This window comes from Helobdella robusta, assembly GCF_000326865.2.
Source record: "Helobdella robusta unplaced genomic scaffold HELROscaffold_51, whole genome shotgun sequence".
NCBI lineage: Eukaryota > Metazoa > Annelida > Clitellata > Rhynchobdellida > Glossiphoniidae > Helobdella > Helobdella robusta.
Genome location: NW_008705261.1, coordinates 409,729 through 460,983, shown reverse-complemented (window position 1 = coordinate 460,983; position 51,255 = coordinate 409,729). Strand labels below are relative to the sequence as shown.

At 34.0% G+C, this 51,255-nt stretch overlaps 4 protein-coding genes across 4 annotated transcripts in view; 1 reads left to right on the top strand and 3 right to left on the bottom strand.

Moving 5' to 3' along the window:
- The window catches only part of HELRODRAFT_157627 (hypothetical protein), a gene marked incomplete at both ends in the record, with an annotated part of 17,899 nt that extends 8,971 nt beyond the window's left edge, over positions 1 to 8,928 (top strand). Inside the window, 11 exons of the mRNA XM_009027840.1 lie at positions 1,605 to 1,795; positions 2,035 to 2,270; positions 3,409 to 3,511; positions 4,072 to 4,179; positions 4,591 to 4,805; positions 5,641 to 5,825; positions 6,159 to 6,265; positions 6,784 to 7,020; positions 7,625 to 7,771; positions 8,142 to 8,267; positions 8,764 to 8,928. Of these exons, the coding sequence (XP_009026088.1) occupies positions 1,605 to 1,795; positions 2,035 to 2,270; positions 3,409 to 3,511; positions 4,072 to 4,179; positions 4,591 to 4,805; positions 5,641 to 5,825; positions 6,159 to 6,265; positions 6,784 to 7,020; positions 7,625 to 7,771; positions 8,142 to 8,267; positions 8,764 to 8,928 (1,820 nt within the window). The remainder of the gene's footprint in view (positions 1 to 1,604; positions 1,796 to 2,034; positions 2,271 to 3,408; positions 3,512 to 4,071; positions 4,180 to 4,590; positions 4,806 to 5,640; positions 5,826 to 6,158; positions 6,266 to 6,783; positions 7,021 to 7,624; positions 7,772 to 8,141; positions 8,268 to 8,763) is intronic.
- A 7,683-nt stretch (positions 8,929 to 16,611) lies between these two features.
- HELRODRAFT_178965 (hypothetical protein) lies at positions 16,612 to 26,128 on the bottom strand (the record flags this gene model as incomplete). Its single annotated transcript, XM_009027839.1, has 21 exons — positions 16,612 to 16,838; positions 16,974 to 17,129; positions 17,195 to 17,320; positions 17,377 to 17,499; positions 17,674 to 17,800; positions 17,962 to 18,169; positions 18,248 to 18,342; positions 18,676 to 18,821; positions 19,318 to 19,455; positions 19,608 to 19,826; positions 19,918 to 20,046; positions 20,131 to 20,268; positions 20,389 to 20,500; positions 21,033 to 21,184; positions 21,290 to 21,413; positions 22,363 to 22,508; positions 24,415 to 24,612; positions 25,266 to 25,394; positions 25,534 to 25,665; positions 25,858 to 25,990; positions 26,066 to 26,128. 21 exons carry the CDS (start codon positions 26,126 to 26,128, stop codon positions 16,612 to 16,614), a joined length of 3,021 nt encoding a protein of 1,006 aa, XP_009026087.1.
- Positions 26,129 to 28,550: 2,422 nt separating this feature from the next.
- On the bottom strand, positions 28,551 to 37,005 carry HELRODRAFT_178964 (hypothetical protein; the record flags this gene model as incomplete). Its single annotated transcript, XM_009027838.1, has 12 exons — positions 28,551 to 28,706; positions 28,887 to 29,032; positions 29,493 to 29,574; positions 29,708 to 29,856; positions 29,917 to 30,147; positions 30,336 to 30,623; positions 34,095 to 34,158; positions 34,785 to 34,933; positions 35,080 to 35,203; positions 35,275 to 35,402; positions 35,894 to 36,019; positions 36,960 to 37,005. The coding sequence occupies 12 exons, from the start codon at positions 37,003 to 37,005 to the stop codon at positions 28,551 to 28,553; spliced, it is 1,689 nt and encodes a 562-aa protein (XP_009026086.1).
- A 1,588-nt stretch (positions 37,006 to 38,593) lies between these two features.
- Positions 38,594 to 48,903, bottom strand: HELRODRAFT_178963 (hypothetical protein; the record flags this gene model as incomplete). The annotated part of the gene is made up of 9 exons (XM_009027837.1): positions 38,594 to 38,659; positions 39,046 to 39,090; positions 39,186 to 39,340; positions 39,963 to 40,089; positions 40,472 to 40,626; positions 42,329 to 42,388; positions 42,744 to 42,968; positions 46,942 to 47,178; positions 48,810 to 48,903. 9 exons carry the CDS (start codon positions 48,901 to 48,903, stop codon positions 38,594 to 38,596), a joined length of 1,164 nt encoding a protein of 387 aa, XP_009026085.1.
- Between the last annotated feature and the right edge of the window lie 2,352 nt (positions 48,904 to 51,255).

Below are 51,255 nucleotides of genomic sequence, written 5' to 3'. Positions count from 1 at the left end.
CTGCTACTACTACTACTACTACTACTACTACTACTACTACTACTACTACTATTACTGCTACTACTACTACTACTACTACTACTACTACTACTACTACTACTACTACTACTACTGTTGCTACTACTACTACTGTTGCTACTACTACTGCTGCTGCTACTGTTGCTACTACTACTGCTGCTGCTATAGATGATGTAATATTGATATTGATGACGACGTTACGAAGATTCTGATCATAATAGTGGTGAGGATGATGATGATAATAACGTTAATAATAATAATAATAATAAATTATTACTATTACCGTTAATTGAAATGGCGGTTGAGTGTTTGGATGTCGGTTGTTGATGTTGTTCTAATCATCAAGATGAAAACGCGTGGCATGCGGTAGATCGGATGATAATGGGAATGAAATAACTGTTGCTATTTTTATTATTATTGTTGTTATCGTTTTTGTTATTATTATTTTTGTTATTATTACTTATATTGATACTCTTTTGCCATTGTTTCGTGTTGTTGCTATTCATTGGTTCCCACGAAATAATCGCTCAGAGTTTATTTTGATTATCATCATCGTCATCATTATAAAGCCACTATAAAGTCATCTTCATCATTGTTGTCGTCATCATCATCGTCGTCTTCATCATCGTCATCATCATCGTCGTCGTCGTCATCATCATCGTTATCATCATCGTTGTTGACATATTTTCGTCACAACTAAGTTCATTCATGGACCCCTCCTTATCTATATATTCCTCCAGCGATAATGCTGATATTTCTACTATTTCTACAGCAAGGTTGTCACCTTCAGAATTATCCCTTCATCATCCATCATCTTCAACATTTCTTTTATTGAGAAAGAGAGTAAAAGGGAGAAAAAGAAAGTCAAATGTGAGAAAGAGAGAGAGAGAGAGAGAGAGAGAGAATGAAAGAAATTGTGGAGAAAGAATGTAAGAAAAGGAATGTGAGCAAGAAACAGTGAGAGATTGAAAAAGAGAGAGAGAGAGAGCCAGAGCTAGAGTGGGAAAAAGATGGAAATAGCAACGTCAATTTATCTGCCCGGTTAACCTTATCATCTATAATGTCGGTTTTCCAGAATGAGTTCGTGTTGTAATGTGAGTGGCTTATTTCAGTGTTGTTGTTGTTGCGTTCGTGATATCGTCCTGGTTGCTGTTGTCGTTGCAACTGTAGTAGTACTAGTATATTTTTACTTCTCAATCTCTCTCTCTCTCTCTCTCTATTACTTTTTCTTACTTTCTCTCTCTCTCTCTTTCTCTATCTCTCTTTTTTCTGTACGGCATTGCATACTAATAGAATATGAATGCAATTAGTATGCAGTTCCCTATCTCGAGATGGGTCTCAAACGCGTGACCGTCACGTACATTTTTTCCATCAATTTTACCCCTCATTATGAAGTGCAACAGCTAATTCACGAAAACACAAAAATTGATTACAATGTTGACCACCGTAAAAAATGACCACACCACTTCACCCATTCACTAACTCACCCACTCGCCCACTCATTCACTCACTCACTCACTCACTCACTCACTCACTCACTCACTCACTCACTCACCCACTCTCTCACTCACTCACCACTCACTCAGGCATCAGACACTCGGAAGAACTCTCCCTCACCCAGAAACTCTCTCCCGATGAACTGCGAAAGAACAAGGGCATCTCGGCCACCAGGAGGTCCCAGCTAAGTGGGCCACATACCCCCTACGGCCTCACCTCACCCTTTGACACGTCAACTCTTGGCAGCCCCAACAGACACCTTAGCAGTGGCACGCCGCAGGTGAGTGTGAGGTGTGATTGTTTGTTGGATGGGGAGTGTTTTAACTTTGTTGCATGTGTCAGAATGAATGATGGTTTAGTGGAATGAATAAGATGGCTCCAGAAGTTCAGGAATTTCTCAGTTTTTTTAACGTTATACCAACTATTGTAATGAACATTTTCATAATCACAACTGCCATCACTACTATCATAATCATCACTTCTGTCATCATCATCATCACCACCATCTCCGCAAACCAGAGCACACTCGGCAGGCGATCCCTCCAATCCGGCAACCCCATGACACCGACCCTCAACTCCAGCACCCCCACAACCCTTTCCCGACAGTCACCCGGCTACTCTCCCTACAACCCAGAAAGCTTGAACTTTGACCCCGACAGCAGTTTCGCCATCACCATGCCAACCTCTATAGATGCCGTCAAAAGTTACCTCTACTATCCCAAGAGTTACGCCGAGAAGGCAAGGATTAATGCTGGGTAGGTCCCTTTCAGGCCGTTTTAATAATAATAATAATAATAATGTGAACTCTCTTTTATTTCTAGAAAAATATGAAATATAGTAAAATGAGATAAAAGTCTAGTTAAAATCTAATAAAATAAAATAAAATAGATAAATTGATTTAATAATAATAATACTGATAATAATAATAATAATAATTATAATAATAATGATGATGATAATAATAATAATAATGATGATGATGATGATGATGATGATGATGATAATGATAATAATAATATAATAAAATTAGTTGGACCTCTCATACTTCGAATAAGGATGTATTAATACGGTTCGGTTATGAAAAGAGTAAATTACTACTGATAATCCGACGGGGGCAGTTAGAGTTTTTTGGTCACATCATGCGGAAGGAAATAATGGAAAATCTAACAACTATTATTATGTTATTCACTCTATTGACATTCCTCAGAGGATTGTACTGTGATTAAATGCTTTGTTGAACAAATAACTTTTTAACTCTCTTTTGAAATCTTTTTTCTGGAACAATTTGCTTTAATCTTGTTGGAGGATCATTCCATACTTTGGGCAGAGCAGCCTGCACACATCTGTCACCCAGTTTTGGAAACTACTGGAAGATTGCAGGGAGAAGAGATCGCGGTCAACAACGAACAACATTCGCGAGGAACTTGTGTCACTCGTTGAATATCATAACATTTCAACTAATAAAAAGTGTTAAAGATGGGGTTTTGTGGAGGTCGGTGGTCGCCAATGTCCTGAAAGGAAAAGGCACGAGAAAGAAAGAAAGAAGAAGAAGAATAAAAATAATAACACCGATAAAGTTTTAATGGGTCCGAAGTAAAATCATTAGCCAATAAAAAAAAATTAAGAGATAATGATTTGTGTTTCTGTTGTCGGTTGTGTGGCTGTTATCGTTTATGTTGATGGTGTTGTTTGTGTGGTTGTTGTCGTTTGTGTGGTTGGTGTTGTTTGTGTGGCTGCGGTTGACAATTTTTTGTCGTCGCTACTAAAATTTATGTCGCGAATCGCCGCTACAATTCTCCAGCGTTACCACACGATGGCTGTCGCCATTGAAGATATTTTACATATGATAGAAAAGAAATTATTTTCATATCTTTCCCCCCCCCCACCACGCAGTTGGCTGGATTCCTCACGCTCCCTCTTGGAGCAGGGCATCAAGGAATGTGACATGCTCTTCCTCAAGTTCAAGTTCTTCTCCTTCTATGACCTTAATCTCAAGGTCAGTCGGGCTCTCTCTTTATCAACTACTTTATTAATCATTTATACGATTAATTAATTAATTAATTAATTAATCAACCAATCAATTGATCAATCAATCTACCAACTAACCGATCAACCAATCAACTAATCGATTAATTAATTGATGTAAATCAATCAATCAGTTGATCAAATGATCAATCAATCTATTAATCATTCATTTTATCAATTATTTGATCAATCACCATTAAACTACTCAACTTATCAATCAATAAACCAATCAACTTATCAATGAACTAACCAATCAACTTATCAGCCAACCAACCAATCAACTTATCAATCAACCAACCAATCAACTTATCAATCAACCAACCAATCAACTTATCAATCAACCAACCAATCAACTTATCAATCAACAATCAATCAACTTATTAACCAACCAATCAACTTATCAATCAACCAACAAATCAACTTATCAATCAACTAACCAATCAACTGATCAACCAACCAAGCATTTAACTCATCAACCAACCAATCGACTCATCATCAACCACTCAACCAACCAACAACTCAACCACACAGTACGATGCGGTGAGGATCAACCAGATATACGAGCAGGCCAAGTGGTCAGTCTTATCCGAGGAGGTTGATTGTACAGAGGAAGAGATGATTACCTTAGCTGCCATACAGGTAAGTGCTGATGATGACGTGGTGATGACGTAATAATGATGTGGTAATGATGTGATGATAATCAGACATTTCAAAGGTTATCAAGCATTCAAAATAATAACTAAACGAGAATTTTTGCTAGCCGGTGTTTTTTCTCAGTTACGTGGGTACTGTAGATTATGTGCACCATATATGTAGAATTTAGTCCCGTGCACACAAAATTCAATTTTGTTTGAGTGTTTGTGTGAGTGTAGCATTCTTGAAGACGGGATGTAACTTGTTAAAAGTTGGCGAGGTGCCCTAGCCTTCGTATGAGGAGCGCCAGTGGGAAAAACGCCGATCGTTAAAAATTCGGTTTAGAGATGGATTCAGGCCAAATAACAATTTATCTTAACACAAGGTAAATAATCATATTCAAATTTTCACCGACAGCTGCAGGTCACCCACCAAAGCACTCTTCCCCAGCCCTCTTTCGACCAGACGGAAGGAAATCAGACAGACGACGAGATAGACGCTGCCCTCAACGACCTACAGACGACCTTGGAAGGTTCGAACTTGAATTCTGTCGACAAGGTCAACGGAGACAATGGCGTCATGGATGACATCACTGAGACTCCAGAACTGAGGGAAGATATGAGGTTTTATAAGTGAGTAGGGGGGTTGGATGGGTTGGTCACATGGTTGGTCACGTGGTTGGTTAGTTGTTGGACTAATTAAGAGGTTGATCATCTGAAGGTTGGACACTTGATGCTTAATGGTTTCTTCAGTAAAAACAATTTTTTTTTATTATTTCTCATTAAGATCGTCATTTTTCATCAACTTTTTTAAAATTTAAACAAACTTGAAATATAAAAATTCATTGAACGGCGGCAAGCAACTTCGCGAATGGATCTTCGAGATTTTAATAATAATAATAACAATGTGCTGTGATGCTCGTGTGTGCATTGAGCCAGGTTGCAGTGGTGACGGGACTGTAACAGCTTAACATTTTATTGTTTTTAAATTCTGCGAAACAAACGGTTTTGGAAAAGTGTAAATTAAGATTGGCTCATAGATGAAAATAAAGAGTTGAGGATGTAAGGAAAAATGGTCATGATGCTTAATTAGCGTTTGTTGGAGCCGACCATCTCAACATGCGACCGTCTCAACATGCGACCGTCTCAACATGCGACCGTCTCAACATGCGACCATCTCAACATGCGACCGTCTCAACATCATTCTTCATTTACCATTGATGCTGTCGTTTTATCATCACACTATTATATTATTCATTCATTTTTTTGTTTATTTTTTCATTCGTTCAATTGCTCATTCACTCTTTCATTCATTCGTTCATTTATTCATTCGTTCATTCATTCGTTCATTCATTCGTTCATTCATTCATTCACTCAATCTTCATCCACTACTTAATCAATTACTCACTCATTTTGAATTTACTCGTTCATTCATTCATTCATTCATTTATTCACTCACTCACGACAGGCCGAAGAAATTTGGCCTGAAGACTTCTAAAAAGTACCACTTCACCTTCAAGGAAACCACCCTGACCATTTCCAAGTTATCATCGTCGTCATCGTCATCATCATCATATCATCATCACCATGGCAATAAACACTCTCATAACAACGGCAACCACAACGGTGCCATCTACAGCATCGATTTGAAAGGTTGGGACGATGATGATGATGATGATGGTAGGTTGATGATGATGATGATAGCCTGATGGTGTTATGATAATGATGATGATGATCATCATCATCATCGTGTTTTAATGTCAAAGAGTTATTATTTTTTCATCAAATAAACGTATTCTTTCACAAAAACACATACATACACAAACACACACACATACATACACACACACATACATACACATTCACACACAAACATACATACATACATACATACACACACACAAACAAACACATACATACACATTCACACACAAACACATACATACACACAATCAAACAAACAAGCACACACACACACTCACACAGGTTGTGAGGTGAGTGCAGATGTGAACGTATCGACGCAGAAGTTCGTCATCAAGTTGCTCGTCCCCTCTGAGAAAGGTGCTTCGGAGTTCTGTATCAAGCCGGAGAGGGTTGGTTTGTTCGTTCGTTCGTTTGTATGTATGTTTGTTTGTTGGTTTATTGGTTTGCTTGCTTGTTGGTTTGTTTGTTTGTTGGTCTGTTTGTTTGTGGTTTGTTTGTTTGTGGTTTGTTTGTTTGAGGTTTGCTTGTTTGTTTGTTTGCTTGTTTGTTTGTTGGTTTGTTTGTTTGTGGTTTGTTTGTTTGATGTTTGCATGTTTGTTTGTTTGTTTGTTGATCATTGATTGATTGATTGATTGGTCGGTTGACTTGCTGGCCAGTAGATGGGCTCTCTCTCTCTCTCTCTCTCTCTCTCTCTCTCTCTCTCTTTCTCTCTCTTTCTCACTCCCTTACTGCTTGCATATTTCCTTTGTCGAATGACTCCATGTCATTTTGGTCTAACTCATTCATATCATCATTATCATTACAATCATCATCATCATCGTCGTCATCATTACATCATCATCATTATTGTCATCATTATCATTACTATCATCATCATCATTATCATTACTATCTTCATCATCATCAGGAGGATCAGTACGCCAGGTGGATGGCAGCCTTCAAACTGGCCACCAGGGGCCACACGATGGCCGACAGCTCATACGCCTCTGAAGTTAGGGCCATCGAATCCTTTCTGCGGATTCACCACCCTTCGCCCAACCCCTCCCCACAGGCCAAGGTCAAGGACATTTTGAAGGGCACCTCCTTCGAGGTCGAGTCGTACGTTGCTCCGAGGTTCCTTAGCAAGATTAAGGGCACTAATCAGGTGAGTGCTTAGGATGATGATGATGATCATGAGGATGATGATGATCATGAGGATGATGATGATGATGATAATGATGATGATAATGATGATGATCATGATCATGAGGATGATGATGACGACGATGACAGGATAGCTTAGTGGTAATGTGCCGGTCTCGTGCCTAGTAGTGGCTGAGTTTGAATGCGAAGCGATCCTGCATGGTGCCTATCTTTCGTACGTACACTGACTGATGTGTGCACTGTTTGTGTGTACGCGGTGGTGCGGTCTTCATGGGGGGGGTGTGGTTCAAGCCCCATTTGGCGCAACACTAATTGAAAGATAGTATTATGATATCATTGCTGGTATCATGATATGATCCTAATGTGAATTTGGATTTGAATTTGAATAATCGTGTTGCCGCTTCACGCGACTTATCGTCAACATCATGACCATCAACACCACACTTCGTCATCATCATCATCACCACGCACACATCATCATCACCACGCACACATCATCATCACCACGCACACATCATCATCACCACGCACACATCATCATCACCACACATACATCACCACCATCACCACTCATCACCACACACACACACACCACCACCACACAGATCGTGCAACGCATAATAGACGCCCAGATGAATGTGGGCCACCTCAACATGTTGGAATCGAAGCTGCAGTACATGAAGCTGTGGCAGGCGCTTCCAGAGTACGGCCTCACCTACTTCATCGTCAAGCTGAAGGGCGCCAAGAAAGAGGTTGGTGGGGGTGGTTTGGGTGTGGCGGGGTCGGATTGGTGAGATAATGGTAGTGGTGGTGTGGATGTGTTGGTGGTGGTGGGGTCGGATTGGTGGGATGGTTGGGGTGTTAGATGTGCTGTGTGTGTGTGCGTGCGTGTGTATGTATGTGTGTGTGTGTGTGTGTGTGTGTGTGTGTGTGTGTGTGTGTGCGTGTGTGTGTGTGTCGCAAGCTTGAGAATGCAAATTCATTAAAAGAAATTTGTATTAAAAAGAAAAGAAAGTTATACCAATTTGCTGATCGATCAATAATTAATCAATTAATTAATCAATTAATTGATTGATTAATTAATTGATGGGTTAATTAATTGAATGATTAATTGGACATCAGGAACTGCTTGCCATCAGTCCCAGCCGCCTCATCCTGATGGACCTCTCCCGCGGTGACACCCTCAAGTCCTGGACCTTCCAGACCATGAAATCCTGGAATGTGAACTGGGAGATCAAGCAAGTACAGGTGGGTCGTTGTTGGTGGTGCTGTGCTGGTTGGTTGGGAGGGTGTGGGGTGAGGATGTGTGGTAGTCCTTATGGTTGTGATTATATTGATAATGATGATGATGATGATTTGGTAGTCATGATGATGACGATGATGATGTGGTGGTCTTTGTGGTGGTGATGATGATGATGATGAAGCATGTTGTGGTGCTGGTCACCGCACAGACGCACAACTGCAAGACAACACTTTGGATAGGCAGAACCGCATTCACACACGCAGACACACACACGCATACACACACACGCATGTACACACGCGCATACACACACACGCACAAACACGCAGACACATCTGCAGACATCCACTCGAAACAGCATTCACACCAATATTTAAACCACCCACACACACACGCACGCACACACACACCACACACACACGCGCTCACATACACACACATACATATAAAATACACACACACACATACATATAAAATACACACACACGTACACACATGTAGGTGTGTTTCGAAGAGGAGGACCTGATCTTCCAGTGTCTGACAGCGGACTGCAAGGTGGTGCACGAGTTCATCGGCGGTTACATCTTCCTCTGCATGAGGTCCATGGAAAATTCACACAACCTCGACCAGGACATGTTCCATAAACTGACCAGTGGCTGGGAGTGATCCGAGTGATGATGCTGATAGTGATGTTGATGATGAAGATGATAGTAGGGGTCAAAGGTTGAAGGTCATTCTCTCTTTTGCACTTGCTTCAGAGGCATCAACGACAAACACACACCCACACAGCTTACATGATTATGATGATGACGATGGTGGTGGTGAAGAGTTTGTAATGAGGATGATAGTTACGTTAGTTGGGAGGATGATAATGAGAATTTGTGTATTTCTGTTTATAATTGAATGCATAAATGAATCATAAACAAATATATAAAGTTTCCAATTTTCATATATCTACATAATCAATATTTGCTTTATTTACGCCTCTATCTATTCCATGCATATATCAATATATCTTATATCTATCCATCCATCCATCCATCTCTCTATCTATCTATCTATCTGTCTGTCTGTCTGTCTGTCTGTCTGTCTGTCTATCTATCTATCTATCTATCTATCTATCTATCTATCCTTCCGTCTATATTTATTTAATCTATTTATTCATTCAATTGTTCATTCATTCATTCGTTTATTCATTTATTTATTTATTCATTCATTCAATTATTTATTTATTTATATTATACAAATAATTTATATAAATCTAGATATTATTATTTTTAAAAATAATTAAGGATTGTTGTTCCGTCATGTCATTGTAATGTTAATTTCAATCTATTCATCTATCCTTATCTTTCTATACGCTTTGAGTTATGATGATTTTAAACACCCACCCACCCACACACACACACACACACACACACACACACACACACACACACACACACACACACACACACACACACATACACACACACTCACATACATACATATATGTGAGAATATAGATCTGACATCAATATATATTTATATATACTATTTATGATAATAAATAAATATATATATATATGTATATATATATAATATTATTTTTGGAATGTTTACATAATTTTTACATGTGCAATTGTGCATGTATGTTATGTTGCGCGTATTCATAATCATTTTTATTGTTGTTATTATTATTTCAATGTTATTATTGTTTTAACGTCCTCTCAAAAGACTTATGCTTCTCAGCTCTTTCACATCCAAACTACACCAAACACCAAAGTACATATATACATATATGCATGTAAAACAACCGCAAACACGCACACGCCACCTGTACGCACGCACGCACCCTCCATTGTGTATACCGTGTATATTCAGCCGAAATTTAGAGTTGGGCCTCAGCTATTTGGTCATTTTTAAAGGCCGACTTTTAAAATGAAATATATATATATATATATATATATATATATATATATATATATATATATATATTCAATTTTTATATATTCGTTTTTTCAATTTTTTCCACTAAAGAATTAGAAGTTAAAAGGAAGGTAGTTCTAGATTTGTCCAATCAACTAACTGAATTGTTGAATCAATGGGATCACTGTGATGTTGACTGCAGTGTCAAGAATGAACTAAACTTATGCCGGAAAGAATTTATAAATGAAACTTTAGTGAGAAAAATGGAAAAAACGAACTACAAACATATTAACGCCAAACATTCGGTAGAATTTATAGAATATTGTATAAATTATGGTCTATTACCAACACACATACACACACACACACACATATATATATATATATATATATATATATATATATATATATTTATTTATTATTATTTATTATTTATATATATATATATATAAAATCAATCAATGTATGTTCTTCTTTTGTCCATCGAGGAACCGTCGAGGCCGATGGTATACATCTAAGCATGCTTTTTATTTTTTCCTTTTTTCTTTCCAAAAACCTTTTCTATCTTTGGCCAGTTTTATTGAATTCAGAATACCAACACCAGTCCATTCAGTAATGTCATCTTTCCATTTCTTTACAGGTCTACCAAATTTTCTTCCAATATCGTCTCCTCGTTAATTTTTTGGTGCAGTTGTCACAGGCTATAAGACTGCCAAGATACACAAACCGGTCTACTTGTTTGAGTTTTTCTGATTCTATCTGAAATTCCGCATTGTTTCTGCCTTTTTCCGAAATCATCACCTTCGTTTTGTCTTTGTTGATGTGCAACCCGTGATCTTTTCCACCAACATGTGTTAGTTCAAGTAGTTTCAGTAGACCTTTTTTACTAGAAGCTAGAAGGTCTATATCGTCTGCAAACCTGAGAGTTTTGACAGTTCTCCTTCCTATGTCAATTCCATTCAATTTCGAATTTTCCATTTTTTCCATTGTTCTTTCTGGCAATGCTAGAATAGTATTGGTGATATTGGATCGCCCTGTCTGCTTCCAATGTCTATTTTTATCCAATTCCCAAGTTCTGTACCTATTATTACCGAAATTTTTGATTCTTCATAAAGTCCTTTCAGTACTTTGACCAGCTTTTCTGATGTTCCCATACTTTCTAATGTTGCCCACAAACCTTCATGCCAGACAGAATCAAACGCTTTCTTAAAATCAACAAAGCAATGGTTGATTGTCTCACCGCTACTTTTTGCGTCTTCTATCAGCAACCTCAACATCAGAATTTGTTGAATCGTGCTTCTGTCCTTTCTAAAGCCTAGTTGTTCTTTATGCAGATGTTGCTCTATGACCTTTTCCAGTCGTTCTTTTATGATGGTCAGCATGATCTTGAATATGATCTTGCAATTGATCAGTAATTATTAGTCTTTTTGGTCTCCCTTTTTCGGCTGCATAACCAGAACTGACTTGCACCATTCTTCTGGCCATTTTCCACTTTCCCAAATTTCTTGACAGATTGTGTGAGTTTCTTTACACCCGACTTGTCCTCCTGCTCTTATCAGTTCTTATACACATTAGCACACACAAATACATTTCCACACACACACACAACATACATACCCGTACGATATGTAAACACGTTGCAATGAAAACATACGTAAGCTGACAAAGATTCTAAAATACATGAAATTAATTATAGAATGCGAATGCTGAGAAATAGTTAGAACGCATTAGTTCTTTAGCAGATGATTTAATGGAGCTCAATGATACATTCACTTAAGCAAACGTTGGCAAGAAAATCACAAAATCGCATAGCGACACCCAATACAGAATATATATATTTATATGTACATACATACATAATTATACAAACACACACACACATAATACATACAAACACATACACGATGTGATGTTGACTTTTTGTTATTTCTATATAGATTATTAATCGTATTGGTGTTTATTATTCAAGGTTGAAAGGTTAAAAGTCATTTTCTAGTGCACTCGCTTTGGAGGTTTTAACGACAAACGCCCGCAGCGTATTTGAATACGCGTGAGAACCACTCACCACACACTATTATCGGTAGGGATCTGTGGGCATTTGAAGTCAGTCACTGCAACAGCAGGGCCAGGCGCCTCTAACCATCGAGCCACCACGCAATTATTATTTTTGTTATTCTGTAATTGTTGTAGTTATTAATATTAATGATAATATTATTATTATCATTATTATTTATGCGTTTATTACTGTTGATGCTGTTATTGAAAAAGTCTAACGAACGATTGAGTTACAATGTAATATCATTTAAATTTCGAACTCTCGTGAGTTTTTTTAAAAGTTAATTTAAATTAAATAACCTTTTTTCAATTTTTAAAAGCATGTTAAATTAATTATAGATTTTTATTGTTAAACCGATCGGATTTCATTTATTTATTTAATTAGGCATAGAAATTTTTCTGTTAAATTTTTTTAAAAAAAGCTCATTCAATTTTTATTTATTTTTCGTTCGTCATCTGTTCGTTCGTTCGTTCGTTTGTTTGTTCTTAATTTATTCATTGTTTTTGTTTACTTTGTTTTTCTTCTCGTTACTGCTTTTATTCGTCCATTTCTCATTTCATTTATTCGCTCATTCATCCATTCATTAATTCATCCATTCATTCGTACATTTACTTATTTATTCATTCAATAAATCAAAAATTTATTCATTTAATTATTTTTTTCTAAATTCGTTTTTTTTCTAAAAATTGTTTTAATATTTCTAGCGCCAGTAAATCAAAATTGACCGTCTATCCATCCATCCATCCATTCATCATCCATTCACTCATTCTTCATTATCGTTATCATGATGAAGAAGATGATGATAATAATAGTTGTTATTGTTAGTGTTGTTATTTTTTTTATCATTTGAATTATTTTGATGAGGAATGAGTTCTTATTCAGCGTTTTCACGTTTTCAATCTACAATCATTATCAACATCATCATGACATCATCATTGTGTTTGTGTTTGTGTGGTTGTGTGTGAGTGTGTGTGTGAAATATTTGATAAAATATAAAATATACCAAATTTTCATCTTTTGAAAGTTCACGATTAAGTTTTTCAATATTTCTAAGTAATTTTATAATTATTATTTCATAAGTTAGTGTTCATGGTGGCATAAGAATAATTTGGGGAAAAGTTCAACTTCAACGAACCGACATGAAAATGCTCCGATGGATGCAACGAATTAGTCTGAATGACCAAATCAAATCTACCAAAATTCTGCGTCGTGCTGGTTTAGATGATATAAAGGACGAATGCCGGCAACACCGTCAGCGGTGGTTTGGTCATGTCAAACGAAGTGGAAACAGTGCCATAACTTCTCTTGCAGATGTTGAAGTACCTGGCACACGTTCCAAAGGCTGTCCAAAGAAGTCCTGGTCGCAAACAATCGAGCAAGACATGGAAGCTCTAAATTTAAATGAAATGGATACAACTGATCGTCTAATTTGGCGCAAAAAGTTGATGGCAAAGAAAACAACGTCCTACCTCGGGGAACCGGGTCTCTGGACGCAAATTGAAGATTGATTGAAGTTAGTGTTCATGATGAAGCTTATAGGCCATATTTCGATTTAACCTATGGATAATAATTATAAAATGAACTTGGATAATAATTATGAAATTACTATTAGAAATATTGAAAAACTCAATCGTAAACTTTCAAAAGCTAAAATTTTGGTAGATTTTATCAAATATTTCATCAATTATCCATCTCCTTTCAGCCATATATGTATATGTATATATATATATATATATATATATATATATATATATATATATATATTATAATGGGCTTAAACTATGAAGTCAATATGCCCATGTCTAGAAACATAAACCACATAACAGAATATATATAATCAAACAATAGTGTCCATGTTATAATCAAAAATAAAGTCTTCATTAGTCATATATTTATCAAGTTGAAGTTTAAATTTTACGACAGTAACAGATTCAATAATTTAATTTTTTTGGCAAATTATTCCATATTGAAAAGACCATGTTGGTAAAGAAGAATTTTCTGTTGTTGTTATATTTCTGCACATGTATCTTGAAACGATGTTCTCTGGTTTGAAATTCAACATTAAAATCAACTTCTGGCGAGGTTGGCGATGTTGTAGAGCGTTATCAAATCTCTCCTTGTTATTTTATACCCCAAAGACAACAGTTCCAACAACTTCAAGCGATCGGGTAGCAAAGTCCTTTGCATTTACGCACCACCTTGGTTGCATGCTTTTGCACTCGCTCCAACTCCTCAACTTCCTTCTTTTTTCCATGGTGATCAAACAGTGGCTGCATACTCGAGTTTTTACCTTACTAAATTAGTAAAAATGAATTTTTATTTAAATATTTGAAAGTTTTGTGTATTATACCTAATAAACAAAAACATCCGGACCAGCAGATTTAAATCTGTTCAAACCATTAATCTTTCTCTTTCACATCAAGTGCATTTACAACCAAATCATCCATCATAACTTCATTTGTAATTTAGTCAAAATTCTGTTCACAGCACCCACCATACAATATGTTATCCTCAACATAAACATTTTTAAATCAATCGGAAAAACTATTTATTGGCCTTGTGAATATCTTCAATGACAACGTTATCCTCTTTGTCAACTGAAGTGTCAATTAAAACTTTATTTTTCCTTGACCTATTCACTTTTTGCCATAACACTTTTACACTTTAGGATTTTTCTTCGTCATCGTATCCAAAGAACAATACCTTAAGAAACTTGACAATGATTTATGATCTACCGTTAGAAAAATTAAATAGGGAGCTAACTAACGCTGAACATTTTGTGATTTTTATCAATTATATATAAATATATATATATATATATATATATATATATATATATGTGTGTGTGTGTGTGTGTGTGTGTTTTTCGCTGCGTGTGTACACATCACACACTTTTTTGCGTGTACAACTACAATTTCTTCCTCCCGTTCCTTCCTCCTTATTATCTTTCCCATGTAATCATGTGAATATAAATTCTATTTGTTTGGTTAATACTTAATAAATATATATATAGTATATATATATATATATATATATATATATATATATAAACTTTTTTAATTAATCAATTAAAACAAAGTTTTTAATTGATATCTCGATGTATGTCAATTAAAATTTCATTATCTGTATTTATTTTCACGATTTAAGTGTAGCTAATAAAGCGCTTTAAACTGAAAATGTGTTTGTCGTTTTGTTTCTCAAGTAAATATTGTTAAGCATTCTAATTATTAATTGTAGCCTACCATCATGAGTCTTCTCGATAGCTTGATCGTCGTCATTCAAATATATGCGGAATTATGGTGCCCACACTCACCAATATTACATTTGAACGAATTTATTAGATGGCTATGATCTATTATCGATTCTGGCTTACTATTGCGGTTGCTTTTCATCACGAGGGATGACGTTCTTTCGTTGAAGTAGTAAATTCGTAGTTTAATACTATCGTTTTCGTCAGTTGCTAGGTATTTTAATAGTTTTATTAGATATGCCTTGCGATAAGCAAATAACTTATCAGCGGTTGATCAACTCATTTTTGGGAGCGGAGGAGCTATTTTCATATGAAACTTACTATTTACACATTTGGTGTAAAATTAACTCGAAATTAAAAATACTTCTGCTGTTACACTGGTGGATGAGTTTCAATTACACATTTTTTTATTATGACGCAAATGTATCTGAGTCAAGGTTATGTTTAAGAGCTATAGCTCTTTTTTTTTACTTTCTGTGCTCTCTAAGATGTGTAAAACTCTGATTTCAATAAAATTGGCCTCCCAGGTTAGGAAAACGTTAAAAAAACATTTTACGCTGTACTTATTAATATTTCGCATTACTCAATAGGATTTGGAAACACTTAAATTCTTCAACTCTTTTAACGATCGACAGAAATGTTGTGAATATAAATCTTTTTATTCCAACGAGAACGCAACCAATGAAAAACAAATTAAAACTAAACAAATAAATAATTGCAAAACAATTTCAAACGAAGGCAACAAATGTTTGCAGCGTGTGCGGTTGAAAATAAATATCATATTAGGAGTCATCCCTCTTAATAACATGGCAACAGGAAGAATATCACACTGTTAATGGATCAATTTGAATAACGATGTAGCCATTTAAAGAGTTGCTGTCGATACATAGGTAGAGAAACAATGAATTTAATAATGTAATGAAGTGTTATAAATCAATAATGTGTTACTTCTCAAAAGACGGATAGCCTCAAAATTCACGTTCAAAACTTTAAACCAAATGCCAAAAAATTACCACGGCAAACATTTTGAAAACTTTGAGAACAAACCAAAAATTTTAAAAATGTTTTTAAAATAAAAACAGTTTTAAAAAATTTTAAATGTTATATGCCTCAGTGCAAACTGCTTTTAAAAATTTTATTCACTTTCATCATCACTTTCTTCGTCTGATGATGTGGCAGAGGCCTTTGCAGTAGTTGAGACTGGAGCAGCTGTTTTTTCAATGTAGGCTGCTTTCGCATCCATAGTTTTGGCGCCCTTATCGGATCCAACTGTTTTTTCATCTTTAGCTTTGACGGTTTTTTCTTTTTTTGGTTTGATTGATTTAGACAGTTTGTCGCCAACTTTTGATTTCAAATCTTTCACTGATTGAAAATTTAATCACATCACATTGGCAAATAATTATTGGCAACGTTCAAAAATGTTTTAAATTAGAGTTAAATAATTGCGTAAAAGGAGTTTAAATGTTGCCAAGTAAAATAAATTTCTTCATTTTTTACCTTGTTGAACTTTTTTTACATACATATCTGGATGTTTCATCTTCACGTAAGCAACGGTGGATCCAATTGACATTAAGAGGAGCGATAAAAATGATCCAGCAATGATCAAAGCGATCCAATGTGACTGGTTTGGCCAAACTGATACCACAGTGATCCCTATCGGAAAATAATTTAAGATTTGTGAGCTTCATTTGATATGAACATGAGCATGTTTAGCTTACCAGTTTCATTCTCAAGAGCTGAAGTATAATTGACGGTTCTCCGACATTCAGATGTTATGTCGGGGCCAACGAAAACTTTTGAGCAGAAAAAGTCTTTCGGACATGCACCATTATTTACGGAACATTCTAAGAAATAATTTGAATTTGATCATCCGTGAAGAATAACGGATAGAAGAGGTTACCTCTCTTGTTGCAAAGTTGTCCAGTCCAACCAGGATCACACCTTCCTGGTTTGCAATCGGGAGATCCGGCAGAATTGTCCAGGCAGAAGTGACGTTCAATGCTTGCTTCATACCTCGAGAAAACTGTATTGATCATTTACTTTGAATAGATTTTTGTAAAACTATTTTTTAATGTTTGTTGAAACTAAAAACTTAACAAACAAGTGTTTAATTTTTTTTTAAGTTAAGCAAGAAAAAATAAAATGCATAACAGATGTTGTTTGTTTTTAATGTTTTGAATACTTTTAATGTATCTACTTTTATATACGGAAAACTGTTGGTCGCCCCCACAGGCTTCTCCTTCTTCACACTCCCTATTGCATTTAGATGTGGCAACTTGTTCCGAGGCATTTATCAAATTCCCGCACATGCATTGAGTTGAACCCTGGAAATTGAAATTAAAATGTTGAAAGGTTGAAAGTTAGTATCTCTCCCACCATGCACAGAGGTATCTACAAAGATACACACAGCGTATGTGGGATCACGCATTGTACTCGTTGCATGTGATATAAACCAAATTTGTAGAGTTGTAACATTTGAACAAACCATTATGGCAAATTCAATGGAGTTTTGTGTCCTGCACTGCACCAAGCAAGATTTATATGCGACTCCCTGACTAACTAAAATCACCTTGTTCTTTTGTTTCAAGTTATCAGAGTAACAACCAACGTATCTTGGTATTGGCCTTTCAGCTGAAATTTGGAAAACTATCGTAAAAATCTTAGATTGTTTTATATATGCAACATAAACATGGCTGTTCAAATTTGAAAACGAAAAATGAAAATTTGAAAGAATATGTTTGAAACCTGAAAAAACAATGTAATGTTCAGACCCGCCACAAGGTAGGTCATCGTGACAAGTTAAGCCGCAATTAATTGATTCACTTGGCTCACCGGCTGACAAACCGCAATGACACTCACTCGCGTTCTTAATATGGTTTTTTTTTAGGTTTGAAATTAACAGATGGTGTTACAAATATTTTCGGTAATTTTAATAAGAGACCATAGTAATATATTATCATACGACCTCTAAAAAGTCTTTACATTAAATTTACAAACAATTACTGATCTGAAACATTGTTAAACTTTTAACAAAATGTACATTAGTACTATTTATTAATCATAACAATTACAAACACACTTGGCAAACAAACTAGTCCACCAAATTTTAAAACAAAAAATTTAAGTTCAACAAGAAATTTACATAAGCGTCATTTTTCATGCAATTTGTCTAATTCAAGCTACGAAAGAATTTGCTGACCGCCAGGCCGATAATCAACATGGGGTCCTGATACTGTTCACAGAACTTTGTGCATTCAGCAAATGTTAGTTTTTTCGATTCCAAGGTGTACTCACTGATGAACGTTCCATAACATCCCACGTAATAATATTCTCGCAAACTGTCATCTGCGTCAGAAAGCCAATCAAGTTTTATATAAGACGTAATCATTTGAAAGATATTTCCTGACTTAACCTGAACAGACTTACATAATGTATTTTAAATAGAAATATTTACATTAAAGTAACTGGCAAAGGTGTAAAATAGAAAAACTTGAAAAATTATATTCAAATATTCATATTTGCAAAACATTAGATCAATTCAGTTCTGGAGTATGTGTAACTCGCCGGGATTGAATGATAGATAAAGTGTTGAAGTGAATTTAAAGAAAACGTCGACCTTGTTTTGTAAAATATTATTATCAATAATAAAATATCAATAATGAAATATCAATATTATTAGACATTTTTTACAGAAGAGACTAATGAAGCCTACAACTGTATTTTCTTGCTTCAAACTGTTTCCTAGAAAGAAAGTCAGGTTACCTACTAATCATTCAAGTAAACGAATTTTAAATGAATAAAAACGCATAAAAAAATAATAAATCGAAAAAAAATGAATAACCTGCGTAGACTTCGATTTCATCAACCGCCGTATAATTGGTCCTTTCCAAAACTTCAGGAAAAATGAAGACATACTTTGATTTAAAATCTGGAAACTTACATGTTACGCGCTTTGGTGGATTAGCACAGATCGTCGAGTCTATTTCGTAAGTATTGCATGGAATTTTGAGTGAATTAATAAGCAAAATATCGTCCAACTCAACCACATAAGTTTGGTTGTTCTCTCCTAAAAGATTTTACAAGAAATTCGTCATCGTTTGAAATATATTCAATCGACTTAAATGCCATTACCAATATCAATGAAATTCGGCCTGTGATAGACAACTACGTATTGTACTTTGTATAAAGTGTCAAGATGTACAGTAATTAATATGTCATCTTTTGACTGAAAAACGGGATTGGAGGGATTTCCTATGATGTGACCATCGACCAGATACTCTGTTTGAATAGTTTCAAGTCGTGGGACGGTCTCAACTCTCTTTCTGAACGCTACATTCTTAAGCGGCAAATCTTTATTTCAAAATCACGACAAATGGTAAACAAATCTAAAAGATTTATAAAACAGACAACTATAAAAATATATTGAATCACCAATAACCACCTTCACATTCCCACTGAACAGTTCTGTACTTTCCGTATGGACAAACACATTCGCTATACGATTTCCCTATTAGTTTTACTACGTTGCAGTTCAAATGATCGCCACAATGCCCATTGTACGCAGCACAATCTTCAGAGATTTCCAGTTTGAAAAACTAACTTAAAACTTTTGAATCAGTTAGTTTGAAGTTCGAAATAAATGAAAAAAACTTACCTCTTTTGTCACAGAATGCTCCAGACCATCCATCTCCGCATGCTATATCACATCGTGTTAATCTTTTCAATTCTATGTTTTTATTACCACAGTGAATATAAACTGACTGACCAGTTTGAATTTCAAGATATGTTCCAACTGATAAGATATAAAAAGAGAGACAAAAGATTTGATAACAATTTCAAAAATGAAATAAATCGAAGCAAATAAATTAATTCTATTTCATACTTAAAAATTTAGCTGAGCAATTTCTCCCACCACATTTCTGAGCGTCATTACCACGGCAGTATACATTGCAGTTTTGTTCATAGTTGTTGGGGTGACCACACGTTTCCTTATCTCTAGAGCTGCACTTGCACTCATCTGCCGCCTTGTACAAGGCAATGACGGCCAATGTTCAATTCAGGTGTACGTGTTTTAGTTTGACGAACGTTTTGGTTCAATTATTATGAAATGCTATTGAAACGTAAAAATGATGATGATTTTAGTAATATTAATAAAAATAACAACAGTAATAATAAAACAGTTATTACACAAAAGACACATTTCGCAGTTTCAACAGTAGAAAGTAAATTCTCTTCCGACCGTGCGTTAAGCTGTTCGAACACTTCCAGAAATGTCCAAAAGATGTTGGTTTAAAAGGCATTTGTTCTGACTAAAGTCACGTTCAACAAAGTATTTATTAAAATTTAGGTTTAAAGATGTTGCAACCACCTCAAAATTTATATAAGAATGCAGAAGAATAAACAAGAAACAAAAACGGTCATCAACAATTTCTAAAAAATCCAAAGCCTTTTCCTACAAAAAGTTCCAATTGTTTGTGAATTAAATATTAGAAACATTTTAAGTCATTATTATAATTATTATGTTATATTAAAATAATTGAAATGAAAGTTAGTAACTGTGAGATATGCCAATGAAAAGAAATTCTCAGCACAGATCCTCATGCATAACTCAATGGTCAATGAATTCAAATGTTCAAATACTTTCGCATCGTCAGGGACCACGGATCCAGCATCGACCAATGCACGCTCGTTCAATTTGGCAGGATTTGCTGAAAAAAAAATTCGGTCAAACATTTGGCGTTGCTTATAACTTAAGATATGTTTGCTATGATCGATTGTAAAACGTTTTGAAAGTATTTTGACATAAAACAAACTCTGATAAACGGAATAAAATTGTTTGCCTCCGCATTTCTCAACACCGTCACTGCATGACATATTGCAAAGTTTACTTGTTACTGGGTAGGAAGCTTTTTCAACGCAGAAACACATTGTTCCGTTCTGATTAATAAACAATTTTTCAAATAAATATTTGTTTAAAGTGAATTAATTATTTTAAAATCGGGTCACTCAGATTTATTAACAGAACACTTCCATTATCCAAACATCTACCTAAACAACAAAAGCTGACCTAAAAACATGGAAAAATTCAACAAAAAGTATTTTAAACACTGCAAATGTATATTGATAATGTTTTCATAAACATAACAATAAATTTTTATTTTACTGCCTCTAGGATTTGGTGAATACTTTTCTACTGTGAAATATTCCAGGGGTGGCCAAGCTCCATGATAGTTGGAACCATTTTTCGAGATTTGATACTTTTTGCGAGCCGCAATTAAATACGTAACAAAATGGTGTGCAAAAGAGGTATTTAAGAATTTTTTTGACAGAAATTATATTTATTGGAAACATACAAATAGGTGTTAACAAATTTGTTTATTGCATTTATAAATTAAAAATTAAACACATTTGTCTTACATATTTCGCTAATTTATTAAAATTTGGTAGATAATTGTTGACAGCGCTTCTCAATACCTAGTCTTTCATTATTGTTGTCAGTAATTGAAAAGACATTTTGAAAAATATTTGGTACTATAATAATTTGTTGAAATATAATAACACAAAGATTGAAAAGGGAATATGGTACATATTCAAGAGCCACAATTGAACATTCGAAGAGCCGCATGTGACTGGCAAGCCGCAGTTTGGCCACCTCCGGTATATTAAATGCTGACATCTTTACTGTTCAACAATTTTAAATTGTTTCACGAGTTCATCTCATGTATCTCCATAAATACAAATGAACAAAAGGATAAACAGTAGGACAAACAAGCGGTCAATCGAGTTAACAAACAGGCAGACAAATGTAAACGATCAAACACAAATACAAACAAAAACAATCAAGCATGAGGTAAACGAAAAATAAACACGCTAATAAGAAACAGACGTTAAGTCCAAAGAGATAGCTCTTTTTATCCTCTCCACAGAATTTCACACATATATTCAATCTGTAAACTGGCTTGACGAAGCTGTATACAACAAATGCATAGCAGCCGATGTATTCTGCCATGGTTGTTTCAGCTCTAGAAAAATCTAGAAAAATTCAAAGTTGAATTATCGTTGTGAAGTAGTGATGTAAATTCAGTTACTCTAAACTCCAGAACAATTATTGATGATTATTACTAGCGGAAAATCTGTTTTGACCATTACAACCGAATTTGAACAAGAGGTTGAATTCAATCTCGATAAAGAATTGTTGGATAAGCACGGTTCGCCTGGTTTTTCGATAACTTGGTTTTCATTCTAAAAATTGTTTTTCCAAAATTTTTGGTATTTTGTTATTCATCCTTCGCCTCTGGTCAATAAACTACTCAGCCATTTGGCCTTCGGTCAAGTTAACTATTTGGTGCATCTCTACTATTTAGTATCCAAATCTTTCGGTTACTTTTCAAAAGTAATCGATTTCATAAAATGATTCCTTTTCATCTCTATTACGAAGAAGGCACTGCAGTCAAAAATGTTTAACTCTTTTGCTGAAGGGTTTTAAGACTATTATAAATTACAAAACAAAATCTAATATTAAAGACTGGAATAAAGATTATCAACACTTCAGATGAAATTTTGCAGAAATTTATTATTTCAGATATTTGAGCGATTTCACTCGTTTAAATGATCGAAAAATATGGGAATGAACAAATCAGTTTATGTGTAGTATGATGATTATTTCACATTTTGATTGTTTTTTTAAATTAATTTTTTTTAAATATTCCCTTCAAACATTCTTTTAAAAAATCTAAATATCATTTTTAATAATAATAATATTCTTTTAAAAAATTTCAAATAAAAAAAACTAATAGACTTTCGTATAATAGTCGAAAAAGCTAGCTCAATCGGCAAAACTACTATGTCTTTCGCTGTGTTTACGTAATAGCCTGGTTCGAATATTATCGACTCGAAACTCAAAGACTTTCATACGCTGTGCCAGTATGATGCGGTGCTTACGCGTGCATACGAAAAACGTGTAAGTCATGCGGTGTGGATGTTAGGGGACTTTGTGACCTGACATGAAGATTTAACTACAAATACAGCAAGATAAGTTAGCAGTTTTGCGTATGTCAGAGCTGCATAATCTGGTTCGGACTGGCTTAAATTTGGTCATGGCGGCCCACATCACTATTTTTAATTTAATTCAATTTCTGTATATTTCTTTAGCTTCTGTGATTATTTTATGCATAAAAAGGAAATTTTAAATTTCGAAAATAGTGCTTGAGGTCATACATGAATGATTTTTATCAGTTGAATATCTCCTGTTTTATTCTAACAACTTAAACATAAAAATCACGAGCACGAAAATTTCTATTTCTTATGAACTAGTGTAACAGCTTTCTCATCGTTTCACTAGTCGATGCTGAAAACATCAGAGATTTCATTGTTGTTGATTCTTGGAGGAAGGTCCTTCTAGCAAGACATTGACATAAATGGTTGTAAAGTTGACTGGCTCAACAAATCTCTATGATAAGTTTGTTCAAAGTGTGTTTCAATTTTAAAAACGACCTCACATAAGCAACCTGCAATAAAAATAATGTCGAACAAATTTGTAAGCCAAATAGAAATTTGAATATGCAAAGCAATGCAAATAAAACCTAGGAAAACAAAATAACAACAAACAAATCATTTTATAAATGATTTACATGCATAAATGTGCTTGTTGTTGTTTTCAACCGATGGGATGGTGTTCATAATTTCAAGTAATTCTAATGATTCAGCTTGTTAAATGTCTTCCCTTTCCATTTCAAATTTTAAATTATAGCCATCTTCGAGAGGTGCTTGAAAATTTTCCCGTTTCACTGCAAAATCCAAGAAGCTGGTCTTTTGTTACAGTGTCATCAGTATTTTAGAAAAACCCAATCAAGTGTTGCAGTGCGTCGTTGGGCGTTCTTTTCAAAAATTCTGCGAAATTATTTGAATCTAAAAAAAGATAAATCAGCGTAAAGATTACCATGCTCAGAGAATCTCTGTTTTAAACTATTAATCGCTTGATCCATAACTACTTTGTGAACAATGGCACAAAATTCATCATTCACATTTTCAAGCGCCTGTTTGGAAATAATTCTTTTTTTGTTCAAAACGATCTGCCTTTTAATGTTGAGATTTTTTTTATCTGGTTCACTGTTTGCAAATTTTTCAAAATTTGCAGCTGCTTGAAAAATTAAATCAAAATTTTGCATTGAAATTAATATGTTTTAGGTTATAACCACTGACCCAGGGTGCTTATTATGCAAATATATTTAGACTTCTTATATAATGATTTTGCTGTGGCAGTTGGCTATATCCAATAAAAACTTTTATTTAAAGCTGTCTCATGACTAAAGGTAATTTTTGCTAAAACTAAAAATGTAATAACTTTTTTTAGCAGATGGCAACCGTCGGTCCACCGGGAATTTCCCAGTGTCCCGGCGGCCCAGTCCAAGCCTGTGCATAATAAAGACTAAAAAAAATTTAATCAGATACTTATTTGCAACATACAGTCTTGAAAAACTCGAGTTTTCAGTCCGAATTGTCGTTATTATGTTTTTAAGTTTCCATAATTTTTTTAGTTAAATTATTAAAGAGTCAGAAATATTCGGTGATGCAAAACATCTAAACACTTCATATTAATTTCTTATGCTACTTTGCTGAACTATTGAATAACATTGCTAACAAATATTCATTAACAATTAAGCTAATAAATGCTTTTACCATAACTAAGCGTTCTGTTTTTGTATTTTGTTGTATTGTGTTACATTTAATGTTATATAACTTCTGAACTTTATTAAGATATTAAGATAAACTAAATGAAAAAAATGTTACCTTGAATTTTTCCATCTTTGGTCAAGCCCTGTTTGTGTTTGTATTGGCATTCTGTTACGAGCTTCTGCCCCCATTTATTAGCAACACACGAAGCATTGACACCACAGTCTCCATTTTCAACGTTACAATCTGTCTCCGATGTGTTGGAACGTTTTTAATATTATTACTGTTGTATTTTATAATCACTAAGCCAATTAATTAAATAACTAGGCGAAAAAAATTGTTAACGCCCAAAAAAATTCCTAAAAGATAAACTAATTCAATACACCTCTGTTATCACAAAGCTCTCCAGTCCATCCAGGCGTACATTGGCCTGGTGTACAATCACTTGGAATCACTTCTTCATTCATGCAGAAGTGATAACTGACGGCGTCGTTTCTGAAGTTGAACAAGTTCTGTCCTGATGTTAATTAACAAACACATTTTATACTAATCAATCATTTTTGTTATTACTTATCAAACATTTTTTTTTACAAATTTATTAATTTTCTTCACAATAAATTTTTATCATAAAAAATGAAACGTTCACACAAATTCAGACAAGATCATCGCGATGTTGGTTAATTAGAAACATTACAAATGAAAAAATTACTTTTGTAAAGAGAAAATGTTTTGCTAGAACCGCAAGTTTTCGATTTGTCATTTCTGCACTTTTCACAAAGATTTGATTCAACTTGTTGATGTTTACTGAAAAGTTTGTCACCGCACACGCATATCTTGCTTTCCTGTTAACAACCAGATGTTTTAATGTGGAAGGGGTGAGTGTTTTATAAGCGATCGATCGTTTGTTCATTTCTTACCATCCAGTAAATGTTGTTTTTGACAGCAACTACTGACAGCCTACTGTCATTAGGTAATGTCATTAGGAAACTAAGTAATGACAACCTGATGTCAGCAACTTTTGCTAAGAAAACCACCGACAAACACAAACCACATCAAAAGACGTCATGATAGTGACACGTTAAATACGCTATTCACTGTTGCAAAATGGAACGTTAGAAAGTTGTATTAGAGTTGGAAATTTGAAAGAGTAAAACAAGAAATAAAAAAAAGGGAATCTCAGCATTTTAGGTTTGAGCAATACTCGGTGAAAAAAATCAGAAGTCATTACTTTTGAAAAAGGCAAATTTAATTTATCTACTTTGGAGGTGATTCACACGAACAGAAAATAAGTGTACTTTTAAACAAAGAAATGTCTAAAAAATTAGAAGGTTTCTGGGCGGTCTCAATAGAGTTTTTTTGGTCAAAATACACGCAAAACTTTTCAACCTAGCTTATATTCAAGTTTAAGTTTATGCACCAACGTCTAAAAGCAGTGAAAAAGACCTTGAAGCTTTTACAGTGATCTTGATGATGCTTTAAAAACATGCAAATCTCAAGAAGTTGTCATTACGATGGGTGACTTGAATGCAAAAGTTGATTCCGAAAAAATACATGTACATGACGTGGTTGGTCCAATCACCAAATAAGAAAATATACCTGAAGTCTCGGTGACAAAGAAATATGAATGGTTACATTACTATTAATAGACGATTTTGAAATGCTCTTTTAAAATGCAATAGTTACCTTAGAGCTGATTGTGGCTATAACCCAATTGTTTGTAAAATCAAGATAAAATTAAAAAAAATCAAGTGAAGTAGCTCCAAAAAGTTTGAATTTTGTCAGTCAAAATGATAAGATCAAGGATAAGTATAACGTTAAAGTACGGAATCGTTTTTAGTTATTGACCGAAGATGTAATTAAATATAAATATGAAATATCTTGAAAAGGTCAGAAATGGATAACAGATGACATCATATCTCTAATGAATAAAGGAAGGATAGTGAAAGGCTGCGATCCTGATATACACAAAAATGGTGGAAACAACAATCAGAAAAATATGATTAAAGACAAAAGAGAAATAGTTGAATGACAAGTGCAAAATAATTGAAAATATCAAAAATAGTTATAAAGCAAGATAACCGGAGCTTTCACCCGACACATTTTTTTGCCCGAACGATGATTCGCCTGAACGATGGAAGATTTGCTCGATAATATTTTGAGTGATGCATTCGATCATTAGAATATTTTTTGCAATAATAATTTTTCAGGTTGATTTTGTTAGAGGTTCATGTTCAGTTGCAACTACAAACATACAATGCAAAACTTTATAACAATCTCTCATCTATTAGTTCCAGTTTTTGGGGTGTTAATCGGCCATTAGTTCAAAGTAATCAAGATAGTAACATCACTTGGATGGGCTTAGCGTAACCAACAAAATTGCTTAAGTTTGAAATCATTTTGTTGTTTATGTATTTATGATAATGTTATAACCGCGGGACTGATTGAATTTCGCTACATTAATTATTATTTGATTGTTGTTGATTATTATTTGATTGTGCTTCATGCTGGGGTGCACTGGCTATGAGGCGCGTCCCCAGGTGGCGGATAGAGGAAAGTCCTGGGCAGGGAGACCTGTCTACGCTAAAAATTGGCTGTAAATACGACCTACGAGCGAGGCTTACAAGCAGTTGAGGTTACAAGGAAAGAGAAAGCGAAATCGTAAATGTAATTTATGTAGTTATTTTGATTAGTTTATTTATATGATTAGTTTATTATATTTATTTATTTATATGTTTATATGAGGAAAGAACTACGACAAAGAAACCTCAAATCGGAAGAAGCGAAGGCAGTTTTGATAAACCGCCTAAAGGACGCTCTAATAAAAGAAGAAATCCATCCGGATAAGTTCGACTTTTCAGATGCTTTGTTAGCCGAATTAAAAAAATTTAAAACGCGACAAGATCGACCAGCAATCAGAAGATTTCAGAATAGAATTAAACGATAGGTTCGACAGAATAAACAATAAGATTGAACAGCAAACAAAAAACTTCAAAGCAGAATTAGATGAACGGATTGATAAAATGGACCAGCAATTTGACGAGTTAAGCAAAAAAGTTGGCCAGAAAAAGGACGAAATAAACGAACGAGTCGACGGACTAGAACGGGAGCACCATTGAGAAATAGTAAGAATCACTTGGGAATTAGAAACAAGCAACCAGACTCAGTTTGAAACAGCAGCACTCAGCTACGGGTAGTATACGAGAGAACAAGCGACGGCATTGGTGTTAGCACTAGGAGGCTCCGCTTTGGAGGTATTACAATCCATTCCTGCCAAGGACCGTGACATGCATCCAATGAGGATGTATTAAAACAGTCCGGTTATGAAAAGGGGAAATTACTACAAATAATCCGATAGGGAAAGTTAAAGTTTTTTGGTCACATCATGCGAAAGGAAGCAATGAGTTAGGGTTTTCTACTGGAAAGATTGTCGGGGGAAGAGATCGCAGACGACAGCAAATTACATTTGTGAAGTCCTTGCGTTACTTGTTGAATACCATACATTTCAACTACTACAGTGTTAAAGATCGGGTTTTGTGGAGGCCAATGGTCGCCAATATCCTGAAAGGATGAGGCACGCGAAAGAAGGAGTGAGGCACGAGAAAGAAGTAGAAAATATTGTAATCATGTTATGATATATAACGCTAATAATAAAAATTTACAATAAACTTTGTTGATTCATTCCTTTTAACAATAGTTTGTCTCAATCAAACGAAATTAATTGTAATCAAAGATAACTACCATGATTGCGAATTCTTCAAATTGGTAGGCATTGCAATATAGCATGCATGATTTGAATGGTGTATCAACCTCTTTTCTTGACTGTGCTCTCGATAAGATTGTGTCCTCATGGAAACAACCCAAGTAACTTGGCTTGTTCAATCGAGCTGCAGTTTTAATAATTTAGCTTACATGTTAGTAAATTAATTATTAAAATTGAAAATTAAATTTAAATTACTTTAATTGACAATCAAACCTGAGTTAATTTTAAAATTATTGTAAATTTTTGAAACTGTTGTTGATGTTTTGAAACGCAATAAACTATAATGCATACATAGCTTTTTAGAAAGTTAATAAGACTAAAATAAATAATTAGCAATTATTTTCACTGAATATGTTAATATTCGGATTAATCAACAACTAATTTGATTAAAAACCGGTTGGAAGTCTTTAAATCGCAGTATTTTTGTAGAATATAAATCATAAATAAACTCAAAACATGAAATTTATGATGTTATTTTGCATGATGGCCTGTTGACATTTTATCTAGAAAATATAACATTTATTAACAAAAAGTCAACAATAAGGTGAATTAAATCGGTTTTCCTAAAAGAAAATAGTATTAACTTGAAAAGACGGTATATTCTTCGCAGGAAATGGACATATCTATTTGAATATTAGCATCTGTGCCACAGTAACAAGCTTGTTTCTAAAAACATTAGAAGATCATCATTTCATCATTTATTAATGAAAGTCACTTTACAAATAAGAAAAATTGCATTACATTCAAATTTTGGAAAAAATCTATGAAAAAAGCTCATAAAAATGTAAGGTGAGCTTACGTAAATAGAAAAAATTGAATTTTCTACATTGGATCCCTCACAAAATTTGTAACAATCAGCATCGTTACTGTGCTTGGGATCTTCGGATGAGTTGAAATAGGAAAATTCTTGAAAACAGCCGACATAGACAAATGGATTAGGTTTTCTGACTGGAAATAATAAATTAATAATAAATAAACTATTGAAACTATAAAGCCATTAAAACGTACCAGCTCCGTAGACTTCGACTTCGTTGAAAACAAATTCACCTTCGCCTTTATTTGCATTGTTTTTATCGACGTCAACATCTTTTGTGATAATAACGTATCTAGTTTTATGCCCCATGTCCTTGCAAGTGATGTTGATTATATCGTTCTTATTACAATTTGATATATTTTCTGGATATTTTCCACAAACAGCTGATTTCGAGTCGGACGAGTTGAGAGTCACAACAATTGCACCTTCAAAACATTAAAACGAGATACTTTTCTAAAAAATGTTTTTACAAATTTCTAAAAACCCTCTCAACATCGAAACCAGCTCAAAGTCAAATGATAACAACATGGTAAAATATATTACAAAATTAATTTTCTATCTTTTGAAAAAAGTATTACAAAATATTATCCAATAAGATATAGAATTTTTTAACTTTTGCATCGATGGTCACACTCCCTAGGATAAATAACGATAGTTTCTATCTGATATTCATCTTCCAGATCAACAGCCATCCAACCAACGAAAGACAAATTGTCACTGTTCGCATAGAGCAAACTAACAACGTTCCACTCCACCATCAATCCATCTACTGCATATTGCCAGGCAAGTTGTTGTGAATCTAGACCTGATTTACCTAAGATGGATTCCTGAAAATGACTCACATTTAAAGTTTCTGCTATAACCTTCCTACCAAATGCCAAGTTCACTGTGTTTGGAAGACCTTTGAACAGAATTAATGTGTTGTTGATAATTACCAAATTTTTTACACTATGTATGATTTTGAAAAACTGGGAAAAAATATTTCTAACGGAAACAATTAGAAAAACTTATTGCGTAGTAATTTCGCTGGCAGACACATTCAGAATATTCCTTCCCCATAACGTTTGTTTGCTGACAGAGCAACGGCTTGCAAATGTCACGGTTCATCGAACAATCTGGACAATTGGTGGTGTCGAAAAATTATATATATATATATATATATATATATATATATATACAGTATAATATATATGTATATATATATATATATATAGGAATTGTTTGAATTCTACTAAATTGCTGACATTAATCAAGTTAAAGTTTGTCTTTTCAATTTTCTTTATAAGAATTTACTGAAAATTGTTAAATTTGTTGGAAATATAATTAATTATCCCAGTTCATCATGAAAATTTAATAAAACCGTTGTTACTCTAATTCATCATGCAGATAAGGCCTTATTTCGATTTTTTATATATCATATTCAGTGCAGGTTTCGTTTATATAGTTTCTTTAAACAAAGCAAAGTTCCTTGCAGTGTGGGTTTATGCCTAGCAGGGGAACGGTGGATGCGTTGTTCATGGTGAGAATGTTGCAGGAGAATTATAGAAAGAAGAAACAAGATTGTACATGTGTTTTGTGGATCTAGAAAAGGCTTTTGATCGAGTACCGAGGAAGGTCATTGAATAGGCGTTGAGGAAGAAAGGAGTAAATGAGAGACTTGTAAAAGCTGTGATGCAGCTGTATGAAGGGGCGAAGACAAAGGTGAGGGTCGGAAGGGGGATGTCGGACGCTTTTAGTGTTAAGGTAGGAAAGCATCAAGGATAAGTGTTATCACCGTTTTTGTTTGCAATTGTGATGGATGTTGTGTGTGGAAACATAATGGAGGGGTTGTTATTTGAGATTTTGTATGCAGATGATTTAGTCTTGATGGCTGATAGCATAGAAGAATTGCAGCTAAAATTTGACAGATGGAAAAGTGTTATTGAAAAGAAAAGGTTAAAAATTAATATTGGTAAGACGAAGGTAATGGTGAGTGGGAAAGGTGAGGAGCGAGTGATAAGTAAAATAGACTCCTTTGGGGTATGTGACAGGAGAGTGAAGGCTAACTCGGTATTGTGTATAGGATGTCAGAAGTGGGTGCATAAGAGATGTAGTGGTGTGATGGGGGCACTGAAAAAGGTGGAAGGCACGTTCAAATGTAAGAAATGTGTTCATAGTGTGATTAATAAGACGGACGCAAGTACGGGCTTGAGTGGTGGTATTGAAAGAGTGGAAAACTTTGTTTATTTAGGGGTTAAGCTGAACGCGGATGGGGATGTTTAAGTGCTGATACGGCTAGAGTTTGTGTGGGATGGATGAAATTTAGTGATAAGTAAAATAGACTCCTGTGGGGTATGTGACAGGAGAGTGAAGGCTAACTCGGTATTGTGTATAGGATGTCAGAAGTGGGTGCATAAGAGATGTAGTGGTGTGATGGGGGCACTGAAAAAGGTGGAAGGCACGTTCAAATGTAAGAAATGTGTTCATAGTGTGATTAATAAGACGGACGCAAGTACGGGGTTGAGTGGTGGTATTGAAAGAGTGGAAAGCTTTGTTTATTTAGGGGTTAAGCTGAACGCGGATGGGGATGTTTAAGTGCTGATACGGCTAGAGTTCGTGTGGGATGGATGAAATTTAGGGAACTGGGTGGGGTATTGTGTTGGAAGAAATGGTCAGTGAAGATGAAAGGGAGGGTATATAAAGCATGTGGGAGAGCAGCGATGGTATATAGTGGTGAAACTTGGGTGTTGAGGAGAGAGGAGGGGTAATATTTTGAAACAGAGCAAAACGGATGGAGATTTAATAACAAACGAATGAAACGGTTTTGACAACGTTTGACCTGATTCAAGTGCACAGCAGAACAATTACCCCAAAGTAAGTTACAATAAACGAGATGAAGATAAACGAGTGTGTTATACAGTTCCAGAAGTATATTTCTATTTAGTTTATGTTTGATCTTGTGTAGTATACCTATTAATTTGTTAAATTTGTCAGAAATAAAATTAATATGGTTGTCCCAGGAAAGATTATCTTTAACTAAGACTCAAAGAAACCTAATTGAATCAGATCGGGCAATATTGTTAGTGTTAATATTAATATTTAAGTCAGACAAAGAATTTGTTAAAATCCTCGGACCAAATATTAAATAACTGCATTTTGAATAGTTGATTCTAAGCTTATTTAAGGTATACCAGTTAACTATTTTTTCAAGTTCACCATTTATTATAGACGAATCATTTGCAGGATTCTTGGTGTGGAAAAGAATAGTGGTGTCATCCGCATACAGAACAAATATGGCTATTTCAGAGGCATGACACAAGTCGTTAATAAATAGTGTAAAAAGAAAAGGTCCTAAAATGGAACCTTGAGGAACTCCAAAACTGATATAAAGAGTCTCCGAACAGTGATCACCAATATTAACAAATTGTTTCCCATTCTTAAGATATGAGCATATGAGCAGAACCATAAATGTACTAGACCTCTAACACCATAGGAATACAGTATGATAAGTAGGATGTCATGGTTAATCATATCAAACGCTTTTGATAAATCTATAAAAACGCCAACCGTCAAAATACCGTCATTAAATCACTGTGTGGGCTAAATGCAACACAGCTAATTCAGTTGAAAAATTAGGTCTGAAACCAAATTGGTTGTCACTAATAATAATATTATTTTAATTCAATAAATATATATATATAATTATCGTCTTCACCATGAACACCAACGATTTTTTTATTAATTTTAATAAATTGAAGGATAGTTACAAAATTACTGTTAGAAATATAGAAAAGCTCAATCGTAAACTTTCAAAAGTTAAAAATTTGGTAGATTTTAATTATGCATGCATGCATGCAAATTACCCAACAATATGTGTTTCTTTGAAAAGTTTGAGTAGGTAAAAATTCAAAACAGAAGAAAATAGTTATAACGAGTTTATTTTCAATTTATGTACTGAGGCAGTCTTAAATTCAGTTGCATCCAGTGTAAGATATGTTTAATTTTTAGAAAAAAAGATTTGAAAAAAAGAATATATTTAAAAAAATTGTTGGAGTCAAAAGTTGATAACCAGAATCATAAGAGAGAACGTGTAATGCCGAAAATTATTTTAAAAAAGTCGGAAAAAATTCGGACTTTTAGACATATTTACAAATTGAAGAATGACGGCTGAATAAAGCTGTACTGCTGAAGTTGAGAAACTGGATAAAGAAATTTGTAAGATCTGTCAAGAAATGGAAGGAAGTGGAAACAACGAAACGAATTCGATAAAATGTAAATTATGAGAGATTTAGAACGTGAAAACAAATACGGAAATTATGAGTGTTAATAAAATTTTTAATTAATCTATAATATTCATGAAAAATCACAAACAAATCCAGAAAGAATATCCAACCTCTCTCGTCACATGATTTATTCATCCAACCTGGTTGGCACCCATCTTTGCAAGTCATTGTAGTCTGATCGGTTGATTTACAGTACGATTGATATGAAAAAGCGGTTTGATGTTCAAAGTGCCTAGAATCTTATTTAATATTGGAAAGTATTACAAAATTTTTGGCAATTTTATAATAATTTTTCTTAAATTTAGATGAAAAAAAATTTTAAAAGCTAGTAGAACAAACAAAAAAATTCTGATTTCTAATTTTGATTAATCAAAATAAAACCAACAGAAGCTAAATAAAATAAACTTTATCGTACTTGTTCTTCTTGGCTGACAATTTATTCCAGAACATATTTGAAGTTTATTACCGGGACATTTAACTGAACAGTTGGACAAAGCGTCCAAATTTTTCAAACATGTTATTGCACCACCACTGTCGGATGGATTAGAACAAAAACAAATCGGTTCTTTATCCGGCTCGTTCTGTATCAATAGCAGTGGAGTTATATTCAATTTTGAGTTTCATTCTCCTATGTCTAAATCGATTTATGTAATCAAAAATCAAAAGAAAATTCGGAAGGCAACAATTGAATAATCACTCAAAGGATTAACTAAGATTATTGAATTTACTAGTGTGAATACAAATGTAAAGCCAATCAAACTTTTAAAAGTTTCAGAAAGTAGTTAAAATTAGCAACAAACCTTTAATGTAGAATAGCGGAAATATTTTTCAAAGCAAGTTAACATGCACTTCTCGATTGTCCATGAAGATACTGATAAGTTAAAGTGACTACTGACGTTGAATTTATCTAAACTCACTAAAGATTTGCTGAAATCCAATTTTTCTTTAACTGATGAAGTATAAAATAATTCTATCAACATTTAACGAACGTACAATTTTAAGAATAAACCTAATTTATTCATTTAAACTGTTGCCTATTTTAATATTTAAAAAATTAAACAAAAAATTAAACGATAAAAAACAAAGGTGAATAACTTTGATAAACAGAGAAGAACTCGAGGCCGCCGCACGAATCGTAATCATTGGAACATTTCATATTACAATGAGATGAACTGACTGGATATTTTGCACTACTCAGGCAGTGGCATGCCTCACCCCTCTGTCGTTCAACGTTTGCAGATTTTCATTCAAATTTTTGTTATTCTTACTTACAAATCATCAAGAACCTACTTGCAAGCCAATCATGAAAATGTTCTCCACGGACAAACAGAAGCTCTTGCAATCTGCATAGGATTGAACAAGTGTGGTCTTCTCAATGACAACACTCCAGTAACATCCAAGATACATCACGTGTGTTCCTTGATAGTCAGTTAATAAAATAATTTCATAAAAATCTTCAACAATTTGCTGCAGATTTGCAGCACAACTACGACGCTCAAATATTACAAATTTTACAAAACATGATTCATATCAAATTTTCTATACACAAATTTGAAGTCTCCGAATACAAACTAAAAAGATTTCCTTTCTTAGACACTTTGAAACCATCTGGAATTCTACATATAACTGTAGCTTTATAATTAGAAATTTTAATTTCCACGCACTGATTCTTACCACAGTCACCATTGTTTACATTACAATCTGTTTCAACAGTTTGAAATTAAAAATGTTTGAATTATAACATCATACTTATTCGGTTTAATTAAATCTGGACTTATTTGGAACCTGGATCAAGGATGATAAGTAGTGTCATCCTTGATCCAGTGTTCATTCAATATATCGAGATGAAGTGATTTTGAGTCCATAGTGTTACAATTTCAATATATCGGGCTGAGATTGACGAACGTACCTCGAATATCGCATAGTTCTCCTTTCCACCCCTTGCTGCATTCGTTGGATCGGCATCCAGTTGATTGTTTAGAGTTGAAACAAAAATTATTTCGAGGTTTACCACGAAAGTCAAAAGTGCCATACACTAAAAATTTCATAAAAAATTAATTAATTTTGAGTATCAACATGAAATTTCTTAATACAAAATTTCACTCTTTATTACGATCTTAACTGCTACCAGTGTTGTTAAGTCTGGGCGAAGCTGTCCGAATCAAGCCGAGCCGATGGAGTCAATTCGACTCTGCTTAAAGTCTCGAACACATTTGTCTTCATCGGCTCAAACGGACGGAGCGTTTATGATTGTATTTACATTATTATAGCTGTAGATGTCAGATTTTTTGTATATTTGTATCAATGAAACATATTTGTTTTTCTGATTTTTGCCTTTTTAATTTTTAAAATGTGATTTTAATCTTTTCAATCTGGTTTGAATAATTTCAAAAGTCGATTTGTTAGAACAGCTGTATATATTTATGCTAATAAATATGCTTTCGAGTTGTATGCCTTAAGAGAAACTAAAAAGCCGCGTTCAAACCCCGTATATGGCCTTTTCATACTAATCGCAAAAACGAGATACGAGTTTACAAAACAGCGTCAAATTGTTGAAAGTTGAACACTTGAACGTAAACGGCTTTTTATGAAAATATCTCTATGTGGCTAATTTATTTTTGCTGAAAATTTCAGTGTTTAAACCATTGTTTATAGTCAGCTTCTATCACAGAAGATGTCTTTCTTCAACAAGCGTTGTTGATTTGATGCTGCCAAAAAAAACCAAGAACAGGAGTAGTCAAACAGTCAGTTTGTCATCCAGGTGGTGGAGAGGACATAATTCTGAGAGACTCCCATTGATTCACTAAGATTGACATAAAATTACTTTTTGAAACGTGTTGAATTTTAGAACGTTGTGTCACTTTGCTTCCATATCGCTCAGACAAAATAATTTAGGTTTCTATGTAAAAGCCGAGCTCATCAAAAATATCACAAGTGATTTTAGTTAAATTCCGTCAGCTTTTAGAAAAACCAACCGAATTTGGTGAACAGGTTGCAATTGTTAGTGATATTAACGTACATATTGAAAACATTACAAATTCACAGGCTATTCAGCTAACCAGACCAATTTATATGCTAATCAGCTAGCAAGTTTACTGTCGACATTTGGTTACTTTTAACACGTTTAAACACCAACGCATGTAAAAGGTGGGTTATTCATCACCCGGTTTATCTAAAAGTTTATAACATCATTATAGATCCGCCAATCGTATCTGATCACAGTTAATTAAGTTCTTTCACCACGTATGAAATATAGTTTCATCCTTAACGTGCAAAAAATAGTGAAGTGCGTTGTCGACTGTTTCCCTATAGGCATATGATATTAGCCTGTACCTCCCTTCAAATTCGGATGTTACTTTATATCAACCAGTGTATTCGCAAAATTTTTATCGTTTTTATCATTTTGACGTGACTTCAGGTGTAGAATTAAAATCAATTATATAATACTCGCCCTCAAAACAATGTTTTTTAATTCAGTCCAAAAACTGATACTAAAAGACTTATTAGACAATTTGATCCTATTTCAACTGCAGATTGTCAAAACAGCATCACTCCATTAAATCTTCCAAGTTTCCCAAAAAAAGCAATCCGTTGTTAAAAAAGCAAATCTACATTCAGATTTGATCAGCAGATATAGGTCAATATCAAATCTAAATTTTATCTTAAATATAATTCAAAAGATAATTACCAGCAGCTATTGAATTATCTTAAAACAACGCTTTAATACCATAATTGAAATTAGTTTTTATTATTATTAATTATATTATTATGCGAAAAAAAACAGAATCTGACAAACGTAGAAACTGTTACAGCATGCAAGGCAATAGTATAAAAGTGATAGCGAAAATTAAATAACGGAGAAAAATGTTTAAGCATGAAAAGCATAGAAAATAAAATGAAAGTAATGGTTTGAAAAAACAAATGAAATAAATTGTTAATAGACTAGTTAATGACTTAGTAAGTTAGTTACGTGATCGATACCCAGTACTTAGTGTCGGCAATCAGTACTACGGAAACGTCACTCAACAGAGACGGCCTGGTGAAAAGTACTTACAGATGTGTTTGATAGAATCGACGATGAAAACATTGCCATAATTGCCCTAACTTGTCGTTGTTGCTGCATAGGAAACCGTCGATCATAAATTTTGCTGAATCGACTCAAGCTATCGTACGGCATCGATGGCTCAGCTTTGGATTTGTTTGCATCACATTTTTTATCAAGGACACAAAAGGTGGGTATCCACGGATCGGATGTAGCAAGTTAAGCTTTTATGTAAGGGGTTCCAAAAAATTAGCCTTCGGGCTACTCCTGTACGCGTTATACATGTCTGACATCATTACAATATAAAAAGTGGCCTACAATTTTATTTGTATGTTGATAATATCCAGCTGTATAGATTCGGCGCCATGAAATCATCACATGATCTTTAGCAAAAAATGACAAACTTGATAAACGTTGTTGGCTAATGGGACTAAACGTTAAAAATAGCTCACCTGGCTAGCACCGGACCAAAATTAGGACTCATAAACGACCTGTGTTTTACTGAATTTTTTTTTTCAAAAATAAACTATGTAAAAATATTTTCAGGAAATGTTTTTATTAATTCTATCAAACAAGATCCACAAGATGTTCCTCACAATGAGTCAAGCGAAAAGCGAAAAGCGCCACACAAATCTAGACATAGATATAAAAATATCAATTTGTTGAAAATCACAATCTGGCACTATGCAGCAATTGATAGTGCTTCCAGTGTTAAACGAGAATTAAATTATTAATTAATAAGAACCAAAATCAAATTTACCGGCTAGGGTCTCAAGAAGAGACGTGTCGTAAATAACACTAACTACTATTGCTACTGCTACTAAAAATATCAATAATACTAACTATAATAGTAATAATAACAAAAATTTAAAAATTAGTAAACAAATATCTCAAAACTGCTGTAAACAAATAATTCAATCAAAACAGAGCTTACGACTGTAGAGCGAATAGCGATTGTTGCCACCACATGATTTATTAATACCATCTGAACAAGTAATCACGCATTCGTTTATTGAAACCTGCTCAACCGCGTTGTACAAGTAACCACACAAACACTTGGTATCCTGTAGATGCGTGTGTGTAAATATATAACAACGTGTGGTTGCGCAACTGTGTGTGTAAGTGTGCATGTGTGTGTGTGTATGTGTGTGTAGATAACCTTAATAGCAAAATGTTTGGCATAATGATGCTCGCAGTAGGAAAAGCAGGACGCATAAGCTAATTTCCTTGTCAGGTTGAGAGTTGAACCTGACATTGACTCTAGGTTTGTATCTTTGAAGCATCCTATCGGTGATGCTGAAAACACCCTCCTGCCTAGTTACCAAAAAAATGAAAATGAATGACTGAATTAAATCAAATATTATTTTGAAATATTTCTGTAAAGCTTCAGAATATTTATTATAAAATATTTTTTAGATATCAGTTAAAGTTACATCAAATAAAACTCTGCAGAGCATATATCAACTCTGTAATAAATAATAATAAATTAAAAAATTGTGTAAAAAAAAAATATCTACATGTCACGCACTAGCGTAAACGGCGAAATGTGGTTGACAGCTGTCGAGTGATTCTGCATGGAACATACGATCAACATCCAACCCGCAGAAACAGGTTCCATCCTTTCAATCATTATATACGTAGAATATACATATATGCTTTCAATGCAGTTACAGACATTACATTCAATGTGTCTTGCAATTTCGTTTAAATGAAGTTTAATATTGTTTAATTTTGTGTAATGTTATCCATTTTTGATTAATTTTTTAACAAGTTTTTGTAAGATCTGAAAAATTATTGCGCATATGTGTTACTTCGGTAACTGTATGTGGTTTTGAATAATAAGAATACATTAAAACATAATATAACATTCATAAGAAATAAAAATAAATGGCGAAAAAGCCTATATATTTTAATTACTAACAAATTATACGGTTACCAGAATACAGAGAAATAGTTTTGTCCGTATCACATTTCAGGAACAAATTATTTTGTAATATGTTACCAATTCTAATATAAACTGATGTAATATTTATATTTTTTGGTCGAACTTTGACTCTAAAACTCTAAAGTTCATTAAATTTCCGTTATGAAATTTTAGACCGTTTATTTATTTTTCCATTAAAATAATTGAGAGTTGAGAAATAAATAGGGTAAAATATTATTTAAATGTATGACCTGACTTCTTCATAACAAGTCGAACACTGGTGAATAAAACGTTCGTATACTAACAGAGGCGTAGAAATGATATTAGACACAAAGCTAGAAACCACCATACAAAAAAAAGTATTTTATTTCAATTTCTGTATCAGTTAAATTTTGTAACCAATCCAGCCAAACAATTGTGGTGTATAATGTTGGCTTACATTTAAATGATTGTATAAAGGTTGTTTGAGTAGTTACCAGGTTTTAAAATTTGTCAAAAAACAGCAAAATTACATCAACTACCTTTAATGCAAAAACTAATTTCTTATCGTCAAATTTTTCACAAGCATCTTGACAAGAAATGAGGCTCGATTGAGAGGAAGTGAACGTCGCACTGTACACCTCAAAACATCCAATGAAGTCAACTGATTGACGACGAATGCTTCCTTTCGGTTGATCTTTACATTAATTGAAAAATTGTTATAAACTATGAAATTAAGTTGAATTTAATAAGGAAACAATCGTTATAAAAATTTATACTTGACAAATTTATTTAATTTAATGCACAAACCAATCTAGGTACAAATTAATATAAAACAGCAAGCGAATAAAAAACACAATATTAAACAGTATGAAAATTACATCATTTATATATCTCAGCTTAATTTAATTTACAGTTTTTTCTCAGAACGAACATTTGCCAGCAAGACAATTCAACCGAACAATATTTGCGAATCTTCCATGAAAAAATTTGAACAGAGATGTTTCGTCCAATAAATGCTAGAGTTGTACTAATTAACTTTTCACTAAATAATGATAAAACCAGATAATGGAAAAGTTTTTTCATTTCTTACAAAATTCAAAAAACTCTGACGACCCGACAATGATTGGATAAACATGCCTTTAAAAGAATTTTAAGTCATAGATCCCGTTTCATTGCCTACAATTTTATTACATAATTGATTTCCTCTTACAGCTCAATTTTGATCATTTGTGACAGACCTGTTCTTCACCAAACTTTACATTCCGCTTGTCTATTTGATAAATTTAAGAATTTAAAGGAGTTTATAAATTGATATTAATTATAATATCTGACTTTATATACAAAAATGAAAGCTACATACTTATTGATTTGATCTATGTTTAGAATCTGTTACGTAAAAAAATGTCCAATGTGATCGTAAAACCAAATGCGTAAACAAATTTCATTGAAAATCTGAAAGTAAATTCCCAAAAGACATTGTATAATATTTCATTGTTGGTTTTTATTTTAGGACCAAATTTATATGGCAGGGCTTTATAAGGTTTAAACCATTTAATTTAATTTAATTAAAAGTAATAATATTTTTTCTAGTTCATTGTTCATTACGCGAAACAACATCTTTGGACAATTACCAGGCAATACTTCATTCCTGTATTCTGTGCAAAAGGTACTACGATCTGACACCGAAAAAATGTCGTTGACAAACAATATGAAAAGCAGTAGTTCCAACGACTCCTGAGAACAACGTAGACTCAACACTTTCATTGACACAAACTGCTTACGATCGTTCAAGGATGATCTGAACCATTCAGGAGCAACGCTTCGGAATCCATAGCCTGACAAATTGGATAATAATATTTCGTGGTGGATAACGTCAAAGGCGATTTCAAATCCTAAAAAATCCTCAAAGCAAACATTTTGGATTCAAAAATGGTTAGCAGGGGTCAATACAACTCAGCCATTGCTTGCCCTTATGAGGATTTACGAACAAAATCCTATTGATTTTTAATAATTATATTGAGTTTGATTAAAATTTTTTACATTCTTAGGAGCATAAGTTTTTCAGAAACCTTTGAGGAAACCGGCAATTAGGATATGGGCTTATCACTTTCAGAACATCCGGGATCAGCATTTTTTAAAGATAGATAAAACTTTATAGCTGATTTAAGAATACTAGAAAAAAACCGAATATTTATTGATTTATTAAACGGTGCAGATAAATGATAGCAATATAGTAAAGTAAAGAGTGTGTATATAGTGAATATAGTGAATAGTTTAAAATTTTGTGGAGAGAAAATTGAAGTGTAAACTGTTTTTAAATTTTAATCTATTAGCCATTGAAATGATTTTGCCAGTTGTTATAACAGTCGTGTAGAACGACGGAAAATGAACATTACCTGAGGATGCATCATTAGTATTGGAAGACGAAGAGTTGTCGTTCAACTCTTGTCCTAATTCTATAACAAATTTATTATTGCTTGCTGTTAATACATCTGTTAATAAACTACAGAAAAAATTGTAAAAAAAACCGACGTAACTATTTTTTTGAAGTTGCAAATAATTAAATTAAATTGTGAAAAGTTTCACCTGGCAAAATATTAAAACAAAAATTGTCATCAGGCAAAAATTCCACTATTCTGACAAGACATCTGAATCATTATTTTATATTATCAGGTCGGTATTTTTGTTTGGCCTACTATTCCTGCAAAAAAATATTTTCTTGGGCGAAAGCTTCAGATGCCAATTTTAACAATGCACAACATAATCGTAAAAAATATGCTGTGAAAATGAGAATATTTTCTTCAAACTCACCTTCGTAGACTTCAAGTTCTTTTATTCCAAGACCCAAATTTATTGTTCTTGGTTGTATGATGACATAACGACCAGTTTTTTTTCCTTGGCAGGTAATTCTCATCGGAAGACCCGCTTTACGTACCTCAGTAATTATGCCGCATAATTCGTAACTGCCAATTTTGGATTTTGTTGCAAGCTCCAGTGTTTCGTTGAGACCTACTTTCAGGTCTTTTACACGGTCCACTTAATTTGATATTATCAATATCGTTGTTATTAAAAAATATTTTTACAAGATTTTTATGATGAATCATATTTATTCTTATAGAGATTTGAAAATGCATATATATATTGTTACAGACGTGGAGGCGAAAAAAAAATTAGTAATTAGAAAGTAAAATGAAGCGCTTGGTAATTTAATAGGCGGAGCCGATTAAAACGGTTGTAAAAGTCACGTGACGCGGCATCACCCACTATATAAGTCGGAACACGGACAAGGAAAGGAAGGATAGAAGAGCGACGAAGAGAATAACACGTGGAGTACAGCTAATCAGAAGGCGTATCACAATTGACGTAAATGTGATTAATTTGATTTTATGTAGTTATTACGATTAAGTTAATGTTTCTATTACTGCTGGTAGTAAATAAACGTTTGACGTAGTTTGCATTTAAAGTAGTTGTGTTCATCTATCGGAGATCTTGAATCTACGGATAAACAAACTCTTGACTTGCGTTGGAAGCTACAACACGGTGTTGGAGATATAGCGAGTACTGAAGCTATAACATCGGTGTTGGTAGTTACGAGGTCGAAGAGGTTACGACACTGGTGTTAGAGGGATCTTCAGGAGGTTATACACCGGTGACAGAGGTAAGATTTTGATAGCTGGAAACTCACTGCAGGAAAGACTACCAGGAATAGAGAACTCAATGTAATTAGTCGGACAAGAGAAACTTAACTACTGACGAATAATCGTATTCCGTGATTTATTTGTCGATTAGTTATTGTGCTGTATTCTAACGATTTAACGATCGAACGAACGAGTGATCGATTACGGCAATACAAGTGATAGCCATCACTGTTGTCTTTCTGATAAAGTCATCTGGAAGCAAGTCTGCTTAGGAATCAAGAATCCACGTTAAGAGAAATAACCGTACCCTACAAGTTAAAGGGGTCGGTTATAACAATATCTATGCAGTGTTGTGAAGTAGACCGTTACCATAACACGTTACTGTAATTTAGTTACTCAAAAATTGTAACTAGTTACACTTACAGTAATTATTACTTTTCATAAATAGTAATTAGTTACTTTTTGAGGTAACTAACTCCGAGTAACGCGTTACATTTGCAAATTACATCTGTGATGAAATCAATCAATCAATCTTCGTTTTGCGTCCAGAGACCCGGTTCACCGAGGTAGGACGTTGTTTTCTTTGCCATCAACTTTTTGCGCCAAATTAGACGATCAGTTGTATCCATTTCATTTAAATTTAGAGCTTTCATGTCTTGCTCGATTGTTTGCGACTAGGACTTCTTTGGACAGACTTTGGGACGTGTACTTCAACATCTGCAACACTGTTTCCACTTCGTTTGACATGACTAAACCACCGCAGACGGCGTTGCCGGCATTCGTCCTTTATATCATCTAAACCAGCACGACGCAGGATTTTGGTAGATTTGATGTGGTCCTTCAGACTAATTCGTTGCATCCATCGGAGCATTTTCATGTCGGTTCGTTGAAGTTGTTGTTCCAGTTTAGTTTTCATTGGCCATGTTTCTGCACCATATAACAACACCAGACGTATCACAGATTTATAAAGTCTTCATCGTAGTGGTAGTGGGATGTCACGCCGCATCAATATAGAGGCAAGGAGATGCCATTTATTCCAGGCTGCACGTATGCGTGCTCGAACGGCAGCTTCAGCTGTTCCAGTACAATCCAGAACATCCCCTAGATATTGAAACGATGTGACTTTCTTTATTTTAATGTCTTCAAAAACAGTGCTATTTCGAATTTGTTGTTGTGGATTGATGCAAGCAGTACAAACAAAATTGGACGCTTTAGATAAAGTACCAATTATTTTTGAACAACGTTTGTGACACCACTGGTTACACTGCTGACACTTGATTGAATTGTTACCTACACCAGCTTTACAAACTGAACAGGGCTATCGTCCAGTAGCTGTGGATTGGATGGGTTCACCAGTGTTCATTGCTTTGGTTTTGTTAATGTTGACTTTGAATCCTGTTGATGTTGACTTCTTCCATCACAGTTATAATAACAGTGGACTGAGAATCGAGCCTTGGTGAACTCCAACGCCGATGTCAAATGCATCTGTGTTTCCAACCGTTGTGCTGACAAGAGTCTTAGTATTCGTATACATTTCCATCATAAGTCGAACAAGATATTCTGGAATGAGTTGTCGACGTAGACTCCACCTGATTGCTTTACGGGGAACTCGATCAAATGTTTTTTCAAGGTCTACAAAAATGTGTGATAGTTGTTGATGCTTTACGGGAAACTCGATCAAATGTTTTTTCAAGGTCTACAAAAATGTGTGATAGTTGTTGATGCTTTGCAAGGTACTTCTCATGCAGTTGCCAAAGGATGTGAATTGCATTAATTATTGATTTCCCCGCTAGAAAACCAAATTGATCATTTCCGATTGTGATGCACGACGTTAATCTTATCTCAATGATTTTCTCGACAATTTTCAGGGAATGTTCTAACAGACGTACACCACGATATGATGAACAGTTCAGTGGATCACCTTTGCCTTTGTATAGCGGAACTGTCATGCTATAGTTCCATTCAGTCGGCATTGAGCAATTTCTCCAGATTTCACGGCAAAGTTGTAGTAACGTTTGGATACCTGCAGTACCAGACGCTTTGATAATGTCATTTGTGAGTCCAGAGGGCCCTGCAGCCTTTCCATCCTTCATAGCTTTCAGAGCTTCTGTCAGCTTCTCTACTGTAATGTCTGGAATCGGACCTTCGATGGGTGGAGCGTCATGAGATGAGACGTTAGAAAAATTATTTGATTAAGTTTGAGCATCATACTTTGCAGTCAACTTGCTAACTACGCCATATCTGATGCCATATATATGTGCATTATGTAATGCATCACTACAATCGTCATGTCTGCTGGAGAGTCAAAAAAGGGCTATCATACTTCCTAAGCTAAAAAAAAGCTGGTTCCGATACGAGTGATGTTAGGAGCTATCGGCCGATTTCAAACCTCACGTTTGTTTCCAAACTCATTGAGAAATTGGTGGCCAAACAATTGATCGCATACCTGAAACTAAACCGACTTTTCCCTGAACTTCAATCAGGTTTTTGTTCTGGACGCTCAACTGAGACAGCGATTCTAAAGATCTTCAATGATTTTATGAGGCTATTAATTCTGGTAGTATCTCTCTCTTGGCTCTGCTCGATGTCGGAGCTGCTTTCGATACGGTCAACCACAAGCTCCTTCTTGATTGACTTGCAAAGTCATATGGCTTGAGTGGAATGGTCCTTGCCTGGTTTGAATCCTATTGGTTTGACAGATCGCAAACGGTATATGTTGATGGCTCTGATCCTGCTTCCTCCCCACTGTTGAAAGGAGTTCCAGAGGGATCAATTCTGGGACCTCTGCTCTATGTTCTCTATTCGGCAGATATTGTGGAAGTTGTTGAGTCATCGGGTTTGAAATGTCACCTTTACGCAGATGATATACAGCTGTATAGTTACTGTAATATCAAAGAAAGACAGGAACTAGCGGACAGAACTCAAACAGGTGTCAGAACTGTCTCAGAATGGATGCTGGCAAATGGATTGAAGCTGAATATTGACAAGACACAATACATCTGGTTGGGTACTCGTCAAAAATTAACTGGAATATGTAGAGCCAGTCAAAAATCAACTATGCAACATCTATCTTAGTGTTTCTTGTGAAGTTTATTTTAGTTGAAGATAATATCTAAAAATCAATTAATAACCAATGTAGCAAAAAATTCTTTTAAATGAGAACGAGAGAGATTATTTCTAATAATTTTCTATGCTTGTAACAAGTGTTGCATGAAATAACATGTTTCGCCAGCAAAAACTTATATATAAAATTTTATAACAAGTTGTGCGAGTTGAAATTTTGACGGCATTTTAGATTTCACGAATTATACTTATTTAAAACTCTTACTAGAAATTTCTATAAATATGTGAAACATCATATTTAAACTAACAGTATTTATAATTCCACCTAGTGTACAATTCAACGTATCCAACTTCGTACACATCCTCCAAGTCAACAATAATCCATTCTACTTCATTATTGGGAATAAAGTCCAAATGAATCATACTCTCGCCCAATATCTGCCCGTCAACCAATTTTTCTTTACTGAAATTTCCGTAGTCAACGATATATATATCAGTTGATAATACTAATTTTTTGAAAGCAAGATTTCTTTTGTAATTTAATCCTGCAATTTTTTTGTATACTTATGTTTAGAAATAAGTTTTACATTTTGTTATTTTTAAATTCTTCATATTTGATCATTAAAATTATATATATTGTTACAGTTAAATTTCTTACATTATATCTCGAAAAATCAATTTTTTGTTAGGTAACTACAATGACCCTTTTTCAGTTTAATTCTTGATTAACTTTCGACCCCTCACTATTTAGCTCTATAATCACATTTGCACGAAACTTTTATACGTTTTTGTAGAAAACACTCTGAGATTATTAGCAAAATATTAAAGTCTGATCTGTGCTCCCATTTCGTTTGCTCCCATGCTCCCATGTTATGAAAAACTTTTTGTAAAACATTTTATAATTGTTGTAATATCAAATGATAACCTTCAATGCTAGATACTAAACATGAAAGTCGATTCCACCGTATCAGTGAGTTATATATATATATATTGTCGGAGATTTTAATGATGAGAATTTCCAAATGATGACAAAGCCCCACGTTGGGCGCTAATTGTCGGAAATTTATAAATGAAAACAATTAAAACAACTGGTGGTGTGAGGTAGGTAATCTCCTCCTCTATCTTTCTCAGGAAATTTTTTTATGGTCCGACAATAATTTTTGTGTATATTTTTATCGTGAGTTCGACCAGTCCTGTGTGGCACTGGGCTTTTTCGAATTATATGATTTTACTGAGTAACACACGAACGCGTAAAAATATTCGATAACAATTTTATTAATCGACGGAGGTAACTAGTCAACCTCCCAGTCTATCATCTCTTCGATTCCACACCCTTCCTTATCAAAGCAAAATTAGATTTTGTTTCGGGTGTTTAAAAACATAAAAATTTCCAAGGTATGTCCAATTAATAAAAAAAACTACTAATTAAATTTTAAAATAATTTGTAATAATTTATGACGTCATCTAAATTGCAAAACAAAAAAAAATCGTCGTAACCTATCGAGTAAATTAATTTGCACCACGCCCCCTATCGAGTGAATAAATTTTGCATTGAAAATTTTGCAGTATTTTTAGTCAGTATTATTTCATAATTCTGACAATATTGAGCCATATAAAGAGAGCTAAAAATAGTTTCAAATATTTAAATTTTAGAATTTAAAAAACTTTCTTTATACAAACGCTACATCCCCTCTTACTTAATTCGAAATCAATCTCAACCAACTTTCATATTGACCAATATGAAAGCGACTATATTAGAACAATAGGTAGAAGTCAAATATTTTTGTATTTAAAATTTTATTCATTCAATCAAATCTTCGAAGAACTTCGCAAACCCTCAACAAATATTTATTATACATCGTAGCCTGAAAATACTTATACAAAAAATTTAGCCAGGTTTACAAAATATTTTGAAAACTAACTAATTCAATCGGTGAGTGAAACGAAAAACACTAAGGCATTATCTCGTTTTATGCCACTCAAGAATTTAAAACTTATTTTGATGAAATTAATATTTCATGAAAGACTACGTTTCAATAATAATTAGAGGGAAATTGACCTATGAAACCTATTGAGAGCTCTGTTGGTCATCACAAAAATGGTGATTTATAAAATTTGTAGTTGACTAAAAAATTGATTGGATTAATGGATGATTGATCGAATGAACACGACAAACTTTCACAAGTCCCCTTTTTAGTCCTGTACTCATCATCCATGCAAACGCATTCCGTGTAGGACGAGCCTCTGACTTGGATGTTTTTACATTCCATACCATCTCCACAATGATTCTCAGAACTCGAGCAAACTATTTTAATGTTAAATAATTTTAAAAAAATGATAAAAGAATTAAAATTTTATTATTCTAATTACCATTTGAAAGTTTTGGAGCTTAAAATGCCGGATGACTATTATTTATTTAAACTTTATATTGACTCCTTGTTGTGAAAAGTTGTTGTTATTTATGTTAAACTCACTTTAAATGGGGCTAAAATTATGTAAAAAAAAATGTATACTTCTGTACGTACCTACACACACGTGTTTTCGGTTTGATAGTCTAATGCAAATAATGTTTGGTGACTTGGCTGGTAATTTGCATCGTTTATTTTTGAAAAGTAATTTATTTTATCAGTTTTAATAGTGAGATTATTTTATGGTAGATTTTGTTTTGTTTTGAAGTTTACTTTAAGAGAGTTTTTGATTCTTATTGGTTGATTACCTGGGTTGCCAAAAACACTAGATTTTTTTAGTTTATCTGCAGTAATGACTAAAGAGAAATGTTTGAAATGTGATGATGTTGTGGAAAATAAAATTTGCTGCTCATGTTTGCCAATGTTTTTTTCAACAGATTGTGGCCACACAGTTAGACCACCAATCGCAAGCCAGTACAGATTGGAGTACATACAAAACCGTTTTGATAAACGCTGCAACTACAGTTTGTGGGAAAACTGGTACAGCATGAACGTGACACTTGGTGGTGGAATGACAGTGTACAAAATGCAATAGCTGAAAAGAAAGCTGCATACAAGCAATGGCAAAAATCAACGTCTGTTGATGAACATAAAATTTTCCGTGAGAAAAACAACTATGCAAGACGTCAAATTGCACTGGCTCGGACAGATCAGTGCAGAAAGTGGCTCACTAAAAACAAAGGTGAACAAATGAAATCTCTGTATCGTATAGCAAAACAAGCAAAGCGTACGAAACAAGACATAGTTGGCGCCTCATGTATCAAAAACGACAAAAATGAGATGATCTTTGAACTAGATGAGATCAAGCTACAGTGGAAAGAATACTTCAACCGTCTGTTAAATGAAACAAATCCCATCAATGTCAACTTTGACTCTCCACCCATCGAAGGTCCGATTCCAAACATCACAGTAGAGGAGCTTACAGAAGCTCTGAAAGCTATGAAGAATGGAAAGGCAGCAGGGTCCTCTGGACTCACAAATGACATTATCAAAGCATCTGGTACTGCAGGTATCCAAACATTACCACAACTTTGCCGTGAAATCTGGAGAAATTGCTCAATGCCGACTGAATGGAACTATAGCATGACAGTTCCGCTATACAAAGGCAAAGGTGATCCACTGAACTGTTCATCATATCGTGGTGTACGTCTGTTAGAACAATCCCTGAAAATTGTCGAGAAAATCATTGAGAGAAGATTAACGTCGTGCATCACAATCAAAAATTATCAATTTGGTTTCCTAGCGAAGAAATCAACAATTGAAGATAATTTGAAAAGCATCAGAATTAGTCATGATATGACGTGAACAACAAACTGATTTTCGTAAGATGGTAGATGAAGCTAAAGTTAAAAAAGCTAGCGATAAGTGAAATTTTTTATACCGCGTCAAGAGTCCAGTTAATCGCTGGAAGATTGTGAGGTTTCTAAAAAAGATCCATAAAATCTCCGAATGTTGGTTTACTCAATATAAGATCAATGTCTAAGTTTAATTTTGTTTATGAATTACTTGATGATGGTTTAGATATTTTAATATTAAATGAGACTTGACAAAGGGCGTCTGATAGTGTTTCCCTTAAACTGACAATGCCACCAGGTTTTAAATAAGTTGATTTTTTACGGTCTTCAGATCCCTTTCATGGTGAAATTGTTTATTTTAGAAATTATTTTAGGTTCAAAAAAATTGACCTGCCACAACTAAAGTCGTTCGAGGCAGTGACTATTAAGTTTTCTATCAGCCAAACTGAAATTATTTGATTAGCATTATACAGTAGGGTGGAGTGAAAAATTTTTTTTTAGAAATTTCAAATGCCTGTGTTGTCAAAAGATGTCTTTTAGGTCAATTAATAAATCACTAAAATTTAAACCACTTTTGTATACGTCTTGAGGTTCCTCTAGGCTCCTTTAGATTTTCACTATTAACACAAGTAAAGTCTCGACTATTAACGTATAAAAATGGTCGATTCTGCTCAAAAATACTACACAGTACACAACATCTCCTAAAATTCTTGATTATGCTTAGCAACAATGAAAACTAATATATAAATCTGAAACAATTCAATTTCCTTTGTATGCACATCTCTAATTTTTGCTAGATTCCTTTTCGCAGTTACCATTGACGACCAAACTGATTTTATATTTTTTTTTCAAATATANA